Source organism: Puntigrus tetrazona, unplaced genomic scaffold, assembly GCF_018831695.1.
Source record: "Puntigrus tetrazona isolate hp1 unplaced genomic scaffold, ASM1883169v1 S000000003, whole genome shotgun sequence".
NCBI classification, from domain to species: Eukaryota; Metazoa; Chordata; class Actinopteri; order Cypriniformes; family Cyprinidae; genus Puntigrus; species Puntigrus tetrazona.
Genome location: NW_025047683.1, coordinates 199,421 through 271,509, shown reverse-complemented (window position 1 = coordinate 271,509; position 72,089 = coordinate 199,421). Strand labels below are relative to the sequence as shown.

The 72,089-nt window shown below is 42.4% G+C and overlaps 1 protein-coding gene across 1 annotated transcript; it reads left to right on the top strand.

Moving 5' to 3' along the window:
• The first annotated feature begins 28,005 nt into the window (after window positions 1-28,005).
• Window positions 28,006-37,285, top strand: LOC122331859 (membrane-spanning 4-domains subfamily A member 4A-like). The gene is made up of 7 exons (XM_043229400.1): window positions 28,006-28,179; window positions 28,330-28,414; window positions 28,595-28,602; window positions 29,075-29,212; window positions 29,628-29,744; window positions 29,952-30,023; window positions 37,192-37,285. The coding sequence occupies exons 1-7, from the start codon at window positions 28,024-28,026 to the stop codon at window positions 37,270-37,272; spliced, it is 657 nt and encodes a 218-aa protein (XP_043085335.1). The 5' UTR covers window positions 28,006-28,023; the 3' UTR covers window positions 37,273-37,285.
• The last annotated feature ends 34,804 nt before the right edge of the window (window positions 37,286-72,089 follow it).

Here is a 72,089-nt window from a genome sequence, read left to right as displayed (position 1 = left end):
CATGTGCGGATACTAATACACTAATACAGATATTGTGCACTCAGTTTAGCTGCTGTAATATCTGTGTGTAGCTTGGTAGCATGCAAGTCATTGTCAGGATTGTAACAAAGATGTAAGAAGTGGCCTACAAAAGAGTGCGTGCAGCAGATAGCGTGTGAAGGAAGATGAGCCTTTCCATCTCCTGGTGCTTCAGCTCTCCGTCTCTCTTCTTTTCTCTCTCTCTCTCTCTCGGCGGCGAGCGATGGCTCACAGTTATCTATTGAGTGCTTTTGACTTGCTGAAAGATTATTGATGCTGATATCCCCCTCACACTTCAGTCGTCAGGACGGGCTCACCGCCGGAGGAGGGAATGTTTTTCATTGTCAGGAGAATCTGATGGTTCACGGCATCCTCCATTTCTTCTGTTCTCTCACCCGCTCGGACAAAAACTGAAAATCTCATTACCGTCATAAGTGATTTTCCTCAGCCAAAGAGTAATGGGTGAAACATGGTGTGTATTCAGACTGCACATTTATTCAATATGTACTCGTCAGGATGCATTGATTTTTTTCACAATTTAACAATAATTATTGTATGTGTGTATATATATATATGTGTGTGTGTGTGTGTAAATATATTTATACATATATATATACAGTACATATGTGTGTGTGTGTGAATTAGCTTTCATTTTATTTATTTATTTTAGTTTTTTTGCTATTTATGCGTTTTGGTTTATATATATATATATATATATATATATATATATATATATATTTTAGTTTTTGTTTATTTGATTTTTCCCTATTTTTTCTCGTTAGTAATTTTTTGTGTTTCTACATAAACTTGCTTGCCATTAGACACCATATAGTTAGCTAAAACAAATATATATAATATATATATTATTATTTACAAATTTATTAAACCTTAATTCAATAAAATAAACATTAACTGAAGTAAGAAAATATTTAAATTATTTAATTGTTTATTTCTTTTAATTATGAAGGCTACATTTCTAATTTTCAGATGCGCAAAAATAACTAAAACTGAATTTTAATTAAATGTATAGAAACTATTTTACTTTAGCTTAATATGAATTAAGATTTTAAAATGTACATTTTGGGTAACAGTATTAACTCTGAAGGATGTCATAAAAATATTAATACTTAAAATATTAAGTTGTCATAAAATAATTAATTACTTGCATGATAGCTGTATGGTAATAATCATTTGTAATATAAAAATGAAAGGTGTGCGTGTTGTACTGCATTTACAACAATTCACGAGCTTTATTTTAATACATATGAAATTTTAAATCTTCAGTTTTGTTAAAGATGGTCACTGAAAAATAATTTTAGTTTTATATAAATTATGATGAAAAAAATTAAGTTAACGTTAATAACCCTGAATAGGATCATAAAATTAAAACTCGTAATAAGTCCCGCTTGTCATAAAACAATTAATTACTTATGTAGTCTAAATTAGATCTGATATAGTAATAATTATTTGTAATATAACAACTAAATATATGTGTGTGTGTGTGTGTGTGGGTTGACAGTTGTGATTTATGGGGACACAACTAGTTTAATGACAGAGATAATACAATTTGAAATTTAAAAGGCTTAACATTAATAGTTTTGGTAACACTTTCTATGAAGCCTGTATTTATAATGCATTATAAGGGTATTCTTAATGCATTATAATACATGCATAATGTCTCATAAACAACATTATAATGTGTCGTATCATATAAGAAGGTAACATCAAAGTGGAAAAGTACAAAGAAACAATATATTTCCAATGCAAATCATGTTTCATTCATTAAAACTGTAAAATTACAAGGTTTTACCACATACATTTAATTAACCAATATAAAGAGTTATAAACAGTTGGCGGTGCACAAAATTCTGTTTCTTTACAGGCTGGTTAACTACATTCATGTAAGTTGTATTTTCTAATGTCATGTATAAGGCGGCCAAGAATGTGTGAGGGATGGTTCCTGGCAAGCCAGTATTCCCATTCAATGACCTTGAGGTGCTCTTTCAAAAGTTTAGTTGTCCTGTTGCCACGGTGGCGCCATATATATCCATTTTGTACGTCTTCCAGGCACGCTCCAAATGTTGTGTATGTGCTCTTGTTACTGGATCAACAAAATTCCTCTTGTGGCACACTGTGTGATGGTCATAGCCTGCCTGTGTCAAAGCCCTGCGATAAGCTCGCCATTCATCAGGAATTATACTGGAGCCTCTCCGACATGCTTCAAAATATTTGGCAAGAGTTCATTTTTGACCGTCTTCTTACCACTTTGAGAATGGGTTTTCTTCTTGTCTGCTCAACTTCTAGTATGCCTAAAACCCATTTTTTGTTGCGTCGCCAAGCAGAACCAAATCTGCCACGGTTGTACTGTAAAACAAATGGTAGAAATCAGTACTACACAGTTTTATCACACATACATCTAATCTTCATTGAGTCAGATCACACTAATTGTTTAACACATTGTCCAAATGTACAACTGTGAAATTGCTGCAACCTAAATCCTCTAAATATTCTTGCAAATCGCCACTACAACAGACTTATTGATTGCTGATGAATTTGCAGCACCTTTCTCTTATGTGAAAATTTGTCTCATCTATGAGGACAAAGCAGTGATGACCTCCAACTTTCATTTGTCCTAGGTGCCCAAGTTTCTTTACTGCCCGTATGCAGACCTTAGTAAAAAAAGGTAGGCAATCCCAGAATGCACTGTGAACAAAACTTTATATAACTTTATAGTCAGTGATTTTGAGCTGGACATAAACTGACATCTAGCAAGCAACATGCACACAGTATGTAGAGAATCAAATAAGGGTAGTTACTGAGATACAAGTTATGTTTGCAAAAGCATATTTCCATATTAGTTTTGCTATTTTCAGTTCAGTATATAAGTAAATAAATGAGTAAATAAAGTGATATTTTTATCTGGTATACTATATTTTTCTTAAGTGTTATTCCTTTATGATTTAAACCTTTCATTTAAAAAAAGAGGTCCTCTGGACCTTTAATAACACTTCAAAAGACAACAGGACCCATTCTAATCTGTAATATTGTCTACACTGGACTGTTTATCTATTTTATCTGTTATGTGCAGTGTGATCCTATGAGACAACGATGGCGTCTGGTGTAGACACGGTGTCATAAAGCATGTTGGTAGGTGGAAGCAGTGCAGCTCACTAGGTTTTGGGATAGACCATACTTTCTATTTAAAGCCTTCACAAACCTAGGTATTTGTGGCAAACTAGCATTTCATTTTAATTGTTACCATCATAATTCAAGACAAATTCATTATTCCTTTATACAGTACCTTTCTTACTACTGCAGTCATTGGAGATAAAGTTCTGCTGCTTGAAGCCACACCATCCTCCATCAGGTCCATCTGTCTCATTCTTAGACCTTGGGAAAACCTGAGGGACATTTGAGTGTCCTTTCTGTGAACAAATTAAGTATGTCACAAAAATGTAAGGTGTCATATGACATTGCTAAATAGAACATTATTTTGTGTATTTGGTGTAATGCAATGTGCTTATGTGGTTTAAGGTTAAAACAAATAAATTAGTTTCCTCATACTGTACATTATTGCTACTTTTCTAAGCCCCACCTTTCAGAAACGGGTCGATTTTTACTAAGCTCATCTTTCTAAAAATGCGAGGTGTCCTCTGATTGGAAAAGAAAAATTGTAAACTGCATCATATGACCCTTTAACTGAAACTCAGCATATATAGGCTACTTTATGTTACTTTTTTTCTCTTGTTTATCTGTCAACTAAATCAGATATATTCTGAGTATGTATGTACTACAGATTTTAGATTTTAGACATTTTAATTACATATAGTATGTATAGTATGTTTACCTCTAGGTGGAAAAAGTCATTTGTACTACTATCTGTTAAAAAGAAATGAAAAGAAACCTAGCATAGTGCATAATAATTTTACCTTTCCGATGACTGTTTTTTTAACAGTAAAAGACACCTTTAAAATACATAAATATTAATAATAATTAAAAATCAAATCAAAAGTCATTTAGACATTCCGTAAAGTTTATCCAGGGGTTTCTTGTCCCAAGTAGGGGCTAACATACCCCAATAAGGGCTATCTTACCCCAATATTTGTCATTTTATGCTATAACAACTAAATGATCAAATATTTCTATTCATTCGGTATTAACATGTTGGCTAATGCATCGTAACCCTGCACATGCTAACGTGATATCGAAATACGTTACAATTTAAAAGCAAGTTCACACTGCAGAAAGTTACATACCTGTAGATGAATTCTAGATGGTTCTGCAATGATCTCATGGACTGGTTTAAAATTGTATTCTTACGAACTGTCGTAACTCCTCGGCATCTTCTGCAAACCCTGGTGAAAATCAGAATCATACTAACAAATCCCAAAAAGTACTAGTCTGCATACATATTTTAGCAATTTGAAAAACATGTAACTTACCAATGATATCCATCTCGACGTGGCTGTTTTTCAAGTTTCATTTTTTCTTTGCATTCGCATCGCATTCTCCGGTGCAAAAGACCCTTCTTCTGCATCCACAACACAATCTTTTCGTTTGTGCGAAAGGGTGTTAGGTTTTCAATTAAACACAAAAGTTCCTGCACTAATCTGGACATTTGAATTCAACCAGAAACTCATGGGTGCAGGCTCACTCCAAATCCGTTCAAAAAGAATGAAACCGCGTTCGGAATCACAAGACCACTCCAAAAGATGATGGCAATTCATTCCATTGGCATGCATGACAATGATGTGTTTTCATGCATACTTTCAATAATTGACACTTCCAGTAGTTACACTATTAACTTGGCGTCTCGTTGTTTCTGAAGAATTGAGAAAATTAAACCTGAATCGGCTTGGAAAACATGAAAGAATCAGAGTCCGATTGGAAATTGAAGACTCCAAAACCGGAAGAATGACGCAGGCACGTCACAATCTACGCACACAGCGGCATTACCGTCATACTCTGAGACAAATCTGGACAATCATCGAACATCGTGACTGATTAAGTGAGTTTCTTTAAACACAATAGATAAGCACCATAATACAAGTAAATGTTAAATGTTAGTATTTGTAGAAATCGCTCACTAGGCCCATATAAAGTGGGCTAATCCAAATAATGTTTGTAAAATAGCGAAAAGGTTTTTATCCATATAGATTTAGGCATGGATATACATACGTTTTTTGTTGTTGTTGTTGTGACATGTTGTGAGATTTTTCATGAGAAGTTCTCAATTATTAGTGAATCAGACAAAATTATTTGAGTTGAAATGACTTAAAAATTTGAATAGTAGCTGGCTAAGCAGGGAAAATATACATGCATGGATGCAAATGTAATGTAACACGTAACTTATTTTACACAGGCCTAAAAGCATCAAAGAAATCTCCACGGATTGCCATTTCTAGTTCAGAGGAGGTCATTGATTCTGATGAGTCTTCAAGCCTTTCAGACTCCTCCCCTTGAAGAGGTCAAGGTGAAGAAGAGAAAACACAAGCACAAAAAAAATAGCACTATCTCTAGCTGATGCTATTGGACACAACCGTGTACTTGCAGTAAGTTACATTGTGGATAAATGACCATTAATTAACCAATCATTTGTAATTATAAGGTTCTATCTGACATTTTAAGTCAAAATTACATTATTCATATAAACTTATTCTGTGACAACTTATTTACATTATATGATGGTTTTTGTGTGTGTGTGTGTGTGTGTGTGTGTGTGTTTGTGTGCACATTTTGGGACTTTATATATATATATTATATGGATACAGTACCATATAATCAAGTAATAAATAAAATGCAGCGAAAGAGCTGTTGAAGATTAAACTTATACCTAAAAAGATTAGGTTTTGTGATAAAGATTAACCAATATTGCAGAGAATTTGAGAATGATAGGAAATTGCCTTTGACAAGTAACTGGTAGCGTAACAATATATAATAATATTTCTCTTTATTCAGTGAGGAACACCAGAGGCATCATTCGCAGATACCTTGACACTCTAGAAGCCTTCAAGAAGGTGAAATCCATGAAAGCTGCATTTGATGCTATTGGAGTGGACAGAAACACAATTGCAAGAACTGCATCTGGCTGCACCTGATGTTTTGAAGACCATGGGCCAGTGGAACGACAAAACAGAGACACTGAGCACATTTATTGGGAAATGTCATTCTGCACTGACCACTCAAATGAAAGAAAAAGGACTCAAATGAAAGCAGATGGAGATATTTGTAAACTTAAACTGTCCTGTTCCTTTAGGAGATGTGAACAGGGCTGCCTGGGTTATGTCCTTAGAGTGGCCTGTTCATTTGTTTGGCTTCACTCATGTCTTTTGCTTAGCTAAGCATTTTGTGACTTTGCATATTCTCATAAGACAAATCAGAGAGTCAGAAAAACATTTCTCACTTTACTTAAAGCAGACAAGGACCTCTTATAAATATTAATACCACGTTATAAAGCTTTTTAGATGTTTAAAAGAAGACTTTTGTTTTCATCCCTTTACTTTAAGCAGTTAAAGACCACTCATAATATGTTCATTGTGTGTTATAAGTCATCACACTCTTCGTTACACTAAATATTTATAGGCACAAATAGGTAAGTATTATGATGCATTGTAACTGTTTTTATGATTATTTATTAGATGATACGACACATTATAATGTTATTTATAAGACATTATGCATGCATAATAATGCATTAAGAATACTCTTATGATGTCTTATAAATGCAGGCTTCATAGAAAAAGTGTTACCATAATTTCTTCATATATATATTATTGAATATGTATTTTTTCTAATGTATAGTAAGATTCAGGCATGCAAAGTAAATATATAAATATATTTGATTTGATTTCATGCGCCAGCTCGTGGCGAGAGATACGAGCTGTACTTCTGCTCTCGTTTATTCATATCCATCCTTGCATATTCTTCTTTAATTGTATGCCTGAACTCTTTTATTGCATTAGCACTGTTAGCCCAGATTTTGTATCTAATTAAACAGTTTAATTGCAACATACTTAAATTATTTAAGATTTAGTTCATTAATATAAAAATGCAAGTCAATTCTACTACGTTTGTAGACATAGTGAAATGTGTTAAGTTTAAGTTGAATTGATTACATTTCTAAAGTTTTTGATTGACCACGCCCCTCTACCCCCAGTGATTGATTCAGCCGTTGCAATGCAAAGTTTAGAAGACGCCATTTTTTTTTTTGCGTGGTTGCATCTGCATGTGATTTCATAGAGTTGTTGGTCAGCAGTTAGAACGTAAACCTTTGAACACTGTTGGATTGACTATTTTCTGGAAGGAGAATTCGCGAGCATAGTCGTGACATCGGCTGTTAGTTTTTTCCTTCTCATCAAAGGGGTGTTTGTGAGTAAAATTATTTTAAAATAATTCAGGGCATTTTGTGGTGAAAACGATCCTGTGTGTGTGAAGTTTTCGCGGATGGAGGGGTTGTTTGCCAGCACTGTCGTGGTACTTTCACCTGGGAACTAACGGTGTAAAGCCTTAACGTTTCACGGCCCTTTGTCATCGATATATTGTTCTTGCTTTTCCGTTGAGGGATTGTTTTGCGATCATACAATACGAAACATAATAACAGGTCGCTGATTTTTGTTACTGGCTTGTAAGCCCCTGACTACCAAATTGGTGAGATTAGCTCAGATGGTCCACTCAGGAAATACGGCAGGCAGGTTTAGGTGGAACAGAACTCAAATTTCTTTATTTTGTAACAGGGTGAGGGAGAGGGGTTGGGAGAAAACTATAACTAAAAGCTGTTCCTTCTTTGCTGGCTGGTCTCCTGGCAGCCCATCAATTCCCTGAGGGGAATGCAGAAGAAAAGAGAGTTAGTGAGGTGTCCAGACTACTCACGGCCACACTGCACTTTTGTGGTTCAGGGTTCCAGCATTCAGCCTCTGCTCGTCTGCCTTGGTCTTTTCTACTGAGGCTTCCCCATCCTCTTATATGGTGGTTCCTGATCGCACCCAATAGCCTGCAGCTGAGGCTCCTATTGGCGAAGCAAGGATGAACACCTGTGTGGGAGCTATCCTTGGTCCTGATCACCTGGTGACCCCATTCTTGTGGGGTTCTCCATGGTGCTGAAAGTGCTCAGGCTGCCTTGTGGGGACCATTACTCTTCAGGGCCACCACATACCCCTCTTTCCAGCTCCAGGCCCTCACCTGAGCGCCGCATTACCATAGCCGTCATGTCTCCTAGACATTGCATCTGCATTTGCATGAGAATTCCGGCCCGGTGTTCTACCTTGAATTGGAAGTCCTGCAACTGAAGAAACCAACGAGTGATTCGTGCATTTTCCCCTTGTTTTGAGACATCCATTTAAGCGGGCATGATCGGTTACTAATATAAACTTTCGCCCCAACAAGTAATATCTCAATTTGTCAACAGCCCACTTTATGGCAAGACACTCTTTTTCTATAGTTGCATAGTTTCTCTCTCATTGGAAGTAGCTTACGGCTAATATACATGACCGGGTGTTCCATACCATTTTGTAGCTGGGACAGCACTGCTCCCACTCCAACTTCAGAGGCATCTGTTTGTAGGGTAAAGGGTTTACTAAAATCTGGGGCTTGCAGGATGGGTTCACCACAGAGAGCCTGCTTTAGGTCGATGAAAGCCTGCTCTGCTTCCTTCGTCCAGTTTACCTGGTTTGGGTGGCACTGCGGTCAGTTCAGTTAATGGGGCCGCTTTGTGGCAAAACTAGGAATAAAGGGTCGGTAGTAGCTGACAAGCCCAAGGAAGGTCCTTACTTGCTTCTTAGTTCGGGGCTGGGGCCAGGAAAGTATAGAGTCAACCTTCTTGGATTGTGGTTTCACATTTCCTCTTCCGACGTGTATACCCCAGGTAGTTGGTCTCCTCTTGGGCTAGTGAACACTTGGAGGCATTTGCGGTTAGGCGGCTGCCTGCACATAACGCCTGTAGGACTGCCTCCAGATGGTGAAGATGTTCCTCCCAGCCTCTGCTGTAGACCACAATGTCATCTAAGTATGCTGCAGAATAGTTTTGGTGGGGTCGAAGGACTCTATCCATGAGCCTTTGAAAGGTTGCGGGAGCCCCATGGACCCCGAAGGGAAGAACCCGGTATTGGAAAGCCCCATCCGGAGTGGAAAAGGCTGTCTTTGGTTTGGCTTGAGGAGTTAGAGGTACTTGCCAATAGCCTTTGGTCAAGTCAAGGGTTGAGATAAAGCGTGCAGGACCCAATCGTTCAATCAGCTCATCTATTCTTGGCATTGGGTAAGTGTCAAACCTGGAAACCTCATTCAGCTTTCTGTAGTCATTACAGAACCGTGTACTTCCATCGGGCTTTGGCACTAAGACAATGGGGCTTGACCAAGCACTTTGGGACTCCTCGATAACTCCTAGGTCCAACATTCTCTTCACCTCTTCCCGTATGGCCTCCCTCCTCGCTTCGGGGATCCTATACGGTCGGAGCCGGACAATCGTCCCTGGTTCTGTCACTATATCATGGGATATCAGAGCAGTCTGCCCTGGAAGCTCAGAGAATACCTCACGGTGTCGCCACAGAAGTTCTCGCAGCTCTTGCCTCTGCCTGGGGGATAACTGGTCGCCCATTTTGACCGGGGGAGTTATGGGGGTCTGGATCTCTGCTGCAAAGACATCACTGGGAGAGGGAACCGGCTCCTGCCATGGCTTTAGGAGGTTTACATGGTAGATTTGCTGGCTCTTTCTCCGACCGGGTTGGCGCACCTTATAGTTGACTGGGCCTGTCCGTTCTACCACCTCATAGGGACCTAGCCACCGGGCCAGGAATTTGCACTCACTGGGCGGGATTAAACCAGTACCTTTTCACCTGGGAGAAATTCTCGGACTTGTGCCCTCGGTTGTATACCTGGGCCTGCTGTAGTTGGGCTTGTTGCATGTGTTCTCGTGACAAACGGCCAAACCTTTGTCATTCGATCATGCATCTGTTCTACATATTCGATGACGGAGTGATGTCGTGATGGCTGCCGTTCCCAGCTTTCCTTGGCAAGGTCTAACATCCCTCGTGGTCGGCGTCCATAAAGTAGTTCGAAGGGTGAGAACCCGGTGGAGCTTTGTGGAACCTCTCGAATAGAAAACAAGACATATGGTAACAACTGATCCCAATTCTTCCCATCAATGTCAATGACTTTTCTTAGCATTTGTTTCAGAGTTTTGTTAAATCGCCTACGAGCCCGTCTGTCTGGGGGTGGAAAATGGATGTTTTCAGTTGTTTCACCTTAAATTGTCGGCAGGTCTCTTTCATCACAGTAGACATGAAGCACGAACCTTGGTCCGTAAGGATTTCCTCGGCTATCCCCACCCAGCTAAAGAGCTGTACCAGTTCTCTTGCTACCGCCTTTGAGTTGGCCGATCGGAGTGGTATCGCCTCTGGGAAGCGGGTGGCATAATCCAGAATGACCAGAAGATATCGGTGACCTCTGTTGGACTTTGGCAGGGGTCCCACAATATCAAGTGCAATCCTGCTGAAAGGGGTTTCAATTATAGGCAGAGGAATAAGTGGATTGCGGTAGGTTACCTTGGGACTATGAAGTTGACAGACGGAACAGCGGCGACAATAATCCTCTACTGCCTTCTTGATGCCTGGCCAATAGAACCGTGTGAGGATGCGCTCATAGGTCTTCTCTGAGCCCAGGTGGCCTCCCAACAGGTGAGTGTGTGCCAAATACAACACCTTAGAAATATATGCTTTGGGTACCAACAGTTGTTCACATGTTTCCCCTCTTCGCTGATCCACTCTATATAACAACCCATTTTTATCATAAAATGTGGATACGCCAACCTACTCACCCCCTCTTGTAGTTGGCCTCAACTAGTTGCGCATTCTTCCAGGCCTGGGTCAGTACGGGATCTTGCAGCTGGGCAGTGCCAAACCGTCCCAAGCTCCCCTCCCCCAAGGTCTCTGATGGGGGAAATTCAGAAAACACTTCGTGGGATTCTAGCTCTTGGCGTACCTGCACTCTTCCTGGGCCTTCTGAGGCCGTGGCAGTGGAACTGGAATTAACTTGCTCACCTCTATAGTCCTCTGGGCTGGTTGCTTCTGCATCCGTAGTCTCTTCAGGGGTTTGAGTAGAGCACGTCTAGGCGCACGGCCCCTTCCCGAGGTCGGGAGGTCTCCTCTCCTCTGCAGCTCGGGCTGTCAGTAGGCGGCAAATGCCTGACAGTCTCTGCCAACTAGGACTGGGACGGGCAAGTGCTCCACAACCCCTGCTCGTACTTGGAACTGGCCCTGAGGCGTCACCATGATTATTTCTGCAGTGGGGTAGTTTCTAGTGTCCCCATGAATACAGGATACAGAGATTTCTCCTCCCACGAGTGACCCTGCAAACTCTGGCCGGACTAAGGTCACCATGCTTCCAGAGTCAACAAGGGCTTCCGTGTCTTGGCCTCCAATCTTGACAGGGAACTTAGGGGCAGCTGCCTCTTCGTGGGCCCAGCAGGTGGTGAGAAAATGGCATGGGCGTCTTGAAGAGTCGGTGGTGCTTGCTGTGGGCATGAGCTCTTCTCTGCCTGGGCAATCCGGGCCAAGTGCCCCTCCCTTCCACATTTAAAACACCGGTATGCAACCACATTTTGCAGAGGCCTCTCCTGCTTCCAACTGCCTTGGGTCTTCAGGGCTTTTTGCTTGAGTTATCTCAAGGGATTTCTTACGAGGCTCTCTGTCTTGTTGTGGTCTCCAGGAGGTAGCTTTATTCTCCTCAGGCTTCAGCAAACTCATAGTCACCTGGTGGTTCTCCAGGAGAGCGATTAGCGCCTCTACGCTGCGGTCCCTGTTGAGCCACATACTTCTTGGCATCTGCTGGCAGGCTGCGCACGCAGCGGTCAATCACTACCCTCTCTATGGAGGATGGCCCGTCTCCTTCCTCCAGCCAGCTTCTCACCATTCGAGTTAATGTGGTTACCTGAGCCCTTGCTGGGAGTAAGCTGGTATTCCCAGCTATGAACTCGCTGTGCTTTGGCAGGTAGGCTTAGTCCATATTGAGCGAGAACTGCTCTCTTGACCATTTCATAACTGGTGGCCTCATGGACAGTGAGATCCCGACAGGCCTTCTGTGCCTCTCCGGTCAGAAAAGGCAGAATTAAGTTAGCCCACTCCATCCTTGGCCATCTCTCTCGCTGAGCGGTTCTCTCAAAAAGAGGTCAAAGTAGGTTTCAACATCATCATCCTTAGTCATCTTGGTTAGATAATCTTGAGGCCTCCTGCCCTGGGCCTCAGTCCTTCGACAGAGCTCTGTGACGGCTGCATTGAGGGTGGTTTGGGCCTGCAGAATGGCAGTCAGGGCCTCTTCCATTTTTTCTTCTTCTTCTTCTTCTTCTTCCGCTTATCCGGGGCCGGGTCAGTGGGGGCAACAGTCTAAGCAGGGATGCCCAGACTTCCCTCTCCCCAGACACTTCCTCCAGCTCTTCGGGGACACGAGGCGCTCCCAGGCCAGCCGAGAGACATAGTCTCTCCAGCGTGTCCCTAGGTCTTCCCGGGGCCTCTTCCCGGTGGGACATGCCCGGAACACCTCCCTTGGAGGCGCGTCCGGGAGGCATCCGGAACAGATGCCCGAGCCACCTCAGCTGGCCTCTCTCGATGTGGAGGAGCAGCGGGTCTACTCCGAGCTCCTCCGAGTGACTGAACTCCTCACCCTATCTCTGGGGAGCGCCCAGCCACCCCTCGAAGGAAACTCATTTCGACCGCTTGTATCCGGGATCTCATTCTTCGGTCATGACCCAAAGCTCATGACCATAGGTGAAGAAGTAGGAGCGAAAGATCGACGGTAAATCGAGAGCTTCGCCTTGCGACTTAGCTCTTTTTTCACCATGACAGACCAGTACAGCGACTGCATTACTGCAGAAGCTGCACCGATCCGCCTGTCAATCTCGTTCCATCCTTCCTCACTCGTGAGCGAGACCCAAGATACTTAAACTCCTCCACCTGGGGCAGGAGCTCCCCACCAACCTGAAGGGGCAAGCCACCCTTGTCCGACTGAGGACCAAGGCCTCAGACTTGGAGGTGCTGATTTTCATCCCTGCCGCTTCACACTCAGCTGCAAACCGCCCCAGCACACACTGTAGGTCTTGGCAGATGCAGCCAACAGAACAACATCATCAGCAAAAAAGCAGAGAAGCTATCCTGTGGTCACCAAACCAGACCCCCCGGCCCCTGACTGCGCCTAGAAATCCTGTCCATAAAAATAATGAACAGGACCCGGTGACAAAGGGCAGCCCTGTCGGAGTCCAACATGCACTGGAAACAAGTCTGACTTAATGCCGGCAATGCGAACAAGCTCCTGCTCTGATCATACAGGGATCGGACAGCCCTTAGCAAAGGGCCCCTTACCCCATATTCCCAGAGCACCCCCACAGGACACCACGAGGAACCCGGTCGAATGCCTTCTCCAAATCCACAAAACACATGTAGACTGGTTGGGCAAACTCCCAGGAACCCTCCAGCATCCTGGAGAGGGTATAGAGCTGGTCCAGTGTTCCACGTCCAGGCGAACCCGCATTGTTCCTCTTGAAGCCGAGGTTCAACTATCGGGCGGATTCTCCTCTCCAGTACCCTGGCATAGACTTTCCCAGGAGGCTGAGAAGTGTGATCCCCTATGGTTGGAGCACACCCTCCGGTCCCCCTTCTTGAAAAGAGGAACCACCACCCCGTCTGCCAGTCCAGAGGCACTTTCCCCGCGCCCACGCGATGCTGCAGAGGCGTGTCAGCCAAGACAGCCCCACAACATCCAGAGACCTGAGGTATTCGGGCGGATCTCGTCCACCCCTGGTGCCTTGCCACAGAGGAGCTTCTCAACCACCTCAGTGACCTCAGCTAGGGTAATGGTCGAGTCCCCCGGATCCCGGCCTCTGCTCCTCAGTGGAAGACGTGTTGGCGGGATTGAGGAGGTCCTCAAAAAGTATTCTTCCACCGCCCCACAATATCCCCAGTCGAGGTTAGCAGGTTCCCATCAGCACTATATACGGTGTTGGCAGGGCACTGCTTTCCCTTTCTGAGGCGTCGGACGGTTTGCCAGAACCTCTTTGAGGCCGTTCGATAGTCATTTTCCATGGCCTCCCCGAACTCCTCCCAGACCCGAGTTTTTGCCTGCACAACCACCCGGGCAGCAGTCCGCTTGGCCCACCGGTACCTGTCAGCTGCTTCAGGGGTCCCTCGGGCCAACCATGCCCGATAGGACTCCTTCTTCAGCTTGACGGCATCCCTTACTTCCGGTGTCCACCATCGGGTTCGGGGGTTGCCGCCACGACACGCACCGGAGACTTTACGGCCACAGCTCCGGACGGCTGCGTCGACCAAAGAGGTAGAGAACATAGTCCATTCGGACTCAATGTCTCCAGCCTCCCTCGGGATCCGGTCAAAGTTCTGCCGGAGGCGGGAGTTGAAGATCTCCCTGACAGGGGTCTCTGCCAAACGTTCCCAACAGACCCTCACGGTACGTTTGGGCCTGCCAAGTCTGTCCGGCCTCCTCCCCCGCCAACGGATCCAACTCACCACCAGGTGGTGATCAGTTGACAGCTCCGCCCCTCTCTTCACCCGAGTGTCCAAGACATGCGGCCGGAGATCAGATGATACAACCACAAAGTCGATCATCGACCTCCGCCCTAGGGTGTCCTGATGCCAGGTGTACTGGTGGACACCCTTATGCTTGAACATGGTGTTCGTTATGGACAGACCGTGCCTAGCACAGAATTCCAACAACAGAACACCACTCAGGTTTAGATCGGGGGGGCCGTTCCTCCCAATCACGCCCCTCCAGGTGTCACTAGCATCACCAAGCGTGAGCGTTGAAGTCCCCCAGCAGGGACGATAGAGTCCCGGTTGGAGCACTTTCCAGCACCCCTCCCAAGGACTCCAAGAAGGCGGGTACTCTACACTGCCATTCGGCCCGTGAGGCACAAATGACAGTGAGAGTCCTCCCCCAACCCGAAGTCGCAGGGAGGCGACCCTCTTGTCCACCGGGTTAAACTCCAACACATGGCGGCTAAGCTGGGGAGCTATGAGCAAGCCCACACCAGCCTGCCGCCTCTCACTGCGGGCAACACCAGAGTAGTGAAGAGTCCAGCCCCTTTCGAGAAGATGGGTTCCAGAGTCCAAGCAGTGCGTGGAGGTGAGCCCGACTATCTCTAGCCGGTATCTCTCAACCTCACGCAACAACTCAGGCTCCTTCCCCCAGAGAGGTGACGTTCCATGTCCCTAAAACTAGATTCTGAGTCCAGGGGTTGGGTTGTCTTCCATTTTTTTTTTTTTTTTTTTTTACAAGCTGGGCTTCTCTATGCGGCATTCTCCACCATATGTAAGCCCCTGACTACCAAATTGGTGAGATTAGCTCAGATGGTCCACTCAGGAAATACGGCAGGCAGGTTTAGGTGGGAACAGAACTCAAATTTCTTTATTTTGTAACAGGGTGAGGAGAGGGGGTTGGGAGAAAACTATAACTAAAAGCTGTTCCTTCTTTGCTGGCTGGTCTCCTGGCAGCCCATCAATTTCCTGAGGGGAATGCAGAAGAAAAGAGAGTTAGTGAGGGGTGTCCAGACTACTCACGGCCACACTGCACTTTTGTGGTTCAGGGGTTCCAGCATTCAGCCTCTGCTCGTCTGCCTTGGTCTTTTTCTACTGAGGCTTCCCCATCCTCTTATATGGTGGTTCCTGATCGCACCCAATAGCCTGCAGCTGAGGCTCCCTATTGGCGAAGCAAGGATGAACACCTGTGTGGGAGCTATCCTTGGTCCTGATCACCTGGTGACCCCATTCTTGTGGGGTTCTCCATGGTGCTGAAAGTGCTCAGGCTGCCTTGTGGGGACCATTACTCTTCAGGGCCACCACACTTGCTGTAGACACTGTCCCGTTGAATCCCTTCGAGTTGGTTTTGATACTGCCATGGTTTAATATAGAATAAGTTAAATTAACGTATAAATGCAAACACAAATGGATGCTTTCTAACAATAAACTTTGTTTGTGTTTCAGGTGACAAGGCGGCATGCATTGGAAACGTAAGTATTGTTCGTTTAACTGTGAAAAAGATCACAGCTATTTAAACATTATAGACTGAAACATGGAAGTTACGCTAGAAATGAGCCATTTCCTTGTTTACACCAGGAATGTTTATGCACTTTTAAATCATTTAATGCCTTAAAAGTGCACTTATCTCACTTTCACACCAATCCGCCTGGTCAACAGGCAAGTGCAGATGCAGCAGTTAAGTTTAGCTGTCTGTCTTGTGGGTTTGCTGAGTATTGCTCTGAGGCTGATTACTTGATTCACTTGCGTACTGTTCATTTAAAAGTAAATCATAAAGTCGCCTGCCCTTACAAAGACTGTAACTTTGACAGCAGTGTCTACTTTCAAAGCACACAAGAGTAAAAGACACAAGGAACAGAACTGGAAGACATTCAAATCAGAAATCATCGGTCATGATTATATTAGCCCAGACAGTAATGCTGCACAAAAGCAAATGTTCCATGCTGATGATATAGAAGAGTTAGAAGAGCCAGTGAAGAAGCCAGTAGTGATCTTTTTGAGGGCAAACAAAGCTTTTACGGGATTGGAAAATGCCTAAATTTTCATTTTGGAGTGGAGTATCCTTTAATCCATCAAAGGGATAGTTGATCCCAAACTGAAAATGTGATGTTTATCTGCTTACATCTTGGATACCATAGAGGTAAGCGGATAAGTCTTATTTTCATTTTTGGATCAACTATCTCTTTAAAAGAAGACTGTCTGCTGCTATTTTTCAGAATCATGTGATGAATATTTCCCAGACTTTTATTTTCAGTGTTGAATACCTTCCTTACTAGTTATTGATATGACAGACTGAAACTGTTTATTCACAATTTTCTTTTCTTTGTTAGGATGTCACTGACAAGGACTCATACAACCAAATACCAGTAGGAGTCCTCTGTGCTGATGAAGAAAGTCCACAGCTGAACCCTTCCAGAGTGTGCATCATCTTGGACGGCAATTCAGTGATGGAACCAGACAACCTTCCTCAGGCCTTCTGTCTTCTTGTTGGACTGATATATGCCTTGCACTTGAACTATAAAGTGTATGAACACTTTCTATTTTATCCAGCAGGTATTTCTTAACCTTGGAAAGGTTGAGCTGGCACCCAAAATTCAATCTTTGAAAAATCAGCTTACAGTTACAGTGTAAAAGGGTCTACTCCTTAAGATGTTTATTAAATGTTTGTTTTAATTTTGTTTTTAAATTCCTTAATTCATTTTCTGTTTCACTGTAGAGTCAGATTTTGTTTAAAAGATAGCTTTTATTCACGATAGTAAATATATGGTGCTTTTTATTTATTTTCTAACTTTCGCAAAAAAGGAGACTAAAAGCATATTTACAGGACAACCAAAATGATCAAAATACTGCACCCTGCAGCAATTCTGTTATTCAAATTCTGTTCAAGTTCAAATTTTCACTTGCTTTGATGTTTAATGAAAATAATGCTTGTGTTTCTCTTATTTTGCATGTTAAGAATTTAAAACTAGGGTTGTTATTAGCTCTATTGTTTGGTATGCACTCTTATTAGAGAGAAAAGTATGAAACCTGATAGACTAAAACTTGTCTTCACTGTACTGTTGTATTTTGAAATGAAAATTTCTAAATAAAACAAACAAAAAAAATACCGTTTCTGTAATTTAATGCAATTAAAGAGATAATTGGACAGAAATTAAAAGCATCAATTAAATTAAACTTAAAATGGTTGTTCAAATGACTCTTATATTTAAGTAATGATTACTTTAAGTTTTAAAGTAAACATTACTTAAATTTTTAGGCAACCAGTTTCCTCAAATTTTTAAAGTAAATTCAACTTAACCGGGTTTAGAGTGAGATGTAGATTTAATGGTTTAAAAGTTCACAGAATCACAACTGATGGCAGGATATGTAGAACATATTGCGTTGTAGCTCTTCATAAAACACCCCTTTGGCGACACACAGACAAAGGGCTGGAAGATTGTTTAGTGTGGGGATCACAGGATCTTCATGTACCATCAGAGACACAGAACACACGATACAGGAGTATACTAGTATGAGTCTGAATCATCCGGTTAATATCGCTGCACAACGTGAATCTGTGTTTCTGCATTTCTTCATGTCACAAATCCCTCATCTTGTGTTTCAGATATAAATGCTGTAGTGGAGCTGTGATCTCAGTTAAATAGGGAGATGATGAGGACACCTGGGCAGTAATTAGTCCTAGGACTCGTGGGAAATGTAGTCAGCATACTCAGGCAAAAGTGCCCTCTGGTGCTGATGAAAGGCACCTTTAAATAAAACACATTATAATTATTACTGTTGCTGTTTGGACATGTTTCTCAGAATTGTGAGTTATAAAGTCAGAGTTATACACAGTTGCTAGTTTATATTTCTAGTTTTTATATTCTCACTCTTAATTATTAATTAATTTTTTTCTGGCTTTCTCTTCATCTGCTTGTTTGGCGCACCTGTATCCTGCTGTCCAATCATTCCTCTCCCTATGTCTTTCTGGTTGTTTTTGTTGTCAGTGTGTTTTTGAACTGGCGATCCCAGCTTTTGTTCATTCCAGCTTCTCCTGTTTAGTCTTAGAAACCGTATTTTGCTCGGCCCAGTTCACCTTCAGTGCTCGCTCACCTTGGATGGTCTCTCTGGATCTGAACTTTGTCTTGTTTTTCCACTCAGCCCTGTCTGCTCTTCACTAGACCTTTCTCCTGCCTGCTGTTTTGGATTCGTTGCCTCTCTTTTCTCCTGGAGCTAACATTTTAGGTTAGACAAGCGTGTGAACTCGATCAGTTTTTTTTAAAAAAAACCCCTAAAAATATTAAAGTGTCAAAGATGAGCATTGTGGATGATTTAATAACTACTGACTGTGGAATCTGGAAGATGATGTACCACGTCCGCATGGCACGACTTAGAGAGAGACGCTCAGCTCTGTTCAATAATTAAAAGCACAAAACATTTCTAAGGGAAAATGTCAAATGATTCTGATATAAGCCAAGAGGAGGCTGGTTTTCAAGCATGCGCCTGACCCATACGTGGTATGTCATCCGTCACATCGGTTTCCAGATTCCACAGTCAGCAGAAGTGAAAGAAATGTTTGAAATATGGATTTTTATTTTAACAATTTTATTTGAAGAATGTAATTTGTTGTTTCGGTGAAGATGCAGGAAACGCATCGGTATGAGATCAGGTTTATCATTTAAAGAATAAATAGTAAACTTTACAGTAAATCAGTCACACAGAAGAATGTTGTAGGAGTTAAAAACCATCAAAAGCATGAAGAAATCCAATCTTGCACATCTGAAAACACAATGCCATTTATACAGCGATTTTTGGTTTTTCTAAGCTTTCGATATATGCTTGTTCAGATGACAATATCCAGAGAAAATTGGGTCATATAGTTCAGGACGTAGTTTATAATCTGTGATTAGGTTCTGGAGCGACTGGGCATCAAGATAGTTGACTTACACTTCCTTTAACAGGGCAAGGGCGTCCTCTACAACCATTGTAAAGACACAGGGGTGCACAAAGAGGAGGACTTCATGCTGCCATGCTCGGCCCTTAAACGCAAATTGAAGAAAAGGTCTGTGTCAAGGAAGAATCGAGACATGGAAGTACGAGTCCTTCAGGTCAAGCTGATCAGCTCCGGGAACAGGAAAGAACCAGGGCAGGCATGGTCACGAACCACAGCCCACGCAGAGGAACCAATCATCTCACTGCAAGGGCTCAGGACTGGGACTAAGAGCAGTGGAAAGATGACACAGCAAAATCACCGCGAGCCAGACAAAACAGGAGCTGCAGGAGGACTCAAAGATCTGCAGGGACTAGCAGAAAAAGCCAGCCTGGTTAGTGACAAAGGGAGCTCCTCCCATCCCCGTGAGAGAGAGGCGCTGCTATGGCGACATGCTCATTCATCAACAGATGCATAAACCATCCACAAACACAGCTTCAGCCCAGACCAGACCAGAACGTGGCTGTCAACGGAGGATAGGAAGCGACCGGCTGTTTCTTGACGCCATCCAGAACAAGCTTCAGTTTCCAGCTTCTCCTCTTCGTTTCTGTGCAGAAATAAGCTTTGAGTGGGAAACATGCAGACGCTTGGCCCCCAAGGATGAGTTAACACTTCTCTCAGAGCAAATCAGGGCTTAAAGCAAGACCCCAGTCTATCGTCACAACATACGTAACTCGTAGTGACTGACAGATAGGAAACACCATCTCAACTTCTCTGAAGAGCTCCTTAGGTACAATTACATCCTCCCCCATCTAAGCTTAAAACTATGTTTTTGCAAAATGATTAATATCTCTTTTGATTAGGTTTAGTGCCATTAAAATGACATTTACACCAGTGTATTTGCTGTAAGCTAAACGAAATCTGAGAAGATTGACTGGACTTTGCTGTAAAAAGACAAATTTGAATTGTTTCCTTTTAAAACGAGCCACTGGTGCTTGGACCCTGATGATTGATGCTGTTGGACTAACTATCTTCTGCAGTCCATGCGCATTCTTTTATCGAAGAGGAGACACAAATTTATATTCCTAATCATTTATTCAACAGATGCATATGATACAAACATCAGCTGCTGAGTTCATTCACACAAGAGAGTGTGTCCACACTTCAGCAGTTCTCAATATTTATCGTTGTCTCTCTTCAGTTCACACCCCCTCGAGTTATCTGACTCCATCGCCTCATTCGGTGTTGTATCCTCTTTTCAGGAAAGCTGACCTCCTCATTCCATCTGTGACCTATAGAACCTGAAGAGAGACATACATGACCCTGACCCTCTCAACTCCCAAGCATGCAGCTTGCTTATCACTCCTCTGCACTCAGACATAGGCAAGGGACGTTAGCTGACAGTTCCCTGTTGAACTAACAATATATTGCTTGCACAAACACCATACTGCTTAAAAATATATTTGCTACTTTGTATTTAAATGCCATAGCTGATTATAATGCTCATAATAAACTGTGAATTAATGCAAAACGTTTGTATAATTGTAAAAAATAAAACATCATTAATAATAATTCATAAAGGATAGAAAATATCCCATGATGCTTAATGAGATGTTTTATGCATTTATGTGTAGTTTTATCATACTTTTCTACATTAATGTTAACACAAAGTTTTGACACAAGTTCTTGCAAATGTTTTAATCTGTTTTCTGTTGTTTTTCTCCTAAAGGTGCATGCAAATATCTAATCCCGGTCTATTAGGGTCGGGTTGGACCAATCACAGTCGATTAGGGTCGGGATGGAACAATCACAGTCGATTAGGCTCGGGATGGACCAATCACAGTCGAGTAGGGTCGGGATGGACCAATCACAGTCGAGTAGGGTCGGGATGGACCAATCACAGTCGATTAGGCTCGGGATGGACCAATCACAGTCAAGTAGGGTCGGGATGGACCAATCACAGTCGAGTAGGGTCGGGATGGACCAATCACAGTCGATTAGGGTCGGGATGGAACAATCACAGGCGAGTAGGGTCGGGATGGACCAATCACAGTCGATTAGAGTCGGGATGGAACAATCACAGGCGAGTAGGGTCGGGATGGACCAATCACAGTCGAGTAAAGTCGGGATGGACCAATCACAGTCGAGTAGGGTCGGGATGGACCAATCACAGTCCGGATGATGTTCTCGAGCGTCTACACTCGAGAGAAAAAACTGTTTTGATTTAGTCTCCTGAAAAACGAAGCACAACTTTCTGAAGCACAGCTTTTGTCTTATCGGTCCAGTATGTTTTTCTGTCATAAATGGCACACGATATATATGCAACTTTAATCAAGTTTATTACGAGGGTTCGCTAATAAATAGGTAACAGTTTTTTAATAAAATATATTTATATTAAATTCGAATCCATTTAGCGTTATTATGATATTTCCTGAAGTGAACCCGGTCTTGTTTTTTTCTCATTAGACTGGGCGGCTGTAACGGTTCTGCTTTGAGTGGGGATCGAACCCAGGTCTACTAGACTCAGTGCTCTGTGTAGACAGGCTGAGCTAACTTCCCAACAAATGAATTCAGGTGCAGAGGTAGCAAAAGCCAGAGTCAAAAGGTCTTCAAAAATAAATCAAACTTTACTTGAGGAAAAGTCCAACAAAACAGGAATCAGTGACTCCAATAAACAGGGAAAAACAAAGTAGACGTGATAGTCAAAAACATAAACTTAAGACAGACTTATCTCACAGTAGACACAGGAAACCAAGGCTCAAGACTGAACAAACAAGCATGGCACAAACTCATTAAATAGTGCTAAACACAGGTGTCACCTATCAGGGCAAACAAAAGGTGCTGTTCTGCACCTGCTGACTAGGAGGTGTATTACAGTCCAGTGGTGAACTCTTACAGGAGTCCTCTTCTAAGAACGGCTCCTGACGTTCTCTTGATGGATTCTTTGAGAACGGTGAAAAACTGAAATAAGCTCAGGGTCCAAAATGTCTCGAGCCGGAACCCATGAGCGCTCTTCTGGTCCATAACCCTCCCAGTCGACCAAATACTGCACTTTTCCACGGACCAGACGAGAATCCACCAGCCTGCGCACTGTATAAGCTGGTTGTCCGTTGATGATACGGGCAGCTGGGGCAGGCTTTTGAGCTGGGACAGAGAAGAAGAAACAACAGGCTTTAATCGAGAGACATGAAACGTTGGGTGGATCCTCATGGATCTTGGAAGCAGTAGGCGGTAAGACACTGGATTTATCTTCCTGAGGATCTTAAAAGGGCCAATATAACTTGGAGCCAGTTTGCGAGATTCCACTGCAGCGGAAGGTCTCTGGTGGACAGCCACACCCTTTGACCTTGACGAAGCATTGGTCCCAGCCTCCGCCTCCGGTTTGATTGTCTCCGCTGTTGTTGAGAAGCTTTCAGTAGAGCTGCCCGTGCCTTCTGCCAGGTCTGTCGACAACGTCGAACCATTTGAGCAGCAGCTGGAACACATACTTCAGGCTCCTGTCCAGGAACAAAAGAGGAGGAAGCCATTCTGGCACTCAAAGGGGACATGCCTATGGAAGAATGGTAGAGAGTGTTATGTGCAAATTCTGCCCAAATTAATCGAGAGCTCCAAGTGGTCTGATTATCTGCTGCTAAGCATCTCAAAGTCTTCTCTATTTCCTGATTCACCCTCTCCGTCTGCCCATTAGACTGGGGATGGAAACCAGATGATAGACTAATGTGTGACCCAATGATGCGGCCAAAAGCCTTCCAGAAACGGGAGGTAAACTGAGAACCTCTATCAGAGACCATGTCCTGGGGGAAGCCATGAATCCTAAACACATGCTGCATTAGAAGCTCTGCAGTCTGGCTTGCAGTGGGAAGTTTAGGTAAAGGCAATAGATGACAAGCCTTAGAAAATCTATCCACTACCACCAGAATGGCTGTATTACCTTGAGATTTAGGTAGACCTGTGACAAAGTCCAGAGATATGTGTGACCATGGATGTTTAGGGATAGGGAGGGGATGCAGTAGTCCCTGAGGGTGGGTTCTGGGATCCTTATTCTGGGCACACACAGTACATGCAGCAACAAAAGTCTTGACATCCTCCTGCAGCTTTAGCCACCAAAACCTCCTTCGGATAAGTTTGCATGTTCTAGTAGCCCCAGGATGGCCAGAAGGGGGAAGCATGTGCCCACTGCAACACATCAGAACGTAGTTGATTAGGTACAAAGAGGGCGTCCTGGTGGACCATTACCTGGATCTGGCTGCTGGTTTTGGGCTTTCTTAGTGGCTGCCTCCATGCCCCACTGGATAGCTGCTACTATTCTGGTGGTGGGTAAGATGGACTCTGGCTTGACTCCTCCTCTGGCGGGTCAAATTGTCTCGAAAGTGCATCTGGTTTAGAATTCTTGGATCCTGGTCGATAGGAAAGAACAAAATCAAACCGGTTAAAAAAACAGAGCCCAGCGGGCTTGGCGGGAGTTTAACCTCTTGGCTTCCCTAATATAGGTCAGGTTTCTGTGGTCTGTCCAGATAAGGAATGTATGCTTGGCCCCCTCCAGCCAATGCCTCCACTCCTCTAATGCCACCTTTACTGCCAACAGCTCCCGGTTTCCAATATCGTAATTCCTTTCTGCCGCAGTAAGTCGACGGGATAGATAAGCACAAGGATGAAGCCTGTTGTCAACCCTGGCTCTTTGGGACAACACTGCCCCAACCCCCACATCTGAAGCATCAACCTCCACTACAAAGGGCAACTCGGGATCTGGGAGAGTTAAGATGGGAGCAGACGTGAAGAGCCGTTTCAGCTTATCGAAAGCTTGGTTGGCTTTCCTGTCCACAAGAATGGTTGGGCAGATTTCTTGGTGAGGGCTGAAAGAGGTTCAGCGACTGAGCTGAAGTTCCTAATAAACCTTCTATAAAAGTTGGAAAATCCAAGAAAGCACTGAACCTGCTTAACAGAACAGGGCTGGGGCCAGTCTTGCACTGCACGCACCTTGCCAGGATCCATCTGGAGACTGCCCTTAGATCTGATAAAGCCGAGGAATGGGACTGAGGACACGTGAAAGTCGCTCTTTCTAGCTTGACAAAGAGGCTGTGTTTCAGTAACTGAGAAAGGACCTGTCTAACATGTTGTACATGTTCTTGATAATTACATGAAAAGATGAGGATATCGTCTAGGTAGACAAAAACAAACTTGTTCAGCATATCCCGTAGGACATCATTAATGAATGCCTGGAACACAGCAGGTGCATTTACTAGGCCAAAGGGCATCACCCTGTACTCATAGTGGCCCGTTGGGGTGTTAAATGCCGTCTTCCACTCATCACCCCTTCGAATCCTGACAAGATGGTAAGCATTTCGCAGATCTAATTTAGTAAAAATGGTGGCACCCTGCAGGATCTCAAAAGCAGTCGTCATCAGGGGCAAGGGGTAGCGATTCTTAATAGTGATGCGGTTAAGGCCCCTGTAGTCGATGCAGGGCCTGAGGTCACCATCTTTCTTTTCAACAAAAAAAAACCCCGCTCCAGCAGGTGAGGTTGAAGGACAAATGAAACCATTGTCCAAGGCTTCCTTGAGGTATTTGTCCATGGCAGTCCTCTCAGGGGCAGAGAGGGAGTAGAGTCTACCTCGTGGTGGGCATGCTCCAGTTACCAGGTCAATGGCACAATCATATGGTCTGTGTGGAGGAAGGGAGGTGGCTCGGGACTTACTGAAAACCTCCCTCAGATCAGCATACTCTAAAGGAACTCGGGATAGCTCAGATGACTCAATGCTAACTTGAGGTAACTCAGGACAAGGATCCAAGGATCTTAAAATTACAGGTAAGGGAGTCCTTGAAGGTTGGGTAAGTCTTGTTTGAGGATCTCAGGCCACGTGGAGTGTGTAGACAAAGGCTCTGGGTGTGCCTCAGGCATCTCGGGAGAATGGCAAAAAGAGGGGGTAGAAACACAACAGTTAGTTCCCCAACTTTTAATAGCACCTTTAGACCAGTCAATGTCTGGGTTATGAGAAGTTAGCCACGGAAATCCAAGAATTAAGGGGAGCCCTGGTGACTGTATCAGATAGAATCTCATTAATTCTTTATGACTGCCAATCTCAAACTGAAGTAATGATGTGCAGTGACTAACCTGTCCTGACCCCAGAGGTCTGCCATCTAGAGCTGTGATCATTAGAGGGTTTTGAAGAAGCATGGATGGAAGGCCCAAGCGTCTGGCAACGTCTAAGTCCAAAAAATTTCCAGCTGCCCCAGAGTCGATGAAAGCACCAAGTTGGTGATGCTGGTTATTGTGAAAGATGGTGGCTTGGATTGTAGCTCCCGAGGTCGCAGGATGGGAGAAGATTTTTACTCTCGTTCCAGTCCCCCCTTTCCTGGACGAGAACTGGCTTTTCCCGACAATTCTGGGCAGTTGGATCGGAAATGGCCAGCTTTGCCGCAGTACAGACAGCGTCGTTCTTTCATCCGCCGATCCCTTTCAGTCTGAGTTAATCTGGTTGTACCTAGCTGCATGGGTTCCTCCAACTCATTGGATTTCCAGGGTGGTTCAACAGCATTGAAGGGTTCTTGAGGGCGATACACTCTGGTCTCCCGACGTCTTTCATTCCTTCGCTCCCGGAGCCGATGATCTACCCGGATAGACATATCAATGAGAGATTCTAAATCTGGAGCAGGATCTCTAAATGCTAACTCGTCCTTAAGCTCGGGAGACAATGCTTGGTAGAACGTGGCCTTCAAAGCTTGCTGATTCCATCCACTCTCTGAAGCTAGTGTGCGAAACTCAATTGCAAACTCTGCCACACTCCTAGTGCCCTGAGAGAGCTGAAGCAAACGATAATCCACATCTCCTGTACTGGCTGGATGGTGAAAAACCCTCTTCATCTCCGCAATGAAGCTTTCACAATCAGTAGTGAGTGGTGATCCTTGGCCCCACAAAGCTGAGGCCCAGTCTAATGCCTTCCGGTGAGAAGGGTAATGATGTAGGCCACCTTGCTACCCTCCGTAAGGAAGCTACTAGGTTGTAGTTGAAATATCAGTGTGCACTGTGTGAGGAATCCACGGCACTTTTCTGGATTGCCATCAAATCGTTCTGGTGCTGGCAGTTTGGGTTCTGCCAGGAAACTGCTAGCGCTGCAGCAGGATTAGCCGGAGGCTGCTGGGGTTCTTGACCTGCAGTAGCTGTGTCTTGAGCACTTAGGCGCTGAAGAATCTCTGTAAGAACCTACTCATGTTGCTGAATGGCTGCAGCTTGTCCTGCTATGGCAGCCAAAATCCAATCCACATTGGAAGGTGGTGAAGTCTCCTCTGCTGTATTCATATTTCTGGTTCAGTCTTGCTGTAACGGTTCTGCTTTGAGTGGGGATCAACCCAGGTCTACTAGACTCAGTGCTCTGTGTAGACAGGCTGAGCTAACTTCCCAACAAATGAATGCAGGTGCAGAGGTAGCAAAGCCAGAGTCAAAAGGTCTTCAAAATAAATCAAACTTTACTTGAGGAAAAGTCCAACAAAACAGGAATCAGTGACTCCAATAAACAGGGAAAAACAAAGTAGACGTGATAGTCAAAAACATAAACTCAAGACAGACTTATCTCACAGTAGACACAGGAAACCAAGGCTCAAGACTGAACAAACAAGCATGGCACAAACTCATTAAATAGTGCTAAACACAGGTGTCACCTATCAGGGCAAACGAAAGGTGCTGTTCAGCAGAAGCCTGAGAGAGGCGCCACCTGCTGACTAGGAGGTGTATTACAGTCCAGTGGTGAACTCTTACAGCGGCTTCTTCTTCTAGTAACGCTATACAAAATGTTTCCTTTTACACTGGTGTTTGTCATATTATTTTAATAATATATGGTTTTAATCATAAACACAAAGACCTGTGAAGCCCATTTTTCAAAAGTAGACGCATTTTCCAAACAGTTTTAGTTTTTCAGTAGAACAGAAAGCCTAATAAATGAATCATATGTCCATCGTGACCATCATTTAACAACATTTGTAAGTAGGTTATGTTAAAAGTATTCATGAACAACCAGTTTGAGAGATTTCTTCTCGTTTAAAAGCGTCTTACATCTGTTACGTCGTTTGTAGGCTTTTAAAGTCTGCCATCTTAAAAACGAAGGACATTTGGAAGCATTTACATTGAGTTTATGATCAAAATAAAGACAAAATTATTATTTGGAAAAGCTTCTTTACACTGTCCTACAGGAATGCGTTTAATATACGTTTTTTCAGGATTAAATGAAAAATATTTATTATTATTATTATATTCATTAAAACTAGAAATGATAGAAGTAAAACCTCATTATCAGACAAAAATCGGATCATTTGCCCATTTCCCTAGCAGGTCGCATTAATATTGTCAAAATAAATCTTAAATAAAAATAAAAATGCATTTGTGTATTTTTTCTCATTTATTTATTCCATGAGTTCCAACTCTCGTGATATTCCTTCTCCTTTTATTTATGAACTGTTATGTTTTTAATAGCGACCCGAACGTTGAGGCCGCTACCACATGAACCCAGGCTTCAGTATCTCCTCGCCGGTGACCGCCTCCATGTTTTTGGTTCTGTTCAGGTCCGTAGGAGGATGTCTCAGACGGTCATACCCGTGACGTCTTCAACCCTCGTCATCCAGCTGCAGCCGGCGACGCACACCACCGCTGTCCCGACGCTCACCGCCGCTCCTGCTGCTCCTCTTCAGGGCCTTCAAGCGTTTCTGAAAGGACAACCCAAAGCCCTCGGGGTGATCTGCAAGCACAGTGACATTCATGCAATGATTCTTTTGTTTTTTAGATTTTTTCCAGCACGATCAAGTCTACAGTTGAGGTAAATCTGTATGTTTTCTATTGTTCGTCTTCACGAGAGACTCTTCTGTCGTCCGTGTCCCTCACAGACGGTCCAGGTAATGATCGGCGTGATGACTTTTCTGTTTGGCATCGTGTCTTCAGTTCACGCAGAACCCATCTTTATCTACAGTGGTCTGTCGTACTGGGATCTCTCATCATAAGAAACTACTACACCATTAAGTGTTCTGTCTTTCACGAAATAAAGTTACATGTTCCAACCCGAGCTTTCTGAACCTTTCTCTTCTCAGTACATCAGCGCTGGTTCGCTCTGCATCGCGCCGCCGAAAACAAAATGAATTCCCGCGCTCGGTTTGTGTTTGGTATGTGCTGCACAAAACTTTACTTTTAAGGGTACGAAGAACCGTGCGGGAAGTACAGAAAGAGGTTTAACGGCTCTTCTGGAAGTGTTGAGAAACATTCATGTAGGGTTTTGCCGATTAATCTGCACCGATAGCTGATCGTTAAACTATCGGTTATCAATAGTGTTCTGTGCTGCATCCATTGCTGGAGAAGCTGAGCTCTGTGGATGAAATCACTTTTATTTATATATCGTTTTTAACCATACAGAATAAAATAAGAGAATGGAGTGATGGTGGTGTATAACGACGAGATTAAACACTTATTTTTTTATTAAATGCAGACGGTTTCCGTAATCAAATTGACGATAATCTGTAAAATCGGTCCACCTCTACTAATAATTAAGTGTGTATTTAATCAAACTTCTTATACTTTTGTATGTGCATTACCTGGTTATCACGCTGTTTTAAAGTTCTGTTGTTTTTACGCCTGTAGGTGAGGGCTTCCCTTGGAATGAACATCTTCAGCGCTATAACCGACGGCATTGCCATCATTTTACTTTTAATAGATTTGGTTATAGCAGCGTTGAATTACTGCGGTGATTTTGACTGTTATTTGAACATCAAGTATGAGGTACGTCATCAACTTGCATTAATTGTTTTACATTTAATGTTAAAGTGCGTCGCTATTTTGAGGAGCTGAAAATAAAGTCTTGAAGGGAATGGGAGAGGAGAATCTGATTGCACTTTATATCCAAAATCCCCTATTACTTAAGAGAATAGGGACAACACATCTCGACTACGTGCCAGGGCCGCTTTCCTGCCGTTCAAAGAGCAAAAGTGGTTTAGATTAATCTCATTTAGATTAAAATAGGGCCGTATATGTTCATTCGAACTCTAAATCTGGCCCTTATAGGTCCTACTAGGATATCACATTTGATGATTTGATAACAAGCATGCAAAGTTCTATGAAGATCATGGATGTTAAAAATGGTAATTTACCATATTTAGCTATATTTAAGAGGGTTTAATGTTGATTTTCCTCTCAGACTCTCTTAAAGGGAATCAGAGGTGTGTTGCTGATATTCTCCGTGCTTGAGTTCATCATCTCCATCTGTCTGTCAGCGTTCGCCTGTAAAGCCGACGCCTGCTGCTGTCCTCCTCAGGTGAGTCGTGAGTCAAATCAGGACTTCCTCCTCACCAGCTCAAACGCTACGTTACAATACAGCATTTACAATTTTGCTTTTCCTTTCTTAAATTCCTCCTAAAAGCGAGTCTTCTGCTACAGTGAGCTTTCTAAAGCTGAACTACTGAAAGCAGTGTATGGCATCTCACAGTAAAAGGCATAAAACACTACTGTATTTCTTCCAAAGGTGCAGTTTGCTCAGGTTTTACCTCCACAGTCGTCTGATGTGGTTCGTTTCCAGGATCTGAACAGATCAGAGGTAAGAGACGCTGGAGCACCGCTTTAATTAGACTTTTAATTGAAATCAAAAAAGCATGACTTGAACTTTAGAAAGCATTATTCGCTTTCGAGGAGCCTCCGATGTTCTTCTGAGCAGATTCAGTCACTCTTAACACACCGCAGGAAAATCTGACCAGATAATCCTCACAACCACGAGATGATCGGGAAATAACCTAGGATTGTCAGAAATCAGCTCAAAATCAGCCCAATATTAAGTAAAGATCATGTTTCAGAGGAGAGGAGCATTTTCAGATTTGGATGAAAGCTTACGAAGGCAAAGTAATATTTTGAGGTGTTACCAACTCCTATTTTTTTTTAGTCTAGGGTCACTAGGGAAGGTAACAAAATAAGAAAATAAATGAAATAACACGATGAGAGGTCTCCTGATCCTCTATCCCAGCCCTCAATAATGATGAAAAGAATATAAATACTCTCCAAACTTGGTTCACTGAAGTTCAGAAAAATATAACAACATTTTTGATAGTATAATTAAACAATTTTATTTTTCTTAACAAAACAAACGTAACCAAGACGTCGGGAGAGAGTAAATGCCAACATAACAAACAAAACAATCTACCTTCTGATTTAACGACTTAACTTACCTAAACAAAAGAAAAACTAAATTAAAGACAATAGTCTTACCTCTCTCCCTGACTATAGAAAACATGAGAAAATATCAGAAAGGGACACATCCCAAATAAATAGACACTCATCTCCTTACATGGTTGTTTTAGACCTCAAGAGACAGTTGAAATATCACCATTATATTCACACCTAGGGTTTCACTACATTTCTCACAACAACGAGAGGACAAATATCGTCTGGGATAGCGGACAAGAGACTCCTCTCGAACTGCGCCTCTGTGCTGCTTTATTGTCTGGTCAGAGTGAAGTCGCGCTGGCGTTAATTGGCATCAGCTGCATGCAATTTGCGCTACTTAGCCAGGAGAGAGAGAGAAAAGGGGAAAAACAAACAATCATGTGACAATACACAATTACGTCAGAGGACGTAACACCCCCACCATTAAAATCATAAACATCATACGTTGTTTATAACCAAACACACACATTATCAAACTCCACTACATAGAAATGCTAAGTCCTGGACAATGCATCAGCCACAATATTGTCTGAGCCTCTTTTGTAAGTAATGTCAAGATTGAATTCTTGAATGGCAAGAGACCACCGCATAAGACGCTGATTTGAATTAGACATACGCTCAAGGAAAACTAGCGGATTGTGGTCTGTATACACCACTATAGGGGACACGCTACCACCTATGTATACCTCAAAGTGTTGTAATGCCATCAACATGGCCAATGCCTCCTTCTCAATAACGCTGTAGTTCTGCTGACACTTGGAGAACTTTTTTGAGAAATACGAGACAGGGTGCTCTACACCAAATCGATCCTCTTGTAAAAGGACTGCACCCGCTCCTGTAGCTGAGGCATCAATCTGCAATTTGAATGGAACATCAAATTTAGGGGCTTTGAGTACTGGTGTACTACAGAGTAAATATTTTGCAGCCTTAAAAGCATGTTCACAGTTGGGTGTCCAGATAAAACTTTTAGCAGTGCTTAACAAGTCAGTTAGTGGAGACACAACGGAGGAAAAGTTTGGGCAGAAAGCACGATAATATCCACACATTCCTAGAAATCTTCGAAGTTCACGCTTATTAGAGGGAGCAGGATACTCAAGAACCGCTGTTATTTTGGCTTCAACCGGTTTGACCATCCCTTGGCCAACTTGCTTACCCAGGTAAGTTATTTTTCCCTTTGCAAACTCACATTTAGCCAGATTCAAGGTCAATGAGGCATCAGCCAAACGTTGAAGTACATTCCTGAGGCTGGATACATGCTCTGTCCAAGTAACTGAATGAATAACCACATCATCCAAGTATACTTCACAGTTCTCCACATCTGCCAACACTGTATTCATTAACCGTTGGAAAGTAGCAGGAGCATTCCGCATTCCAAAGGCCAGGACAGAATACTGTAGGAAGCTGTCTGGTGTAACAAAAGCGGATATTTCTGATGCACGCCGAGTCAGAGGCACCTGCCAGTATCCCTTTAGAAGATCTAGCTTTGTTACATACCTGGCGTTACCCACCTATCCACACAATCTTCCATCCTAGGAAGTGGGAAGGAATCAGCCTTAGTTATATGGTTAACTTTGCGATAATCCGCATACAAAAGCGATAGGTGGAATCAGGCTTTGGTACCAGTAAGCAGGGCGAACTCCAAGGACTTTGACTCGGCACAGCAAATCCATGTTTCAGCATATACTCCACTTCAGCTTTCATTATGTCACGCTTTTGAGGGTTAACTCGATAGGGATGCTGCTTAATTGGGGTGCATCTCCAACATCAATGTCGTGGGAACAAATGGTAGTTCTGCCAGGCACATCTGAAAACAGATCTGGGAATTCAAACAACAATTCAGTCAGTTCTTTAATTTGACTTTCCTCAAGATGAGCAAGGTAATTCCTCAAATCGCTCATGATAGCAGAGTTTTGTAAACGTGTGGAAGAAATTTGAACTTCTTTATTGCGCAAACCATCATCTTCCATGGTGTAGCTTGTAACCAAAGCAACAGTGGCTGTTAACAGTCTCCCAGACTTCCGCTCTTCCTCACCAAGTATTTTGTCACACTTTGTTGCATTCACACACTGAGAAGTCACATACTTTTTCAGCATGTTGATGTGGCACATACGACTTTTACGCTTACGATCAGGAGTGTCAACTATATAGTTTGTGTCACTCACTTTCTTTTTAATGATGTAGGGACCGGTAAACTTTGCCTGGAACACAGAACCAGGGGTGGGTAACAAGGCCAGAACAGAATCTCCAGGCTGGAAGGACCTAAAAACAGACTTCTTATCGTAACGGGCTTTCATCGTGTGTTGTGCTGTCACCAGGTGTTGTAATGCCACTTCACGAGCTTGTTGTAGTCTCTTTCGGATGGATTGAACATAATCAGGAATAGACACAGCGGACGAATGTTCAGACAACAATTGTTCACTTAACAATTTTAATGGCCCTCGCACAACATGACCAAAAACAAGCTCTGCTGGACTAAATCCCAGAGACTCTTGCACTGTCTCTCTCACTGCAAAGAGAAGAAATGGAAGACCCTCGTCCCAATCCTTTCCAGTCTCGACACAGTAACTGCGCAGCATTGTCTTCAATGTCTGATGAAACCTCTCAAGTACACCCTGGGACTCAGGATGGTAGGCACTGGACAATTGGTGACTTATGCCAAGCTCCTTTAAGATCTGCTCAAACATTTTTGATGTAAAATTTGTGCCACGGTCTGTCTGGATTATCTTTGGCAGTCCAAAGGTAGAACAAAACTTGATCAGCTCTCTCACTACTGCTTTAGCTTTTAGACTACGTAATGGAACTGCTTCAGGAAATCGTGAGGCAGAACACATGATGGTTAAGATATACTGATGTCCAGCCTTAGACTTCGGTAATGGACCAACGCAATCAATGATCAGCCGTTCAAAGGGCTCCTTCATAACAGGGATGGGAGTAAGAGGAGCTACAGGAATCTTCTGGTTTGGCTTTCCTGCAAGTTGGCAAATTTTACACGCTTTGCAAAAAGCAGACACAGCAGACTTAATACCAGGCCAGTAGAAATATCTGGAAACTCTGTAAAATGTTTTTGTCACTCCCAGATGACCAGACATTACATGTTCATGAGCTAGCCTCAACACCTGCGTGCGATAGCCACCAGGCAGAACGATCTGTTGTACCTCCTGACAGTTCTCATCGTCAGCATCTGGTTTCCATCTGCGCATCAGCAGTCCATCATCCCAGTAATACATCACCCCTGATTTAGGTGCTTGCCCAAGATCTGCAACTTCAACACACTTCACTAGCGTTGAATCTCCTCTCTGTGCTGCCATTAAATGATCTCTGCCCACTTTTATGGCCGTTTTTATCTCAGAACTGGAATCAAGCTCAGGCTCCATAGATAATGTGCACTCCGATGGAACAGCTTCTGGGCCTAGAAAAGAGTCAGCAAGATCCACCACTTCCTTAAAGTTCTGTGCCTGTGCACGAGTCACTGCACATGCAGGAAAAGCTGAGGGATACGCAGTAGCAAGATTAGTCAGGTCTTTCACAACTGGAGACTTTGAGACAATTGGAGTAGGGAAAACTTCACCACCTGCCAAGTCATTCCCTATAATTAAATCTACACCTTCCACAGGTAATTGTTTACGGACACCCAACTTAACTGCTCCATTGACAAGATCTGACTTCAAATGTACCATATGCAAAGGCACATTAACACAACTCATCTCAATACCTCGAACTAATACATCAAAACCTGTATAAGTGTCAGCAGAAAATGGTAATCTATGCTCAAGAATGAAAGATTGAGCCGAACCTGTGTCCCTAAGCATAACAATAGGCTTAAACTCAGCATCAGGATAAATAGAAACCATGCCCTCTAAAAGAAATGGCTGGTAACTTTCTACATCAGCTGTGCTTAACTTTGGTAGAGACTGAGCAAGAGCTACACTCTTAGTTTTCAAGTTTTTCTGCTTCCACAATTGACACTCTGCAATCAGATGTCCAGGGCTAAGACAATAGAAACATTCTCGTTTCTCTTTATTTACAGGTTTAATTTTTCGAGTACTCCTGGAAAAATTTTCTACTCTAACAGGGCGCATGAAACGAGGCGTCACATTTAGTGATTCAACGGCACCAGGAGGGACAAATTTTGACTGTCGCGGTGCGGTAAAAACAGTGCGATGTGTCAACACAAACTCATCAGCCAATACAGCCGCACTCGACAATGAAGAGACTTTTTGTTCATTCAAATGAACCACCAAAGTTTCAGGAACACAATTTTTAAAATCTTCTAGCAGAATTAATTCTCGTAATTCTTCTAAGGTCGTTATCTTGTTCGAAAAACACCACTTATCGAAGAGATTTATTTTTCCCTGCGAACTCTACGATGATTGTCTGGCTGATTTCTCGTATTGTCTAAACTTTTGCCGTACGCCGGAACAAGCTCATACACACGCAAAACGGCGGCTTTAATGGTGTCATAATCAAGAGCAGATTCAATTGGAAGAGTAGAGCAAACTTCTTGCGCTTTACCTGTAAGACTACATTGTAACAAAAGAGCCCACATATCCTTCGGCCATCCTAACTTCCCAGCGACTCGCTCAAACGCAACAAAGTAGGAATCCACTTCGGCTTCTCTGAACGGCGGTACAAGTTTAATGTATCTACTAGGATCAAATGGAACATCATTCGATGCATAACTCTGTCCTGCAGCCAAAGGGCTAGCCACCATCGATATCGGAGAAGAAACGGATTGAGCCTTGGTAGGAGGTAACGGAACTGGTTTTAGGTTACTACGCTGAGCTTCTAAAGAAAGTTTTTTTAATGTAATATCCCTGTCAGCCTCCGCTTCAACAGTCCTCAATTTAATCATCTGAGCCTCGCACTCCTGCTTTTTAATTTCTAGGTCTAACTCCTTTAATCTCACCGCTAACCTAGGGTCCTGCAAAGCCATAGCGTCAGTATCTATTGAATTTATACTATCCAATTCTTTTCCTTCAAGCTGTTTGCTTTGGTAAGATTCCTTCGTTTACTAACTTGTCATACAGCTCTTCTTTAATGACCTGTTTAGTAGCCTCTCTAGGAACATTAACCCTAAAAAAGTCAGCAATCATAAGGAGATCTTTTTTTCTACAACGATTATAAACCTCCGTAGTCGGCGCAAGGGTAAACGAAACTAAATCAAATTCCATTTTCACTTTCTACTACCAATATTCTCCTCTCTCACACAAAAAGAAATCAGCCAGAAATCAAAAAATACAGTACTCACCAATCTGCGATGTAAACGACCAAATCCTGAAATAATGTGCACAGTTATTACGGAGATAATTCACAATTTTGTTTGGAAAAAACGAACGAATTTCCGTTATTTATCTCAGCGACGATTTGAGCCCCCATTTTTTGTTACCAACTCCTATTTTTTTTTAGTCTAGGGTCACTAGGGAAGGTAACAAAATAAGAAAATAAATGAAATAACACGATGAGAGGTCTCCTGATCCTCTATCCCAGCCCTCAATTATGATGCGAATAATATAAATACTCTCCAAACTTGGTTCACTGAAGTTCAGAAAAATATAACAACATTTTTGATAGTATAATTAAACAATTTTATTTTTCTTAACAAAACAAACGTAACCAAGACGTCGGGAGAGAGTAAATGCCAACATAACAAACAAAACAATCTACCTTCTGATTTAACGACTTAACTTACCTAAACAAAAGAAAAACTAAATTAAAGACAATAGTCTTACCTCTCCCTGACTATAGAAAACATGAGAAAATATCAGAAAGGGACACATCCCAAATAAACAGACACTCATCTCCTTACATTGACAGTTGAAATATCACCATTATATTCACACCTAGGGTTTCACTACATTTCTCACAACAACGAGAGGACAAATATCGTCTGGGATAGCGGACAAGAGACTCCTCTCGAACTGCGTCTCTGTGCTGCTTTATTGTCTGGTCAGAGTGAAGTCGCGCTGGCGTTAATTGGCATCAGCTGCATGCAATTTGCGCTACTTAGCCAGGAGAGAGAGAGAGAAAAAGGGGAAAAACAAACAATCATGTGACAATACACAATTACGTCAGAGGACGTAACAGAGGATTTCTCACTGCAAAAATTTCAACGTGAGCAAATCAAATAAATACAGTTCGTTTTGATTTCATGATTATATCCCACGTGGAGCTTATAGGTTATAAATACCTTGTGTTTTGATCTGGTTTTATCTAAAGAAGATCTAACAACGGGATTGTTTATTACGCCGTTTTAGTCAATGACTGGGAGACTTGAATGTTTTATTGAAAGTTTATGTACATTTGATTAACAGAAACTGGTAAACTTTTCCCCGTGACGGCTCTAGTGAACATTTTTTTTGCACCCTTAAAATTTAATATTTTCAAAAAGTGTCCTGTCCCAAACCCTACATCAATGGAAATCTTATTTCTTCACGTGTATAAATCTCTATTTATTTATGATGATGTATTGAAAACGTATTTAAAATGATCAACAAGTAATCAAGCAATAAATCTAATCATATAGCCCTTATTTTTTTCTTTTCTTGCAGATACCCGTGACCAGCAGCTCTTTCATTCATCAACATCCTGCAGACGTTCCTCCACAATACACTGAAAGCAAATATGAATAAGTGTTCCCTCAAAAAAAAATAAGGAACGTACAGGACATGTTCAAAAAATACATTTCCATACATGAGAAACTATACTGAAGTATATTCATGGACCAAGTATGAATATAATTTGAGGAATTTAAAAGTACATGTCAAACCTGCAGTACATTTTTACAAGAAACAGCTAAAAATTTAAAAACTAAATTTCTCCTTGTTTTATATAGCTGAAAACATTCATAAACATTTCTATCACTTTGTAATATATCACTATAATATACATATATATTTTTCTAGGCTGTGTTTGTGTGTATACACTTCAAACTATCATACTGTATCAAATCTACATATTATAAATACATTATATAAGTAAATATATATTTGCTCTGATACACATTAAAGGGATAGTTCACCCAAAAAGGAATATTCTGTCATTAATTACTCGTCTTCATGTCGTTCAAAACCCAGAAGGTCTTTGTTGATCTTCAGAACACAACGGGGCCTTTCACACCACAGGAACCTTTACTTAGACCCTGAACTAATGGTGGGGCTACACGTTTTACTTGCACGTTCACGGGAACTAGGAGCAGTTTTGAATTCCAGGTGCTCAACTGAATTAGCTCTGAACACTTTTATGAGATATCCAGATCAAGCCTTTAAAAACACTGTCCATATATTTACATTTACTGGTTGTATGTATTTAAGCAGCAGACACAAGTAAATATCCAGCACACAAACAGAGCAGGTTTTGATTTGGTTTGCTAATTAGTTTTGTTTCAATCTGAAAGAAGTCTGAAGCTCTCAGGAATCATACCTTGATACCGATAAACCTAGTGAGTCAAAAAACATCACAGGCTTGCTGGGATAGAAACACTTTTATCGAGATCCTCAAATGATGACACCGAAGCAATCGAAAGCCTTCTACTGTTTTAAAAGCCAGAAGGGACTGAGGACTAGTTAAATGATAATCAGTTATTAGACAGATAAAGGACTAGAAGGAACACTTCTTATGTTTTGGCATTTGGTCCAACAGGAAAGTGCGTTTTAAAAGTGCAATTTTGATATTGTTTAGGTATTAATACCGTATGTACCGTCCAGTGCTACTGTAACATGTAACGGAGTTCTAGTCACGTGCTAACAGCCAAGATCCCTTCAGTACAAAGTGCATCTTTTTGGAAACAGTTCCCGTTCAGTGACAGCTTTTGCCTTTTTGCAAGGCATGGAAGCGCTGACATCATAAAAGAAACATTAGAATGTTGAAGTCTGACTCAAAACAATCTATTCCAGTTGAATGTTGATTAAGCTCTGCTCGTTTAATAATAAAAACTGTGATTATTTATCAGAAGACTTCATCTGGTCCTCATAAAAACTCAATCATGCTGATCACAGGTCTACTGCTGATGTGGTACTCCACAGAATGAAAGATTCACCCAATACAATGAACTTGGAGAGAACAAAGAAGGTAGGGCCTTCTTTTGTTTTCTCCTCAAGGTCGATATATTAGATGAATCTTCTTCTGGTGAGTACCTCGGCATTCAGACTAAACTGATCAGCGCATGATTAGTTTTGCTGAAGAACCGAATGAATCTTCTGATAAATAATCAGCAGTTTTTATTAGCGAGCAGAGAAATCAACATTCAACTGAACGAATTGGAGATTTTAGTCGAACTCTGAACATTCTAATGTTTCTTTTATGATGTCATGCTTCCATGCTCTCGAAAAAGATACACAAAACTGTCACTGCGACGGAGACTTTATTTCAAGATGCACTTTTGTACCTGAAGAGATCTTATTGTATGCGCACTAGAACTTTATTACATGTTACAATGGCACTGGGCGATGTTTATCACGATATTAACCCACAAGCAATATCCGGAAAATTGCATCTTTTAAGCGTCACTTTTTCCTGTTGAACAAAAATGCCAAATATGAAGTGTTCCTTCTAGTCTTTTATTTGTCTATTATCGATTATCATTATAATCTGTCCTCAGTCCCTTCTGCCCAAAACATTGAGAGGGTGCTTTATTGCTTCTGTGTCATCATTGAGGATCTCTTTGAACAAAGAAAGTACTATCCCAGCAGCTCAGATATTTTGACTTTCACTTTAAATTTATATGGTATCAGGTAACATTCTGAGAACTTCTCGAACTTCTCTTCAGGTGAAGACAAACCGCCGTATTCAACCAGGCCTGTTCTACTTTGTGTGCTGTAGTATCACGACTTTTATGTCTTAACATGTTGTTATACAACCAGTAAATATGAAATGTATGAACAGTGTTTGTGTGCGTTGTCTGATATGCTATATAAAGTGTTCAGCTAATTCAGTTGAGCACCTGGAGGCTTAAAACGCGTTCTGGCGTGAAGCGTGCTAAATAATTGCTCGCCATTAATTCGGGAATATGAAAGGTTCGCAACAAGTGTGAGCCCGTTATGTTCTGAAGATCAGCAAAGACAGCTCTGGAGTTTTGAGCGACATGAGCAGTAATTAACGACGAAATATTCGCTTTGAAGTGAACGTATGTATCCAAACAGAGGCAATATACTAATATATATTTGCTTATATAATGTATTTATAATATGTAGATTTGATACGATATGATAATTTGAAGTAACAATAAACACACCTGAAAAATATATATGTATATTATAGTGATATATTACAAAGTGATAGAAATGTTTATGAAGCTGTTTTCGCTTATAAAACAAGGAGAGAAATTAGTTTTTAAATTACAGCTGTTTCTTATGAAATATGCTGCACAGGATTTGACATGTGCTTAAATTCCTCAGAATTACATTGCATGCTGTCCGCATCGAATCTTCTAACTGATATATTTCGTATGAAATAACATATTTTTTGAACATGTCTATGCGTTCCTTGGCACGAGGGCTGCTTATTCCTTGCTGACGACTCTGCGAATATTGATAATGAAGAAAACTGCTGATCACCAGTATCTGCAGAAAAGAAACAAAGAACATATGATAGATTTGTTAACTTGCACTTTGTTGATAATTTAAATGCATTTTCAATACATCATCATAAACAAATAGAGATTTATACGCATGAAGAAATAGCGCCATTGATATGAGTTTGGAGTTGAACACTTTAGTATTAAGTACAGAAGTGTAAATATTCACTAAACAAATCGCGAAAAATTACCGATTTCTGTTAATCAAATAATGCATAAACTTTCAATAAGACATTCAAATCTCCCAGTCATTGACTAAAGCGGCGTGACCGTAATCCGTTATTAGATACTTCTTTTAGATAAGAACCAGATCAAACTTACAGGTATTATAACCTATAACTCCGCGTGGTGCCTAATCATGGTAAAAACGAACTGTATTTATTTGTTGCTCGCGTTAATTTTGCGGTGAAATCCTCTGTTGCGTCTCTGGCTGTATTATTATTGACGTCACATGATTATTTGTTTTCCCCCTTTTCTCTCTCCTATTTAGAAGTAACGCAAATTACATGCGGCTGATGCCAATTAACGCCAGCGCTGTTTTCGCTCTGACCAGACAATAAAAACGGCACGAAAACGCGTTGGAAGAAGTCTGCTTTATCGCTATCCCCAGGCGATATTTGTCTGCCGTTGTTGTGAATGTAGTGAAACACAAGGTCAACGAATATAATGGTGATATTCAACTGTCAGCTGTGAGAAATGAGAATAATATTTATTTGAGATATTGTCACTTTCTGACACTGCTCATGTTTTCTATAGTCGGGGAGAAGGCTGAACTGTGTCTTTAATTTAATTTTTTCTTTTGTTTAGGTAAAATTGAAATAGGTGGTATCGAAGTAATTCTTTATTTGACCCATGTTGGCATTATCTCGGCGTCTTCAGTGCGTTTATTTTATTGAAAAATAAAATTGTTGGCTCACTACTATCAAAGAATATTGGTATATTTTTCTGAACTTCAGTAGACTTAAGTTTGAAATGTTTATATTCTTTCATCGTATTGAGCTGAGATAGAGAATCAGAGAATCTCATCGTGTTATTTCATTTATTTCTTATTTTGTGCAACTACAAATGACTCAATTTTTAAAAAAAATGAGGAAGTTGAAAATGACAAAATGAGAGCTAAATATCGTCAACTGAGATAAGTAACGGAAATTCGTTCGTTTCCAAACAAATTGTGAATTATCTCGTAATAACTGTGCACGTATTTCGGGATTTGGCGTTTACATCGCGGGTGGTAGTACTGTATTTTTGATTTCTGGCTGATTTCTTTGTGTGAGAAGAAGAATATTATTATTGAAATGAAAATGGTGATTAGTTCGTTACCGCTAGCGAGCTACGAGGAAGTTTACTGTCGTTGTGAAAAAAAGATCTCCTTATGATTGCTGACTTTTTAGAGGTAATGTTCTAGAAACTGCTAAACAGATAAAGTGAAGAGCTGTATATTAACAAACGAGGAATCTTCAAAGCGAAGCAGCGCGAAAAGAGGCCAGATAATGCAAAATTCAATGAACACTGACTATGGCTTTGCGAAGACTAGGTAGCGATGTAGATGAAAGCGAGAGTCGTGCTCGAATGACAAATTGAGGACTGTTAAGCGGCGTAACAGAGATATTACATTAAAAAACTTTCTTTAAACTCGGTAGCGTAACCTTAAACCAGTTCGTTACCTCCCTACCAAGGCTCAATCGTTCTTCTCGTTGTCGTGGTGGCTAACCCTTTGGCTGCGGGACAAGTTATGCATCGAATGATGTTGGTGATCCCTGAAACGAATACGTTAAACTAACTGCGCCCGTTCAGAGAAGCAGTGAACTGCTTTGACGGTTTGGCGATATCTGAGAAGGCCAGGATGGCCGAAGACATGTGAGCTTTGTTACGTAATGATCTTGTGAGTAAGCGCTGGAAGACTGCTCCTGCTCTTCCAATTGAGCTATGTGATATGACACCATTAAAAACATACTTTACGACAGTAATATGAACTTTATTTCGGAAGATATGTGAAAAATTTGAACATCTGATCAACCGAACAATCATGCGTAGAGTTATGAAAAATCGTCTCTTCGATAAGTAGTGTTCGAACAAGATGCGACAGCAATTGAAGAATTAATTCTGCTGAAAATTTTAAAGAGTAATGTTCTGAAGCACGGTAATTCATTGAATGAACAAAAATCTCATCATTAACCGTCGCGGCTGTATTAACTGATGGTTGTGTTGACACATCGCGCTTACACACGCGACATTGAAACCACTCGCAATTGAATGAGTCGCAAATGTGGCGCCTGAATTTCCGCTCTTAGCCTGTTCGGGGAGCCTTTCGAAAAAGTAAACACTGCTAAATAAAGAGAAGCGAAGATCTTCTATTGTCTTAGCCCTGAACATCTGAAATAGCTCAGGTAATGAAACGAAAAACGAAAATGAAGTGTAGCTCTTACTCAGTCTCTACCAGGGATTAAGCACGGCTGATGTAGGGATGCAGCCATTTCTTTGAAGACATCAGTTTTTCTGTTTGTCACGATGCTGAGTTTAAACTATTGATACATGGCAGGGACACGAGTGCGACTCAATCTTCGTTATGAGCGCATGGTGCCATTTTCTGAAACGCTATACGAGTGATGTATTAGTTCAGTATTGAATGAGTTGTGTTAATGTGCCTTTTACGCTGTATTACATGTGAAGTCAGATCTTGTCGTGAGCAGTTCAGACCAGTGTATCGTAAACAGTACGCAATGGAAAACAGTTTGGTATGAGACGAACGGCGAGTATTTCCTGCTCAGTATCTCCATCTTCGGTATGAAAGACCTGACTGGCGCTTTGCTTTGCTGCGTAATCCTCGGCTTTCACCGTGTGCGGTATTTCGTGCTGGTACAGACGGGAGAAGTGGTGAATCTTGCGACTCTTTTCTGGTCGAAGCTGTTCTGTGGTGCGGTATCTGTGGAGCCTGGCTTGTTCAGTTACGAACAAGCGACCGCTGAAAACAGGCGAGTCATTTAATGGCGCGGCTGAAGGTAATACTAGCGCTGGTAGTGGCATTGAACTGCGAATCTTTGAGCAGCTGCTAAATATCGAGGGTGATACTGTTACTGAGATGATGAACTTTGATGCGCGAATGAAACGAATATGGCGACGAGGCTGTCGGAAACACAACGGGCTCGTTCTGCCTATTGGCTATAACGCGCTTGATATATTGAGCACCCAGCTCATGAACATGTGATGTCTGGTCGTCTGGGGTGACAAACGTTACAGAGTTTCGAATATTTCTGCTGGCCTGTTATTGAAGTCTGCTTTGTGCTCTGCTGCAGGCGTGTGAGGCTTGCCCGGCTTTGAGCAAACCAGAGAAGATTCCTGTGGCTCTCTGCTCCATCCCTATTATGAGGCCAGCACGGGCTTGACTGATCGTGATCGTTGATCCCATTGCAGTCTGGGCTGAACGCATCGTATATCTTAACCGTCGTATGTTGCCTCGCGTTCCTCTGTTGCAATTCCCGACAAACCAGTCTGAAACTAGAAACGTAGTGAAGGACTGATCGAGATTTTATTCTGCCTTGGACTGCCAAGATGTCCAGGCAGACACGTGGCACAAATTTTACATCAAAGAAATGTTGAGCGAATGTAAAGGAAGCTTGGCATAAGTCACCAGTGTCAGTGCCTACCATCTGAGTCCCGAAGTGCCAACGGAAGGTTTCATCCAGACAATGAGAAGACAATGCTCTTGCTTGAACCTGTATTAGAAACTGAAGACGGGGCAGTCTTCATTCTTCTCTTTGCGGTGAGAGAAGACGATGCGAAGTCTGGGATTTGATCCAGCGGAGCTTGATGCGAAATAAGCCGACGTCGCGAACCATTAAGAAACGTTGAAGTGAGCGGTGTTATCTGAACGTTGCGTCGTGTGTTATTCACGATTATATTCAATCATCGAAAGTTTTAACAAGCTTTAAATGATGGCATTACAACACCTGTTGACAACGCAACGCGATGGCTTCCGTTGCGATAAGAAATCACTGATACGTCCTTCAACAAATCTGTTCAACGCATTACCACTGCAATTCATGTTCAAGCGAAGACCGATCTGTCATTAAAGAAGTGAAGTGACACAAACTATATAGTTGACTTGCTCTGATAAATATGGCCCGTAAAAATGCATATGTGCCACATCGGCACATCACGAAAAGCTATGTGACTTTCGGTGATGGCGAATGCAACTGAAAGCTATGACAAAATACTGATGAGGCGAATCTGAGAACTGTTAACAACCGCTGTTGCTTTGATTACAAGCTACACCATGAAAAGATGATAGTTTCTTTTAATAAATTCAGAATTTATTTCACTTGCGTTACAAACTCTGCTGTCATGTTGATTGAAAAGTGCCTGCTCATCTTGAAGAGAATCCAGATTAAAGAACGACTGGTGTTGGAGATTCCCGAATCTCAGTGTGCCTGGCAGGAGCTCCATTTGTTCACGTTTGATGATGTTGGAGATACTGAATAACAGCATCTATCGAAATTCAACCACTCAAGCGTGACACTAATGAAAGCGAAGTGGTATGCTTTGAGCATGGACTGCTGTCTTGTCCCAAATCATGAGTTAGCCACAACACTGGCTGCAAGCCTGTTCACCTGTACGCTTTTATCTGATTATCGCAGGAAATTAACCGTATAACAAGGCTGATTCCCTTCCGCTTTCTAGAGATGAAAGGTGTGTGAGTGGAATGCGCCGGAGTATGTAACAAAGCCAGATCTTCAAAGGGCTGCGGCAGGTACTTCTGACTCGGCGTGCATCAAATATCGCTTTTATTACGCCGAACAACCACCTGGTCTGTCTGGCCTTTTGGAGGCGCGAATGCTCTGCTGCACTCAGCGATTGTGAGCTCTGGTGTTGATGTGAAGAACGTAGTATAGCAGATGATAATTATTCATTCGGTGCGCCCAGACGAGCGCCTTATCGGCATAAATAACTGCTCAGCGTTGGCTGATGCTCATTGACGCGAATCAGCTAAGTATGATTTACAAGAAAATAACTGCCTGGGTAAGCTGAGATTGGCCGAAGATGGTCAAGCGATTGAAGCAAAATAGCTGTGTTCTTGGTATCCTCTCCCTCACAATAAGCGTGAACAATTTCTGGAGATATTTTCAATGAATATTGCTCGTGCTCTGCCAAAACTTTCTCCGTTGTGTCTCACTAACTGATTTGATGCGCGCTGTCTGGACGCCCAACTGTGAACATGCTGAAACTGCAAATATTTATCTGTAATGCACCGGTACTCAAGCACAGAACGATGTTCATTCAAATTGCGAATTGTGCTCATACGAGGCGGTACCAATCACTTTACAGAAGGATCATTTGATGAGCTTGCCACATCTCTGTTTCTCAAAAGGGTGCTCCGAAACAATCATGGCTATAGTGTTATTGAAGGAGCATTATTATGTTGATGGCATTACAACTTTGCCCGAAAGCGCTACGCCAGGTATTAGCGTGTCTACTAATTGTACGAACCGCAATCGCTGGTACCTCATGGCGCCTGTCTAATTCAAATCGGCGTCTTCGCGTGATCTTACCATTCAGAAATTTCAGCTCTGAACATGCTACAAAGAAGAATAGCGGGTAATATTGTAGCAACTGATACGTATCCCGAATGTTGCATTTCTGTAGTGAGATTTGACTTCAATGTGTATAATGACTGGTATAAACAGCGTATGTATTTATATTTAACAGACAGAGAGTATTGTCTCTGACTTACTCATTATAACTGTTATCACATGATGTTATTTTTCCCACACCTATTCTCTCTCTGGCTGGCGCGCAGGTGCATGCGTGATGTAGTGCGCCAGCCTTGACTCACTCTGTTCAGATACTGACAAGCTGTTACCGAAGGCACGATTGAGTCTCTTATCGCTATCCCCAGGCGATATTTTGTCTCTGCGTTGTTGTTGTAATGTAGTGAAACCACAGGTAATGATAAATGGTGATGGCTCAGCAATAACAGTCTGAAACAACCGTAGCAAGGAGATAGTGGCCTCTGTTTGACTGGGATGTGTCCCCTTTCATTTTCTCGTATTTTTCTATAATCCGAGGAAAACAGACGGCAATATTTAATTTAGTTTTTCTTTGTTTAGGTAGTTGAAGTAGATTAGTATCGAAGGTAGGTATTTTGTTGTTATGTTAGCATTTGCTACTACTCCGGCGTCTTAATTCACGTTTGTTCATTGAAAAATAAAATTGTTATTATACTATCAAAAATGTTATATTTTCTGCTCAGTGAGCAGATTTGAAATATTTATATTCTTTCATCATTATTGAGGCACAGAATAGAGATCGAGAAGACTTTCTCATCGTATTATTTCATTTATTTTCTTATTACCTTCTAGTAACCCTAGACACAAAATAGAGTTAATGGCACGCCTCAAAAATATTGCAGCAATGCTTTCATCCCAAATGCAATGCTTTCTGCTCTCTGGTATGATCTTTATATTGGGCTGATTTGAAGCAATTTCTGACAATCCCAGGTTATTCCCGATCATCTAAATGATTTATAGTCATCTGTCGAATTTCCTGCGATGATGACAAATGACTACGAATCTTTCAAATGACTCTCAAAAGTGAATGTGCTTTTCTAAAGTTCAAATCATACTTTTGAATTTCGACAAAAGTCTAATTAGGTGCTCCAACGTCTTACCTCTCTGATGTTCCGAATCTGAAGCGAACCACGTCGAGCGACTGTGAAGGCAAACTGAGCAACTGCACCTTTGGAGAAAATACGGTATTTTATGCCTTTTACTAATGAGATACCATACACTGCTTTCGTCAGTTGGCACAGAAAGAAGCTCGCGTAACGAAGACTCGCTTTTAGGAAGGAGATATGAAAGGAAAATCAGGTGCTTTCAAAATGCTGCTTCGCTGTTACAGCGTGGCCCGTTGAGCTGAGGGAATCACGATTCCAACTCGCGACTGCCTGAGGAGGATTGGCGGCGCGAAGCGTCGGCTACGAAGCGACGTGACAATTAGATGGAAGATGATGAACTTCAACGCGATATCGGCAACACCTCTGATTCCGCTGAAAGTCTGGGAGAAAATCAACATTAAACCACAAATATGGCTAAATAGCGTAAATTACCATTTTTAGCATCCATGATGTTCATGAAACTTTTGCGTAACTTATTAACAAATCATCCAAATGTGATATCTAGTAAGGACTATAAAGGGCCGAATTTAGGATTGAATGAACATCTGCTTTATTTTAATCAAATGAGATGTCTAAACCGCTTTTTAACTCTTTGAAGCGACAGAAAGCGATCTTGCAACAGCATGAAATAAAGATATGTTGTCTATTCTCTTTAAGTAATAAGGATTTACCCCAACAAAGGGTACAATCAATTCTCCTCTCCATTCCTTCAGACTTATTTCAGCTCTCAAATGGCGACATACTAACATTAAATGTAAAGAACAGACAATGAAGTTGAAACATACTCGCTTGATGTTCAAATAGTCAAAATCACGCGATAATTAACGCTGCTATAATAAATCTGTGAAAATAATTGATGGCAATGCCGGCGATTCTGGCAGCTGAAGATGTTCATTCGAAGCCTGCTACAAGCGTAAACAACAGTTTACTAAGGCGTGATAACAGGTAATGCACATGCAAAAGTATAAGAAGTTTGTTAAATCATATTAATGAAATGAATTGACACGAATTATCGTCGGGCTGATGACAAATCTGCATTGTAAAATATGAAGTGTTTAATCTAGATCGATTGCTCACCATCACTCATTCTCTTATTTTTATTCTGTATGTTAATTAAAGTAATATATAAATAAAGTATTTCATCCGCGAAACTCTTCTCCAGCAGTAGATACGGCACGAAGACACTATGAACCAACGATAGTTTAACGATCAGCTATCTGTGCGATTAATCGGCAAAATAACTTCATGAATGTTTCTCAGCACTTCCAGAAAATCCGTTAAACCTGTTTCTCGCACTTCCGCGCGATTCTTCATCGCCCTTAAAAATGAGAATTGTTGTACGCTACCTGTGCAAACACCAAACGATGGAAATTCATTTTGTTTTCGGCGGATGACCGGCGGCGATGCGAGAGAAGAGGTTCAGAAAAGCTTTCGAGTTGTTTGTAACTTTTATTTCGTGAAGACGAAACGCTTAATGGTGTGGTAATTTCTTATGATGAAGATCCCCGGTACGACGCGAATACTGTAGATAGATGAGTTCTAACGACGAACTGAACACAATGCCAACGAAATCCATCGCGCGTCATTACCTGAACCCGTCTGTGAAAGTTTATAGGAGCGACGCAGAAAAAGTCTGGAAACGAGCAATAAACATACTGAATTACCGCAACTGCTGGGCGATCGTCTTTGAAACATCTAAAAACGAGAATCGCTGCGTAATGTCTTTAACCTTGCCCAGATCGCCCGAGCTTTAGGTGTCCTTTCAGAAAGCGCGAAGGCCCTGAAGAAGGAGAAGCAGGAAGCGGCGGCCATTCGGGGACTGCGATGTCGTCGCCCGTCTGCCGGCGAATGGCGAGGTTGAAGCGTCGCAGTATGTTTTGCGTCTGAAAGATTTCAATCTCCCTGCGAACCTGAACAGAACAAAAACATGGAAGCGTCGCGGCGAGATACTGGAGAAACCTGAGTTCATGATAGCGACCTCAACGTTTAGTCGCTATTAAAAAACATAACGATTCATATATAAAGGAAGTATCGCGACGATTGAAACTCATGGAGATCAAATAGTGAGGAAAATACACAAATCTGATACATTTTATTTAGATTTATTTTGTTTTTTGCAATGTGCGACCTCTGAAAATGGGCAAATATTCGAATTTTGACAATAATTTTACTTTCTATCATTTTCACAATTTTAATAGATATAATAATAATAATAAAATATTACCATTTAATCTGAAAAAACATATATTAAACATTCCTGCTGAGATTGATAATAGCTTTTTCCAAATAACTATTTGTCTTTATTTTGTCATAACTCAATGTAAATGTCAAATATCGCCGATTTTAAGATGGCAGACTTTTAAACCTGCAGCGGCATGGCTGAGTAGCAAGGCGCTTTTAAGCGAGGAAAATATCTCTCAAACTGATTGTTCATGAATGCACAGCTTGCCAACCTGCTACAAATGTTGTTAAACGATGATCCGCGATGAACATATATTCATTTATTAAACTTCTATTCTGCTGAAAAACTAAACTGTTTGGAAAATCGTCTACTTTGAAAATGGAGGCTTTCACGAATCTTTATTATTTATGATTAAACCATATATTATTGGAAATAATATGACAAACACCGGTGTAAAGAGAGCATTTTGTGCTGGCGTTACTGAAAAGAGAGCACGCTGTAAGTTCACCACTGAATATGTGCACCTCCTCTCCTGAGATCGGCAGGTGAGCCCACTGCTCCGGGCTTCTGCTGAACCAGCACCAGCACCTAGTTTGCTTGATAATTGACACCTGTGTTTAGCGCTATTTGTGAGTTTGTGCCGTAACTGACTTTGTTCAGTCTTGAGGCTGAACTCTGTGATACCTGTGAATAAGTCTGTCTTGATTTGCTGTTTTCGACTATCGCGTCTGCTTTTGTTTTCCTGTTTATTGGAGTCGCGATTCTGGCACGATGGACTTTCCTCGGAAATGAGTTGATTTATTTTGAGACAACACGACTGCAGCTTTTGCTACCTGCCGCCTGCATTCATTTGTTGGGGTAGCGGCCTGTCTACGCAGGCTTGCGATCTGAAGCCAGATTACCAGGTTGATCTACGCTCAAAAAACGAAGGCGTCCACGGCCTGGTGCAACGAAGAAGACCACCACCTTCAATGTGAACCAGATTTTAGCTGCCATGGCGAAGACAGGCCATTCAGCAACTGTAAGTAAATTCTTGAAATTCTTCGGCATACAGTGCTCGAGACCTGCAACTACTTGCGAATCAGGAAACGGCAACCTCGACTAATCACTTTGCAGCGCTTCTTCCTAACCGAACCCAAACTGCCAACGCCCAAGAAACGACGATGGCAATCGAAAATAGCAAATTCCTCACGCAGTGCACACTGATATTTGGCAGTAGCTTTCGCTACGAGGAGGAGTAACGGGTAACCTACATCGATACCCTTCTCACCCGAAGAGCGTGGGTAGGCTTCAGCTGTGAGCAGATCACCACTCACTACTGGTGTGGCACCATTCTTGAGAAGATGGCTTCGCCGGCAGTATACGAAGATGTGGTGCTCGTTGCTTCAGCTCTGCTCAGCTTTGAAAATGTGGCAGAAAATTTAATTGAACTGCCTGCACTAACTCGAAAGTAGATGAAATCAGCAAGCTTGAATACTTACGTTCTACCAAGCATTGTCTCGAGCGCAAACGAGGATTAACGTTGAAATCTGCTCCCGTTAGAAATCTCTCATTGATATGTCTATCGATGAGATCATCGCTCGGGAGGCGAAGAATGAAGGCGTCGGGAAGACAGAGTGTAATAGCCCTCGAAGTGCTCCGGCTGCTGTTGAACCACCCTGGAAATCAATGGTGGAGAACATGCGGCAAACCGCAACCAGATTAACTCAGACTGAAAGGATCGGCGGATGAAACGGCGGCTGTCTGCCATTTTCGATCAGCTGCCCAGGTATAGGGAGCGCCGATTCTGCGTCCGGGAAAGAGGACACTTCGGCGGAGTAAATCTTCTTTCCGCTCCTGCGACACGGAAAAAGCTACAATCGAAGCCGCCATCGCAATAACCGGCATCACCAACTGATGCTCGACTGGGGTAGCAACTGAAATTTTGGACTTAGGCGTTAGCAGCACGGCTGAGCCTTTCCATCCGTAACTGTAAACCTGTGATCACGGCTCTAGATGGCGAACCTCTGAAGTCAGAGACTGAGTTGGCTCACTGCACTATCTTAAATTTGGTCAGCAGTCATAAAAATTGTGAGATTCTGCTCTGATACGACCAGAACTCACCCAATTAACGGATTTCCGTATTGCTTTCTCATAACTTGAACAAGGTGCTATTGGGTTGAGGAACAGTGTTTCTACCCCTCTTTGCCATTCTCCGAGATACTGAGCACCAGAAGGCTGTGTCCACACCTCCGCGTGACTGAATCTCAGCAGCTAAAGACTCCTAACACCTAGCAATTTAAGATCGCCTGGATCACTTATCTGGAGTTACCTCGAGTTAACATTGAGTCATCTGAAGCTATCGGTTCGCACGGAAGTATGCTGATCTGAGGAGGTTTCGGTAAGTCGAGCCACCTCCCCTTCTCCGCACGAACACCGCGCTGTTGTGCCGTTGACCTGGTAACGGGCATGCCACTGCGGGCTGGGCTCTGCTCCCTCTCTGCCCCTGAGAGAACTGCCGTAGACAAATGCCTCGAGCGGATTGTGGTTTCATTTGTCTCATGCTGAGCGAGGTTTTGTTGAAAGAAGATGACTGCCTCGAGCCTGCATCGACAGAGACCTTAACCGCATCATGACCAGGTAACACACTGCTGATGGCGACTGCTTTGAATCACTGCGAAGTGCCACGCCATTTTTACTGGAAATTAGATCTGCTTGAGGAAATGCTATCTTGTCGGGTTCGAAGGGAGTGATAGTGGAGAAGACGGCATTTAACGCCCCAGCGGAAGCCTGAATGCGAAGTGATGCCCGCTATTTAATGAAGCTGCGCGCCAACTGTGTTCAGGCGACGTGTGATGTCTCTGGATCTTTGAACGAACTGTTTTGTCTGCCTGGTATCTACGTCTTTTCGTATGATTATCGGAGACATGTATGGCATGATGAACGGAGTCCTTTCTCGGTGCTGATGCTCTTTTGTCGGCCAGAAAAGCGACTTTCGCGCGTCGCCGATCCCATTCACTGCGGCTTTATCGTATCTGAGAGCGAATCTCGAATGGATCACCGGCGAATTAGGTACGTCGACGGCAGCCTGTTGTTGGCGGGTTCAGTCTTTGGACTCGGCTGGGGTTTATTGGGAACTTCGGCTCGATGCGCGAACTCTTTCGGCCCTCGCGAAATCTGCCCGGCCGTTCTTTGTGGACGAGAGAAAGCCGGCGAAGCTGAACCAGCTGAAGCGACTCTTCGCGATCTTAACTCCCCATCTTAACTCTCCCGGATGTCGGTTGCCCTTTATGGTGGAGGGACCCGATGCTTTCGAATGTGAGGGGGTTGGGAGCAGTGTTGTCACGAAACCGGGTGACAACGAGCTTCGTCTGATAACTTGTCTGTCGTCGACCTGCGACGAAAGAAGATGCGGTATTGAAACCGAAGATATTGGCGTCAAGAGTGGCGATGAAGTGGAGGAGCATTAATGGAGAAGGCCAACATCATTCGCTTAGCTCATGGACGAACCCTGGCTGAACCTATATTAGAAGCCAGGCGCTCCCGCCAAGCCGCTGGGTCATTTTAACGGTTTGATTTTGTTCTTTCTGTCGACCGGGATCAAGTCTAAACCGAATGCGCTTCCGAACGAACTGACCATGAAGAGGAGTCAGCCAGAGTCCGCTCTTCCTGCCGCAAGCTGGTAGCGGCTGTCAGTGAGGCATGGAAGGCAGCCTGAAAACCCAAGGCAACGGCCAGGCTCCAGTAAATGGTCCACCGGGGCGCCTCTTTGCTGCCTGTCGGCTGCGTTCTGTTTAATGTTGCGTGAGCATGCTCCCCCTTCTGGCCGTCTGAGCTACTAGAACATGCAGGCAGCTCGAGAGAAGGGCACAGTGGCTAAGCTTTAGGAGAATGTCCGGGCTTTGTTGCTGCCGTAACTGCAATGTGTGCCCGAGAATGGATCCCCAGAACCCATATAAAACTACTGCATCCTCCTATCTAAACATCCGTAGTCACACATATCTCTTGAATACACTAAATCTCAGATGTCTGGCATTCTTGGTGGTAATTGAATAGATTTTCTGAGCTATCATCTATTGCAGCACTACTAAACACCAGCCTGCTCGAACTGCAGAGCTTCTAATGCAACATGTGTTTAAGTTCATGGCTTTCCCCGGTTTATGGTCTCTGATGGTTCTCGGTTACCTCCGTTCTGGAAGACTGGCCGCTCGTTGAGTCGCACGATGATCTATCGTCTGGTTTCCATCCCCGATTTAATGGGCAGGCGAAGGAAGAGTGAATCGAAATAGAGAAGACTTTTGAAGATAGCAACGGCGAATGTCGAACCGCCCCAGGCTTCTGCGACCAATTTGGGCAATTGCGCATAACTCACCATTCTTCCGCTGGGCATGTCACGATAGCCGAGAATCTTCACTCTCTTTGTTCCTGGACGAAGGCACGAAGCTAACTGTGTTCCGGCTGCTTTCGCTCAAATGATTCGGCGTTGTCGACAGACCCTGGCTTGAAGGCGCAACGCCCTCTGCTGAAAGCTTCTCGGCAACGGCGGAGACAATCAGGCCGGGCGAGCTGAGACGTCTTCGTCGGGTATCGAAGAACAATGGCTATCCTCAGACCGCTGCGGTGGAGATCTGCTGAGCTATTTTCCCAAGTATATTGGCCCGCTAGATCCTCGGAAGACAAATCGTGTCTTACCGCCTGCACTTTCAGATATCCGTAGGATCCGCTGGCGTTTCGTCTTCGTTAAGCACTGTTTCAGCCTCAACTTCTCTGTCAGCTCAAAGAAAGCATAACACAGCTGCCCGTATCAACAGCGGACAACCAGCTTATACGTCTTGAGCTGGTAGTTCTCGTCTGGTCGTATGAGAAAGAATGATGACTGATAAGACTGAAAATTATGTGACGCTCGTAGATTCGACTACGGCGACATTTGAACTGAAGCTTTATTTCGATTTTCACCGTTCTCAAAGAATCATCAGAAAAGACGTCGGGGCGTTCTTTAGAAGAGGACTCTGCTGGAAATTCACCACTGGACTGTAATACACCTCACGATCGGCAGTGCGAACAACACCTTTTGTTTGCTGATAGGCTTGTTTGCCTATGTTGCTTTGCTATTTAATGAGTTTTGTGCCGTAACTGTTTTGTTCGATCTTGAGCTTAGCAGTTTTCCCTGTGTCTACTGTGAGATAAATCTTGCTCTTGGATTTATGTTTTTGACTATCATGTCTGCTTTATTTTCTGTTTATTAGTCACTGATTCTGACACACATTAGACTTTCCTCAAGTAAATTTGATTTATTTTGAAGACCTTTGTTTCAGCTTTGCTACCTCACCTAATTCATTTGTTGGGGAGAGATTGGCTCGGCCTGGCCTGCAGAGCACTGAGTCTAGCAGACACGGGATTTCATTACTCAAGCAGAAGACACGTGCAACACGCCCGACTCTAATGAAATGAACTTGAGTTCACTGAAATATCGCCAATGGCAGTAAATGGAATTCGTTATGTAAATATATTTTATTAAAAACCGTTACCTATTTATTGGCGAACCTAAGCATAATAAACGATTAAGTTGCGCCTTATATCGTGCCATTTTATGACAAGAGAAAAACATACTGAACGATAAGACAAGAAAGCTGTGCTTCGAAAAGACGGTAACGTTTTCGAGAACAAATCAAAACGATTTTCTCACCGGTGTAGGCAGCTAGAGAACATCATCGAACTGTGTTGTCCATCGGCCTACATTTAATGATGATCATCCGGCTTACTACGACTGTGATGTGATCCATCGACTACTGCGTACCTGTGTTGTTCCATCGACTCTGTCGCTGTGACAGTCCATCGCTGTGATTGTTCATCGACTGGCTCCGACTGTGACAATTCACTCGACTGTGTTGGTCCATCCGGCCTGCGCGTGATTGGTCCGTCGAGCACAATCGACTGTGATGATCGTCGACCTGCTGCGACGCAGCGATGATCCCATCGACCGACTGTGAGCAGTCCGTCGGCCTGTCGACAGCGATTGTTCCATCCGACTCTGGCTCGACTGTGATGGTCAACCCGACACCTGGAGCCGAGTTAAATCGCATGCGCGGCTTTGAGGAAAACGGCAGAAAACGATTAAAACATTTGCAGAACGTGTCAAAAGCTTGTGTTGGCGTGTCAGAAAGCAATGATAGGCTACGCATGGCTGCATGAAAAACGTCTCATTAAGCATCATGGATATTTCTATCGCTTATAATTATTATTAATGATATTTTATTTTACGTTATACAAACGTTTTGCGATAATTCACGATTTATTATGACATTATCAACTCGGCTTATAACATTAAATACTGAGAAGTAACGAAATGTATTTTGAAAGCCTAATGTTGTGCAAAGCAATATTGTTGGATTCAACGAGTTTTAATCATTAACGTCGCATATGTCTGAAGTGCTGAAGGAAGAAATGATAAACTTTCAAGCGTGCGAAGTGAGAGAATAAAGTCATGTATGTCTCTTCCCGTTCTATAGTCACGAATGGAGTGGTCAGCTTTCTGAAAAGGATACAACACCCGGAGTGAAGGCGATGGTATTCGGTGTGAACGAAGGAACGGCGATAAATATTGAGAACGCGGAGATGTGGACGCGCTCTTTGTGTGAATGAACTCGGCGGCTGATGTTTGTATCATGTCGTCTGTTGAATAAATGATTAGGAGCTGCTCAAATTTATGTCTCTCTTAGACGCAAAGATGGCATGAACTGCGGAAATGATTGGTCAACAGCATCAATCATCGAGAATCCCAGCGCCAGTGGCACAAGAGAGCAATTCAATTTATCTTTTGCAACGAAGTCAGTCAGCCTCTTCTCGAATTTCGTTTAGCTACAGCAAATACACTGATGTAAATGTCATTTTAATGGCATAAACTGTCAAAAGAGACAGTAATCATTTTGCAAACATAATTTTAAGCTTGGAGGAGAATGGTATGCCTGAGGCTTCTTCAGGGATTGAATAGTGTTTCATCTGTCGGTGCTGCAGTTGCGTGTTGTGACGTGGGCTGGGTGCTAGCGATTTATGCGAGGAAAAGAAGTGGTAACTTCGTCGCTTGAGAGCAGCGTCTGCATGTTTCCACTCAAGCTGACTACTGCGCAATGAGGAGAAGCTTTGAAGCAGCTTATTCTGGATGGCATCGAAACACGGCACGATAACTTCTATCTCGTTGACAACCGCGGTCTGTCTGTCTGGGCTGAACTGTGTTTGTGGATGGTGCTCGTCTGGTGATGAATGAGCATGTGTACGCAGCAGCGCCTCTCTCGCGACTCACTGTCACTGGCAGGCTGGCTTTCTGCTGATCTGCAGATAACCCAGTCTCACTGCAGCTCTGTTATTTCTGGCTGGCATTGTTTGCTGTGTCAAATAACCCACGCAGGAGTCACAGTCTGGACACTTGCGGTGAATGGTGGTTTCTGTGGGCGCTGTGATTCGTGACATCCTGCCTGGTCTTTCTGTTCCCGAGCTAATCGGCTGACCTGAAGGATTTCGTCTTCCCAGCAATACCGATTCTTCCTTGACGAACCTTTCTTCAATTTGCGTTTAAAACGGTGTGGCGGCATGAAATCTCTTTGTGTCTTTACAATGTTGTAGGCATGCTGTTAAAGGAAGTGTGAAGTCAACTATCTTGATGCGATAAGCTCGAAACCTGTCACGAATTATAAACTACGTCTGAACTGTAATTTTCTGGATATGTCATCTGAACAAGCATATATCGAAAACTAGAAAAACAAGAAATCGCTGTATAAATGGCGGTAATGTTCGGGTATGCAGATGAATTTCTTCATGCTGATGATTTTAACTCCTGCAACATTCTTCTGTGTGTTTGATTTTCTTGAGATTTACTATTATTCTTTTAGATGACAAGCTGATCTCATGCGATGGTTCCTGCATCTTCACTGAGCAACAAGTTACATTCTTCAAATAAAGTAAAAATAAAATCCGCTATTTCAAACATTTTCTTTCGCTCTGCTGACTGTGGAGATCTGAAACACATTGTAACGAACCTGCGTATGGTCGAAGCGTAATGTAACCAGCACTCCTCTTGGCTTATATCCAGGAGTCATTTGACATTTTCACAAGCTGTTTTGTGCTTTTAGTATTGAACGAGCTGGCGTCTCTCACAAGTAGTGCCTCTTGACGTGTACATCGCTCTTCGAATTCCGCAGTCGTAGTTGACAAATCATCACAATAACATCTTTGTTGCCCCAATATATTTGAGAATTTTAAAAAAAAAACTGATCATTCTGCAACTGTCTAACCTAAAATGTTAGCTCAAAAAGAGAGCAACAATCCCAGAGCAGTGCGGAAGAAGATACAGTGAAAGGAAACGAACAGAGCTGAGTGGAAAAACAGACAGGATTCAGATCCCGGAAGAGACCATCAGGTAATGACACTGGTGAGCACAGGCCACGAAAATGCGGTTTCTAAGACTAGGCAGAGAGGAAGCTGGAATGAACAAGAAGCTGGAATACTTCAAACACACATGAACAAAAAACAGCCAGTTTTATGAGGAGAGGAATGATTGACTTGAGATCTAGTATAACATAATAAACTTTGAATGAAGAAGAAGCAGAGAAAAAATCAATTAATAATTAAAGAGTGAGGAATATAAAGAACTAGAAATATAAACTAGCAACTGTGCTAACTCTGACACCTGCAATTCTGAAAACAGCAACAGTAATAATTATAATGTTTTATTTAAAGGTACTCATCAGCACCGAAGAGGCACTTTTGCCTGGCTGTATGACTACATTCCGCAATCTAGAACTAATTACTGCCAGGTGTCCTCATCATCTCTATTTAACAAAGGATCACAGCTCACTGCAGCATTATATCTGGGGAAACGCAAGATAAGAGACTATGACATGAATGCTGAAACACAATTCGTTATTAGCATTAACGGATGATTCGAACTCACTGCTAGCCTCTCTGTATGCGTATGTTCTGTATCTCTGATACGTAAAGTCGCCAAATCCCCACACTAAACAATCTTCCAGCCCTTTGCTCTGTGTGTCATGGCATGTTTGTATTACAGCACTATGTTCTCCATATCCTGCCATCAGTGTGATTCTGTAACTTTTACAAACCATTAAATCTACATCTCACTCTAAACAGTTCAAGACAATTTACTGAAATTGAGAAGCAGACCTTTAAAAAATTAAGTAATGTTGCTAACTTAAAGTAATCATTAGCAAATATGAAGTCATTTGAACAACCATTTTAAATTTAATTTAATTGATGCTTAATTCTGTCAATTATCTCTTTAATTGCATTAAATCCACGAAGCGTATTTTTTGTTTGTTTTGTTTAGGAATTTTCATTTTCAAAGAATACCAAACAGTACACAGTGAAGTGGATACAGTCTATCGGGCTAATACTTTTCTCTCTAATGGAAGTGCATATAAACAATGAACTAACAACAACCCTAGTTTTAAATTCTTGGCATGCCAAAATAAGAGAAACACAAGCATTATTTCATTGAAACATCAAACAGTAGTTGAACTGGGCTGAAGGCTGAATAACAGAACGCTGCGAAGTGCAGTATATTTTGATCATTTTGAATTGTCTAACAAATATGCTTTTAGTCTCCTTTCAGAGGATGAAAATAAAATAAGCACCGTATATTTGCTATGTGAATAAACTATCTTCAAACAAAATCTGTCTGATGGCTGAAAAATAATTGAATTTAAAAACAAAGTAAAACAAACATTAATAAACATCTTGAAATGAACCTTTACTGTGACTAACAAGCTGATTGCTGCAAAATTAATTTTAGTGCCAACTCAACCTTTCAGGTAGAAATGCCTGCTGAATAAAATAAGAGAGTGTTCATACTTATGAATTCAAGTGCAGGCATATCGATCAACAAGACAGAAGGCGAAGGAAAGAATTTATTTTCCAATTCCATCGCTGGTACCCGTCCAGACGATGCACTGCTCTCTGGAAAGGTTCAGCTAATGAACTTTCTTCATCAGCACGGAGAGACTCTGCTGATGAGCTGATTTGTGTAAATCGTCGTGTTGTCTAACACGAAAGAAAATTGTGAATAGTGATTTCGATCTGTCATATCAATAACTAATGAGAAGGTATTCAACACTGAAAACAAGAATGCAATTCATCACATAATTCTGAAAGTAACCATGTATCGAGCAGTCTTCTTTAAAGAGATATTGATCAGAAGTGAAAATAGACATCATTTGCATACATGGTATCCAGATGTAAACAGATAAACATCACATTCGGTTACAAGGATCAATATCGCTGATGAATTGAGGATACTCCACTCAAAATGAAATTTAGGCAATCCCGTAAAGCTGTTTGCCTCAAAAAAGATCACTACTGGCTGGCTGCGCGCAGGCTCTTCTTTCTTCATCGGCATGGGCTGACACCAACTTTTGTGCGGCGTCTGTCTGAGCTTAACGCCTGTCATGACGATGATTTACGATTTGAACTGTCTTCCAGTTCTGCATGTGTCTTTACTCTTGTATTAGCTTTGAAAATGAACACTACTGTCAGGGTACGATCTTTATGAGCAGCATTGCCTGTTTACTTTAAATGGCGAGCAATGCTGAAAGCAATCAAGCAATCGGCTTTAGTAATATCAGCAGAGCCACAAGACTGAACAGCTAAACTGCTGCTGCATCTGCGCTTGCCTGTTGACGAAGCGTGGGGTAATGTGAAGTGAGACAAGTGCGCTTTAAGGCGATAAATGATTTAAAAGGAATGCGTAAACTTAAATACAGTGTAAACGAAATGGCTCATTTCTAGCGTAACTCAATATTTCCGTCTATAATGTTAAGTAGCTGTGATCTTTTTCACAGTTAACGAGCAATACTTCGTTTCCAATGCATGCCTTTGTCACCTGGCTTGCAAACAAGTTTATTGTTGGCGCGCTCCATTGTGTTGCATTTATCTTTGTTAATTTAACTTATTCTATATTAAACCATGGCGTATCAAACAGCACCGAAGAAGTTCCAGCGAGACGTGTCTACAGCTGAGTGTGGTATGGCCCTGAAGGCTGTGGTCCCCTGGGCTGACCTGACACTTTCGGCACCATGGAGGGCGCCCGCAAGAATGGGGTCGCCAGGTGATCGGGGACCCGGAGATAGCTCCCCGCACAGGTGTTCATCCTTTAGCCAGCCGTGAGGCACTCAGCTGCAGTGTTGGGTGCGATCAGAACACCACTGCATATGAGAGGATGAAGAAACCTCGGTAGAAAAGACCAGGAGCAGGCGACACCGGGGCTTGAATGCTGGAACCCCTGAACCACCCCAAGTGCGGTGTGACACGATGGTAATCTGGACACCTACTAACTCTCTTTTCTTCTGCATTCCCCTCAGGAAATTGATGGGCTGCCGGGAGATCGAAGCCAGCGAGAGGAACGGCTTTGGTTATGATTTGGCCCTACGCGACCCTGAAATAAAGAATTTGATTCTGTTCACCTAAACCACGCGCGCGCATCGACCGTCTGAGCTAATCTCACCGAATTTATTGATCGGGCTTACGCTATGGTGAAGAATATGGCACGCAAAGAAGCCCGTACTATGAAGATGGAGAAGACTTGACTGCCATTCTGCGGGCGAAACCACCGCAATGCAGCGTCTGAAACTCTATCGAAGAACTGAGGCCGGGGCTGAAGTTTCAGGTATCTAACCAAGAATGACAAATGATGATGTTGAAACCTGCTGACCTCTTTGAAGAACGCTCAGCGGAGAGAAGATGGCCGGGGTGGTGAGCAACAGTCTGCCTGCGACGGGCGCGAAGCGCATGGGGGCTCGCTGTCATGAACCGCCGATTGCCAGTGGTCAGGCGATTCTCTTCAGCGTAGTTCAAGCCTACCTGTAAAGCACAGCGGTCGCCAGCTGGGAATATTTCAGCTTGCTCTCCCGGCGAAGGCTCGAACTGGCTTCACGATAACTCGAATGTGAAGCTGGCGGAGGAAAGGAGGCGAGCTATCCTCATAGAGAGAGGTAGTGTTGACGCGTTGCGTCGCGGCTGCCAGCAGGCTCTTCAAATATTCAACGAGAACCTGGCTTTGTGAGCAATCTTTTCTGGAGAACCGCCAGGTGACATGAGGACACAGCACAGCCTGAGATAAAGCCTGCACTCACTGGAGTTCACAACAAGACAGAGGCCTCGTAAGAGAAATCCTTGAGAATAGCACAAGCAAAGCCTGAGAACAGGAGCAGTTGGAAGCGAGGAGGCCTGCAAGGTAATGATTTATCTGTTTTAAATGTGGAGGAGCACTGGCCCGAGGATGCCCGGGCAGAAAGGAAGCTCATGCCCACAGCAACACCACGACTCTTCAGGCCATGCCATTTCTCACCGCCTGCTGGGCCCACGAGGCAGCTGCCCCTAGTTCCCTGTCAGGCGGAGAGCCAGACGCAGGCTTTCCTTATTATTCTGGAAGCATGTTGTTGCTAGTCGACCGGAGATTTGCGGGAGTGCGATGGGAGGAGAAAATCTCTGCATCTGTATTCATGGGGACACTGGCTGCCCACTGAAAGTAATCGTGGTGGCCTCGGGGCCAGTTCAATGCGGCGAGAGAGGCGTGGGAGCTTTTGCTTTGCCCGTCGGTGTCTGGTGGCGAGAACTGTCGGCATTTGCCGCCTACCTGAACGGCCGGAGCTGCGGAAGAGGAGACGCTCGACGCAAATAAATCTGAGCATGCCTACTCAAGCCACGAAAGACTGCGGATGCGAAGCAACCGGCAGAAGAGACTATGGTGAGCAAGTGTTCAATTCACTGCCGCCTCCGAAGCAGGAAAGAAGTGCGGGCTGCGCCAGAGCAGAATCGCGACGTGTTTCTTAATTTCCCCATCGGAGCGCGAAAGCTTGGGGCGGTTTGTACTGCCCAGCTGCAGATCCCGTGCTGACCCGGGCCTGGAGGCGCACTTCGGCAGTTGATAACTACAGAGAATGATAGTGTGTATCACATTTTATGATAAAAAATGAGTTATTATATAGAGTGGATCGAGAAGAGAAACATGTGAACAACTGTTAGTACCCAAGCATACTATTTCTAGTGTTGTATTTAACCTGCTCACCTGTTGAGAGGCACAAAATAGAGAAGAACCTGTGGCGCATCCTCACTGCGATTCTGACAGCCGGGCATGAAACGTGAAAGAGATATTATGGCCGGCTGTCTGTCAGCTTCATAGTCTGAGGTAACCTGCATAATCACCATTCCTGCGCTATGTGAGGCCCTCGGCAGGATTGCGCGTGTTGTGGGACACAAATCAACGAGAGAATGCGATATCTTCTGATATTCTGGACCATGCCGCCGCTTCAGAAAGCGACTGCCCTTTCGATAAACAACTCCCAAAGAGCGACAGCAGAGAACAGTGCAGCTCACAGCTGAGTGAAACTCTTGAGAAATCATGCGGACCAGGCTTAAACTTCGCTGTCTGCTGTGATGAAGAGACTGCCGTGTTGAGTGAAGCAACTGAAAACATCCATTTCACCCCCGGGCTGAGCGAACGCAAATAAGCATTTAACAAAACAAAGAGCAAATAACTGAAAAGTCATTGACGATGGGGAAGGCGGAATCGGTGACACCGCATGTCTTGTTTTCTATTGAGAGGAGTTCCTGAAAGCTGCGAATTCTCACCGGTACATGAGCGCCGTTTGCGAAGATGGAGCGCTTGCAGAAGAAGCACAGGCGGCAGCAGCGCGACGTCATCGTCCATCCGAAGATGTAACAGGGTGCCGCCGATCGGAGCCGACGCAAAGGATTTTGGCCGATTCGCTCGCGAAAGGCTACATACCAGCAAGCACCAGCTCGACGAAGCCCGAAATATCACAACCGAGAGCCTGAAATCGAGAATTTTACTCAAAGTCGAATATGATTTAATCGTCCGGTGGTCGATCTAATGATGTTCAGGTCTATGAATGATGAGCGGACGAGCCCGATCAACGCAGATCTTGGCGTGGAAGAAAGAGCCGGCAAATCTACCATGTAAACACTCCTGAAACATGGCGAGAGCGATTCCTCTCCCGGTGATGCTCTTTGCGGCGAGATCCCAGTTTATAGCTCGGTCAAAATGAGCTGACCGAATCCCGGGCGAGGCGGAAGCTGCGAACATATTGGCGACGCGTGTTCTTTCACTGAGCTTCGAGCATTTCTCTGATATCCCCGTGATATGACAGGGTCTGGCGGCCAATAAACTCGGCGTGTAAGATCGAGGCGGCGGAGAAGTGCGGAGAGTGAGAGAGAATGTTGAACCTGGGGGTATCGAGTCCCAGAAGTGCTGGTCAGCTCCCATTGTCTTAATTAAAGCCGATGGAAAGTACGGGACTATAATGACTACGAAAGCTTGTGAAGATAGATGAGAAGCTGATTGGCGCGTTGGGTCCTGCGCGGCACTATCTCAACCCTTGACGACCAGGCTATTGGCAAGTACCTCTAACTCTCGAAGCCAAACCAGACAGCCTTTTCCCACTCGGTCAAGGGCTTTCAACTGCAGTTCTTCCTTAGAAGTCCATGGGCTCCCGCAACACTCGAAGGCTCATGGACAAATCGCCGACACCAGGAGCTGTTCTTCTGCAGCATGCTTAGACCGACATTGTGATCTACGGCTGGGAGGGCATCTTCATGTCTGGAGGCAGTCCTACGAGCGTTGAGGCGACATACGGCTGCAGATGCCTCAGTGTTCACTGGCCAGAGAGACCAACTGCCACCAAGAATTTGCAAAATAGGAAGAAGAAATGTGAGCCACAATCAGAAGGTGACTCTACTTTCTGGCCTATTTGATTTAAGAAAAGCAGTGAGAACGCTTCGCTGAGCTTGTCGCTTACTACCGACCGCTTATTCTAGATTTTGCCTACAAAGCGACCCCGTGCTGAACGACGCCGCGAGCGCCACCCAAACCAGATGAAGCTGGGCGAAGGGAGAAACGAGCAGGCTTTCAAATGGAGCACAAAACACAGGCTTTCTCTGTGGTGAGCCCGTCCTGCAAGCCGTTCTGTCGGAAGCCCTTTGCCCCTGAGCAGATGCCTCTGGCCGAGTGAAACGTGCTGTCCCAACTACAAAATGGTAATAGGCTGCCGGTCATCATATTAGCCGTAATACTTCCAGTGAGGAGAGCTTTAATACGGCTATAGAGAAAAAGGTGTCTTGCACCATAAATGGGCTGTTGACAGGTGAGATATTACTTGTTGGGGCGGTTTGCTATTAATGGCGATCATGCTTTAAACTAAACAGATGTCTCAAAACGGGGAAAATGCGCGAATCGCTGGGTGAACCTATTCGGTGCGGAACTTCAATTCAGGTAGAACGCGGTGAAAATTCGTGAAATGCGAGTGCAATGTCTGCGGTGTAGCGACATGTGCGTCGGCTCGGTGAGGGCCTGGAGCTGAAGAGGGTATGTGAAGTGACGCGAAATGGTCGCAGGCGGCCTGAGCGCACTTTCGGCTTGCCATGAAACCCTGCTCACCGGTGATCGAGACCGAGACCAGCTCCCGCACAGGTGTTCATCACTGCCCGCCCGGCTAAGAGCCTCGGCTGCGAGCTGTGAGTGCTGATCCGAACCATATGGAGGATGGGAAACTCAGTGAAAGAACCGAAGACAGGCGACGGAGGCTGGTGCTGGAACACAGACCACTGAAAAGTGCGATTATTGACGTGGTGGTCTGGACGCCTCACTAACTCTCTTTTCTTCTGCATTCCCCCTCGAAGGAGATTGATGGGCTGCCGGGAGACCAGCGCCAACAGGAAGAGAGGAACGGCTTTTGGTTATGGTTTTCTCCCGGCCTACTCCTCGCCCTGTTACAAGATGAGGAATTTGAGTTCTGTTCACCTAAAACACGCATAGGTATTTCCGCAATTGAACCATCTGAACTAATCTCGCAATTTGAAAGCCAGTCGAAACTACACAACCATTAACAAAATCAGCGACCTGTTATTATGTTCCATTATCGTCGCAAGCAATCCCTCAACGAAAGAAGAAAGCAAGGAACAATATATCGATGACAAAGGGCCGTGAAGCGTTAAGGCTTTACCGTTGGTTCCCGGGTGAAGTACCCGCGACGAACACAGCAAACAACTTCCTCATCATGGCTTCACACACGGATGAATTTTCTGCAAAATGCCCTGAATTATTTTTAAAATAATTTTGCTCACAAGCACGCTGATGAAGGAAAAAACTAACGGCGATGTCGCGACTATGCTGGCAAATTCTCCTTCAGAGAATAGTCAATCAGCAGTGTTCAGGTTACGTTAACTGCTGACCAGCAACTCTGAAATCATGCAGATGCAACCCACACGCTAAAAAAATGCGTCTTCTACTTTGCATTGCAGCGGCTGGGTCAATCGCTGGGGAAGTAGAAAGAAGGCGTCAATCAATCCAAGCTTTAAATGTAATCAATTCAGCAAACTTAACTTGCATTTCACTATGTCTACAAGCGTAGTAGAATTGACTTGCATTTTTATATATTAATGAACTAAATCTTAAATAATTTAAGTATATTGCAGAATTAAACTGTTTAATTAGATACAAAATCCTGGAAGCTAACAATCTCAATGCAATAAAGGATTCGGAAGCGCCCTGATAAAAAGAAGAATATGCACGAAGATGAATATGAATAAGCGGAAGCAATACAGCGTATCTCTCGCCATGACGCTGGCGCGTATCAAATCCAATGCTGTTTATATATTTACTTTGCGTACCAGATCTTACTATACATTAGAAAAAATACATATTCAATAATATATATATGAAGAGGTATGGTAACACTTTCTATAAACCTGCATTTATAAGACATCATAAATATTATAATGCATTATTAGCATGCATAATGTGTATAAACCTCTTTGATATAATAATAATAAATATCATCTAATAAATAATCATAAAAACGAATTTTTAATGCATCATAATACTTACCTGTTGTGCCTATAAATATTTAGTGTAACGAGAAGTGTGATGACTTATAACACACAATGAACATATTGTAGTGGTCTTTAACTGCTTAAAGTAAAGGAGGATGAAAACAAAGTCTTCTTTTAAACATCTAAAAAGCTTTATAACGTAGTATTAATATTTATAAGAGGTCTTACTCTGCTTTAAGTAAAGTGAAATGTTTTTCTAATCTCTAGTTGTCTTATGAATATACCAAAATTCACAAAATGCTTAGCTAAACAAAGACATAGGTAGAAGCCAAACAAATGAACAGGCCACTCTGAGGGCCTGCTTAGGCAGCCTGTTCATCCTAAGGGAACAGGACAGTTTAAGTTACAAATATCTCCATCTGCTTTCATTTAGGTCCTTTTTCTTTCATTTGAGTGGTCAATTGCGGAATGACATTTTCCCAATAAATGTGCTCAGTGTCTCTGTTTGACCGTTTCCACTGGCCCATGGTCTTCAAAACATCAGGTGCAGCCAGATGCAGTTCTTGCTGAATTATGTTTCCTGTCACTCCAATAGCATCAAATGCAGCTTTCATGCAGATTCCTTCTTGACTTCTAGAGTGTCAAAGAAGTATCCTGCAGGCCAAATGCCTCTGGGTAATTTCCTCATGAATAAAGAGAAATATTGTATATATTCATTTCAGTTACTTGTCGAGCAATTTCCTATCATTCTCAAATTCTCTGCAATATTGAATTTAATCTTTATCACAAACCTAATCTTTTTAGGTATAAGTTTAATCTTCAACAGCTCTTTGCTGCATTTGTTATTACTTGATTATAGTACTGTATCCATATAATATATATATCTCAAAAGTCCCAAAATGTGCACACAAACACACACACACACACACACACACACAAACCATCATATAATGTAAATAAGTTGTCTCAGAATAAGTTTATGTGAATAATGTAATTTTAGTGAAAATCTCCAGATAGAACCTTATAATTACAAATGATTGGATTTAATGAATAGTCATTTATCCACAATGTAACACTCTAAATGAGTTGTGTCCAATATCAGCTAAATTAATGCTATTTTTTTGTGCTTATATTTTCTCTTTAACCACCTTGGCCTCTTCAAGGGAGGTTTGAAAGGCTTGAAGACTCATCAGAATCAATGACCTCCTCTGAACTAGAAATGGCAATCCATGGAGATTTCTTTGATGCTTTTAGGCCTGTAAAATAAGTTACGTGTTACATTATATTTGCATCCATGCATGTATATTTCCCTGCTTAACCAGCTCTATTCAAATTTTAGTCCATTTCAACTCAAATCATTTGGTCACAGTTCACTAATATTTGAGAACTTCTCATGAAAAATCTCACAACATGTCACCTTAACAACAGCAAAAACGTATGTGTATATCCATGCCTAAATCTATGTGGACAAAACGTTTTGCTATTTTACAAACATTATTTGGATTACCCAGCGGCGATTTCTGAAATACTAACATTTAACCTTTACTTGTATTGCCAATTTGCTTATCTGTATGTTTAAGAAGCTCGCCAATCAGTCACGATGTTGGATGATTGTCAGATTTGTCGTAGAATATGACGAATGTGTAATGCGCGCTGCGATGCGTAGATTATGATGTGCCTGCGTCATTCTTCTGGGTTTGAGTCTTCAATTTCAATCGACTCTGATTCTTTCATGTTTTCAAGCGATTCAGGTTAATTGTCTCAATTCTTCAGAAACAACGGGGAAAGCGCAAATTAATAGTGTAACTACCAAAATATCAATTATTAGTAATATGAAAACATCATTATCATGCATGCCAATGGAATGAATTGCCATCATCTTTTGGGGTAGTGCATGATTTCAGCAGCGGTCTTTTTTGAACGGATTTAGGTGACCTGCACCCATGAGTTTCTGGTTGAATTCAAATGTCAGATTAGTGCAGGAACTTTGTGTTTAATTTGAAAACCTAACACCCCCTTTAGCACAAGCGAAGATTGTGTTGTGGATGCAGAAGTCTTTTGCGGAGAATGCACGTCACGAATGCAAGAAAAATAGAGCTTAGCAGCAGCCGCGTCGAGATGGATATCATTGGTAGAGATTTACACGCGTGACTTTTCCAGGTGCTAAATGTAGCAGACTAGTACTTTTAGGATTTATTAGTATGATTCTGATTTTCACGAGGTTTGCAGAAGATGCCAGGAATTCTGACAGTTCGTAAGAATACAATTTTCTACCAGCCCCACCAGATAGACAATGTACAGATTAGAATGGGTCCCTGTATCTTTAGTGTTATTAAAGGAGTCCAGAGACCTCTTTTTTAAATGAAAGTTTAAATCATAAAGGCAGAAAAGATATAGTATACCAGATAAAAATATCACTTTATTTGCTCATTTATTTATATACTGAACTGAGAAATAGCAAAACTAATATGGAAATATCTTTTGCAAACATAACATCTCAGTAACTCCCTTATTTGATTCTCTACATACTGTGTACTGCATGTTGCTAGATGTCAGTTATATCCAGCTCAAGTCACTGACTATAAAGTTATATGAGTTTTGTTCACATTCCATTCTGGGATTGCCCCTGCCTTTTTTACTAAGGTCTGCATGCGGGCAGTAAAACTTGGGCACCTAGGACAAATGAAGTTGGGAGTCATCACTTGCTTTGTCCTCATAGATGAGGCAAATTTTCACATAAGAGAAAGGTGCTGCTAAATTCATCAACAATCAATAAGTCTGTTGTAATTGCCAATTTGCAGAATATTTAGAGGATTTAGGTTGCAGCAATTTCACAGTTGTACATTTGGACAGTATGTTGAAGCAATTAGTGTGTAGTCTGACTAGAGTAGAGATTAGTTCTTATGTGTGATAAAACTGTGTAGTACTGATTTCTACCATTTGTTTTACAGTACAACCATGCTTGAATTTGGTTCTTGACGCAATAAAAAATGGAGTTTAGGCATACTAGAAGTTGAGCAGACAGAAAACCCATTCTCAAAGTGGTAAGAAGGCCAGTCAAAATGAACTCTTGCCGATATTTTTGAAGCATGTCGGAGGCTCCAGTATAATTCCTGATGAATGGCGAGGCTTATCGCAGGGGCTTTGGCCTGAGCAGGCTGACCATCACAGTGTGCCACAAGAGAATTTTGTTGATCCAGTAACAGAGCACATGCCCAGCATTTGGAGCGTGCCTGGAGCGTACAAAATGGATATAACAAGCATACCGTGGCAACAGGACAACTAAACTTTTGAAAGAGCACCTCAAGGTCATTGAATTAGGAATACTGAAGCACCAGGAGTTATCCCTCACACATTGTAGCACTTCCTTATACTGACATTAGAAAGTAGCTTACATGAATGCTAGTTAACCAGCCTGTAAAGAAACATAATTTTTGCACATGTTTCATTTATAACTCTTTATATTGGTTAATTAAATGTATGTATAGTAAGAGCATAATTTTACAGTTTTAATAGATAAACTTGTGGTTGCATTGGAAATATATTGGCTCTTTGTACTTTTCCACATTAGCGGCGTTGCCTTTATATAATGACATGATATCGCGGATGTTTATAAGAATACCCAACTTTTCTCACTTTGCACTTAAAACGAACAGGACCATATAAATATTAATACCACGTTATAAAGCTTTTAGATGTTTAAAAAGACTTTGTTTTCATCCCTTTACTTTAAGCAGTTAAAGACCACTCATAATATATTCATTGTGTGTTATAAGTGTCCACTCTTGATCACCTAAATATTATAGGCTAAACCATTAGTATTATAATGTATTGTAACTGTTTTTATGATTATTTATCAGATGATACGACACATTATAATGTTGTTTATAAGGCATTATCATGTATTTATATTAAGTACAGAATGCCCTTATATTACATTATAAATACAGGCTTCATAGAAAGTGTAGGCAAGTTTTATTGAATGTGAAACTTGCTCTGCCAAAATCTGAAAGAAAAAGAAAGATAGTGACATTAAGCAGTCACTTTTCACTTAGGTGCATGCACAAACTAAATGACCTGAAAAGTAGTTTAAGTAAATGTTAAATGTGAGTGAAATCCATTTTTCGGCTCCTCACCATCTCTATCTGTCACAGATCAGAGGTCACAGGCGTGCGGATCATATGTGAGCTTTTATTAAATGAAGGCATGGTCAAGGCAGGCAGGCGTCAAGGCAAGGCAAGAGCAAGATGCCAAAGGAGGCGAGAACTGACCACTTAAATCCAGAGAGCAGAAATGAAGGTCAGGTCAGGCAGCAAACAATCACAGTATCCAAAGACAGGCAGGGTCAAAACCAGGGCAAGAACTCCAGAAAATGCAAGGCTCAGAAACAACGAAACAGGCGAACAATGCAACCTGCAGGTGAGGGCCTACAACAGTCTTTTATAGTCCTGGGACGAAGTAGCAGCAGAGAAGTGATTACCCCGATCACCAGGTAAGGCTCCTCTGCTGGCAATGACACTATCCTTTTGGACTCCATGCAGTGACTAAAAAGAAAGATTTACAAATAATCTGATCACATTGGCTCAATTTCAGTTTATACACAATAAGCAGTGACGTCACAGGTGGGAATGCTTCAAATAGCGTTAGTCACAACACATACCTGTGCATCAGAAAGCGGGATTTTCACTACAGAAACTCAGACCAAAAACATTTAGAAAATGACCTAAAAACTATTGTAAGCATGTGCTGAATTGTTATTTTTAACATCGTCACCCAGCTATTTTTGAAGCAATGGCCAGCCAGTGCTGAAACTACGTCTGACACTAGTGTACTCAATATAAGTAACGACAGTGTTCACGAAAAAGTAGGCTTATAAAATAATCCTCAACATACCTATTTGTGCTCCTCAGAAACCTGCGCTCTTGACAGGTCTGCATTGAGGCATGTGCCAGACAAAATAATCCCTTGAAAAATTATTATTATTAGTCTTTTTGTAACTTAATTTCTCTTTCCTATATCACTCTGACTCATAGAAAAATAATAACTTTTATTAAGTATTTTCATGTCATTATTTAAAATATAAGAAAGAAAAAAATAAATTAACATTTTATTCATATTTTCTGTCCTCTATGAGAGATTACCAGGACTATCTTTCATAAATATTAAAATAGCATGAATAGACATCAAGAAGTCAAATCAATGCTGATTTTATTTATATATATTTTTTGATGTTTATGCCAGAAACACACTACGGCTGATTTTCAACTATGTTGTGTTGTAACATTTTGATTTACGTTTTTATTTAATGCAATATGTATCCACAAATTTCCTGAACTTTTATTTATATATATTTCTATAAATTATATGTATTGTATATTATATCTTTATATAGTAGAGAAGCTATTACAGCTTTTTCTAATCACATTAACTATAAGAAATGTCTTTAAGTCAGATATTTGTGAACAGGCGTTTAGTCAGTAGGCTACATACATTCTGTTAAGTAGAGTGTACTGAAAGCGTTTGGATTTAACAACTGGCTCCTTGAAGTTCACGTAACATAGCCTAACCAGTAAAATGAACAAACATGCCTAAATCAGTCCAGTTTACTAACATTTCTTTAGTAGATTCAATGATTACTTTTCGATTATTACAGCATTTGTCACAGTATTTCACGAGATTCTTTATGAGTTGATAGCATAAATCCCAGTCTACAATATCTCAAACAATCAGCACATTATTTGTAATGTAAATTCTGCTCTTTAAATCCATATTAACAGTATTCAAAAACATAGTAATGATCCTGCGTGTAGGTATAAATAGTCGTTTGTAATGTGTTTTTATCTTAAGATGTATTTATCTCAGCAGCTTCTGTGAAACACACTATTTTTCGTCTAACCGTGATTCAGATCTAGAAATCTGATGTAATGCAATTTTGTCTTGGTCATCCCCGTATCTCTATGTGCTTGCTGCTATTTTGACCAATTCCTGATCAGGCTTTGTGGGTTTTAAAAAATGATGCATCTTCTTTTTATGCTTACGTTGTGTTTCTACATACAGAACCCTGTCTGTCTCGTGCAGACACACCAGAGTGAAGATCGGAATCTCGCCAGATCTATATTACACTTTAGACAGCTCGTTCGATGCTTGATCAGTTAGTATGGCGACACTGTGATTATTATCAGGCGTT

Bases quoted from the DNA above. Each gene is read 5' to 3' on its own strand.
- LOC122331859 (XM_043229400.1), top strand. From the start codon at position 28,024: ATGTCTCAGACGGTCATACCCGTGACGTCTTCAACCCTCGTCATCCAG. The intron at 29,745-29,951 runs GTGAGTCGTGAG...TTTCTTCCAAAG, and splicing joins CCTGCTGCTGTCCTCCTCAG to GTGCAGTTTGCTCAGGTTTT. The intron at 30,024-37,191 runs GTAAGAGACGCT...CTTTTCTTGCAG, and splicing joins AGGATCTGAACAGATCAGAG to ATACCCGTGACCAGCAGCTC.